This window comes from Zea mays, chromosome 1 (assembly GCF_902167145.1).
Source record: "Zea mays cultivar B73 chromosome 1, Zm-B73-REFERENCE-NAM-5.0, whole genome shotgun sequence".
Classification (NCBI taxonomy): domain Eukaryota; kingdom Viridiplantae; phylum Streptophyta; class Magnoliopsida; order Poales; family Poaceae; genus Zea; species Zea mays.
This window is the reverse complement of record NC_050096.1, coordinates 257,220,990-257,292,681: the sequence shown is the minus strand read 5'-3', so window position 1 is coordinate 257,292,681 and position 71,692 is coordinate 257,220,990. Positions and strand designations below refer to the sequence as shown.

General features: G+C 45.3%; 3 protein-coding genes and 1 pseudogene across 6 annotated transcripts; 3 read left to right on the top strand and 1 right to left on the bottom strand.

Annotated features, from left to right (window-relative positions):
- Window positions 1-4,348: 4,348 nt before the first annotated feature.
- Window positions 4,349-5,967, bottom strand: LOC100381702 (receptor like protein 29). The gene is made up of 2 exons (NM_001174512.1): window positions 5,275-5,967; window positions 4,349-5,163 (listed from the first exon to the last, which is right to left on the bottom strand). The coding sequence occupies exons 1-2, from the start codon at window positions 5,935-5,937 to the stop codon at window positions 4,399-4,401; spliced, it is 1,428 nt and encodes a 475-aa protein (NP_001167983.1). The 5' UTR covers window positions 5,938-5,967; the 3' UTR covers window positions 4,349-4,398.
- A 15,859-nt stretch (window positions 5,968-21,826) lies between these two features.
- On the top strand, window positions 21,827-29,871 carry LOC100191445 (putative ornithine aminotransferase protein). Of its 2 annotated transcripts, none has more exons than NM_001136878.1 (10): window positions 21,827-22,144; window positions 25,811-25,919; window positions 26,098-26,328; window positions 26,774-26,933; window positions 27,017-27,072; window positions 28,306-28,458; window positions 28,589-28,686; window positions 28,909-28,989; window positions 29,085-29,318; window positions 29,428-29,871. In NM_001136878.1, the coding sequence occupies exons 1-10, from the start codon at window positions 21,999-22,001 to the stop codon at window positions 29,576-29,578; spliced, it is 1,419 nt and encodes a 472-aa protein (NP_001130350.1). In that variant the 5' UTR covers window positions 21,827-21,998; the 3' UTR covers window positions 29,579-29,871. The 2 variants fall into 2 exon arrangements, with proteins under 2 accessions (NP_001130350.1, XP_035820724.1); XM_035964831.1 differs by lacking the exon at window positions 21,827-22,144 and adding an exon at window positions 22,177-22,322 and having other exon boundaries at window positions 29,428-29,866.
- Window positions 29,872-38,512: 8,641 nt separating this feature from the next.
- On the top strand, window positions 38,513-39,323 carry LOC100382569 (uncharacterized). Its single transcript, NM_001175301.2, has one exon. The coding sequence runs from the start codon at window positions 38,727-38,729 to the stop codon at window positions 39,189-39,191; it is 465 nt and encodes a 154-aa protein (NP_001168772.1). The 5' UTR covers window positions 38,513-38,726; the 3' UTR covers window positions 39,192-39,323.
- A 494-nt stretch (window positions 39,324-39,817) lies between these two features.
- Window positions 39,818-44,552, top strand: LOC100272753 (DEAD box RNA helicase pseudogene; annotated as a pseudogene). 2 transcript variants are annotated; one of them, NR_158583.1, is made up of 5 exons: window positions 39,818-40,441; window positions 41,976-42,425; window positions 42,553-42,714; window positions 42,798-43,152; window positions 44,276-44,552. The product of NR_158583.1 is annotated as a DEAD box RNA helicase pseudogene, transcript variant 1 (transcript). The 2 variants fall into 2 exon arrangements; NR_158584.1 differs by lacking the exon at window positions 41,976-42,425 and having other exon boundaries at window positions 39,849-40,441; window positions 44,276-44,526.
- The last annotated feature ends 27,140 nt before the right edge of the window (window positions 44,553-71,692 follow it).

Sequence of the window (71,692 nt, the reverse complement as noted above, 5' to 3'; positions counted from 1 at the left end):
ATGGCACTAATTAATTCATTAAGTTTTTCTTTTTATTGCATGTTGAGGTTGGCAAAAAGAATATGCAAATTATCTTCCTCATCACTAGCATTATCATCACTAGAGGATTCATATTTAGTGGAGGATTTAGATTTAACCTTCTTTTTGCCGTCCTTTGCCATGAGGCACTTGTGGCCGACGTTGGGGAAGAGGAGTCCCTTGGTGACGGCGATGTTGGCGGCGTCCTCGTCGTCGGAGGAGTCGCTTGAGCTTTCGTCGGAGTCCCACTCCCGACACACATGGGCATCGCCGCCCTTCTTCTTGTAGTACCTCTTCTTCTCCTTTCTTCTCCCCTTCTTGTCGTCGCCCCTGTCACTATCACTTGATAATGGACATTTAGCAATAAAGTGACCGGGCTTACCACACTTGTAGCAAACCTTCTTGGAGCGGGACTTGTAGTCTTTCCCTCTCCTTTGCTTGAGGATTTGGCGGAAGCTCTTGATGACGAGCGCCATTTCCTCATTGTCTAGCTTGGAGGCGTCTATTGGTTGTCGACTTGGTGTAGACTCCTTCTTTTCCTCCATCGCCTTGAATGCGACGGGTTGAGCTTCGGATGTGGAGGGATCATCAAGCTCGTTGATCTTCCTTGAGCCTTCGATCATGCACTCAAAACTTACAAAATTCCCGATAACCTCCTCGGGGGTCATTTTAGTATATCTAGGATTACCACGAATTAATTGAACTTGAGTGGGGTTAAGGAAAATGAGAGATCTTAGAATAACCTTAACCATTTCGTGGTCGTCCCACTTCGTGCTCCCGAGGTTGCGCACTTGGTTCACCAAGGTCTTAAGCCGGTTGTACATGTTTTGTGGCTCTTCTCCTTTGCGAAGCCAGAACCGACCGAGCTCCCCCTCGATCGTTTCCCGCTTGGTGATCTTTGTAAGCTCATCTCCCTCGTGCGCGGTTTTGAGCACATCCCAAACCTCCTTGGCGCTCTTCAACCCTTGAACTTTGTTATACTCCTCTCTACTTAAAGAGGCGAGGAGTATTGTTGTCGCTTGAGAGTTGAAGTGTTCGATTTGGGCCACCTCATCCTCATCATAATCCTTATCCCCCACGGACGGTACTTGTGCACCAAACTCAACAACATCCCATATACTTTTGTGGAGTGAGGTTAGATGAAATCACATTAAATCACTCCACCTAGCATAATCTTCACCATCAAAAGTTGGTGGTTTGCCTAATGGGACAGAAAGTAAAGGTGCATGTTTAGAAATGCGAGGGTAGTGTAGGGGGATCTTACTAAACTTCTTACGCTCTTGGCGTTTAGAAGTTACGGAGGGCGCATCGGAGCCGGAGGTTGATGTTGATGAAATGTCGGTCTCGTAGTAGACCACTTTCCTCATCCTCTTTTGCTTGTCCCCACTCCGATGCGGCTTGTGGGAAGAAGATTTTTCCTTCTTCTCTTTGTGGTGAGAATAAGATTTCTTCTCCTTCCCTTTGTTGGAGGAGCTCTTCTTCTTCTCCCTCCTCTTGGTGCGGGACTCTTCCGATGAAGTGCTCCCGTGGCTTGTAGTGGGCTTTTCGCCTGTCTCCATCTCCTTCTTGGCGTGATCTCCCGACATCACTTCGAGCGGTTAGGCTCTAATGAAGCACCGAGCTTTGATACCAATTGATAGTCGCCTAGAGGGAGGGTGAATAGGGCGAAACTGAAATTTACAAATATAAATACAACTACAAGCCGGGTTAGCGTTAGTAATAAAGAAACGAGTCCGCGAGAGAGGGCGCAAAGCAAATCGCAAGCAAATGAAGAGTGTGACACGCGGATTTGTTTTACCGAGGTTCGGTTCTTGCAAACCTACTCCCCGTTGAGGAGGCCACAAAGGCCGGGTCTCTTTCAACCCTTCCCTCTCTCAAACGATCCCACGGATCGAGTGAGCTTTCTCTTCTCAATCACTTGGAACACAAAGTTCCCACAAGGACCACCACAAGTTTGGTGTCTCTTGCCTCAATTACAAGTGAGTTTGATTGCAATGAAAGAATCAAGAAAGAAGAAAGCAATCCAAGCGCAAGAGCTCGAAAGAACACAAGCAAATCTCTCTCTCTAGTCACTATGGCGTTGTGTGGAATTTGGAGAGGATTTGATCTCTTTGGTGTGTCTAGAATTGAATGCTAGAGCTCTTGTAGTAGTTGGGAAGTGGAAAAACTTGGATGCAATGAATGGTGGGGTGGTTGGGGTATTTATAGCCCCAACCACCAAAAGTGGACGTTGGGAGGCTGTCTGTTCGATGGCGCACCGGACAGTCCGGTGCACACCGGACATGTCCGGTGCCCCCGCCACGTCATTACTGCCGTTGGATTCTGACCGTTGGAGCTTCTGACTTGTGGGCCCGCCTGGATGTCCGGTGCACACCGGACATCTACTGTTCCTTGTCCGGTGTGCCAGAATGGGCGCGCCTGCCTTCTGCGCGCGCAGAGCGCGCATTAAATGCGCTGCAGGTAGCCGTTGGCGCTGAGTAGCCGTTGCTCCGGAGTTGCACCGGACAGTCCGGTGCACACCGGACATGTCCGGTGAATTATAGCGGACTAGCCGTTGGAGTTTCCCGAAGCTGGCGAGTTCCTGAGGCCGACCTCCCTTGGAGCACCGGACACTGTCCGGTGTACACCGGACAGTCCGGTGAATTATAGCGCGAGTGTCTCTGGAAATTCCCGAAGGTGGCGAGTTCGAGTTGGAGTCCTCTGGTGCACCGGACATGTTCGGTGGTGCACCGGACACTGTCCGGTGGCACACCGGACAGTCCGGTGCGCCAGACCAGAGGTGCCTTCGGTTGGCCCTTTGCTCCTTTGTTGAATCCAAAACTTGATCTTTTTATTGGCTGAGTGTGAACCTTTTACACCTGTATAATCTATACACTTGGGCAAACTAGTTAGTCCAATTATTTGTGTTGGGCAATTCAACCACCAAAATTATTTAGGAATTAGGTGTAAGCCTAATTCCCTTTCAGTTATGTTTAGAACCACTTCAGTTCCATACTGGTTTCGCAAAAACTAGATGCTTTCAAACATGTTCTAAGTGTTCTTAATCTTTTACTATTAGAAATATTTTTTCTCAAATAATGCATCGTGTCGTTTTAATAAGAAGAGAATAAAAACAATAAAGGATGCAAACATCTTGCCTATTGGAAGCATTAACGGTCAACTTTAATTTTCTTTTGGTTCATGGGATTTTTACAGTTTTGACCTTGGTTTTGGCACATCGCTCATATCTGCCACTAGTTTTAGCCGGTGCTCAGTTTGTCTTCGGTTTTGCACTTCGTTGCTTGGCGCACCACTAAAGACATGTGGGACCCTACGGGGACGCAGTGAGACTCACTACACAGTCTCTTATCTTCTCTTGGCTTCCAATCATCCAAACGCAAACAAAATAAGAGACTGCATAGTCAGTCCCACGATGTCCCGCGGGTCCCACTTGTTAGTAACAGTGTGTAAAGCAACAAATTGCTGGAAGTTTTCAAAACTAATGATAAATTGGCTTGGCAGAGACAGAACTGAGCACCGACTAAAACTACTGATAGATATAAGGGGTGTGCCAAACTAAGATCGAACTGTAAAAATCCTTGTCATTAACTTTTAAGGGATCACAGTGAGGGATCGGTCATCGAAGAACATTAGATCTAACTAGAGGGTTTTTATTTACCTAGTGTATACAGAAATACGTTGGCATTGCATTAACTATGTTTGGAGAATTACATTCTTTTCAGAATGGAGAAACTTCTTCGTTGTTTTTAAAAGAAATTTGTTCACAAACTAAAAGCATATTGGACTAATTAGAGCTAATTTCTAGTTGAAGATAAAAATAAGTTTAAATTATCTAAAGCTAGTTAACTAATTGGATAACAACTATTTGTGAAATTAGGCCATACATTAGCATTTTTTGGATAAATCAAAGCTGATTTAGACTAATATTTTGGAACGGGGAGTAATACATTCGGTGAACATTTAGGTCATTTTCAATGGATAGTTTTATTGTATTATTTCTTAGACTGTGATGTCAACATTTATTTAGAAAGTTGTGTATATATAGTTCCATTCATATGAAACTCTATCATCTTCAATAAAACTCTTTTATGTCTATCTTCATTAAATTAGATGTCTTCCTATTTAACGGTGGATTTTTTTTCCGAAAGGTTTGTTCAGTCACAGAGATCTTTAACAAAAAAATTATTTCAAGAAACTTGAAACAAAGTTAATTAACTCACTAATGAGGTAAGACGTGAGTATGGCCGCCATGTTACTCGATGGGCGTTGGCATTTGGCAACGAGAATAATGGCACCAGCCGAACACTGGACGCCGTAAAACGGTCAACGTGCCAGGAAAAAACTCGCGTCGCAGCAGTCGGGCGGAGAAAGCGACCGGAGTTACATGTCACATCGCAACTGGAACACGAACGCCAGACACGACACAAAAAGATGACACGCCGACCCGTCGAATAGGCCGACGGCCGCCGCAGCAGCACCTGATATTTCCGGCGATCCGTCGCCGTTGTGGCTGTCCACGCACGGGGGCGCTCCCAGATAGCCGCTACCCTGTAGGCCCCTGCCGACGCACAGCTCGTCGTTGCCCCGGACGTCGAGGCGCCTGCCGAGCCGCGCGACAAACTCCCCCGGCAGCGCGATCTCCCCGGCCAGCCGGTTCTGGCTGAGGTTGAGCTGTCCCAGTTGGGGCAGCGCGGCCAGGCTCGCCGGGATCGGCCCGTCCAGCCGGTTCCGGTCCAGCGACAGCGCCGTGAGGCTGGCCAGCGCCGCGAACGCGCCGCGCGGGATGGGCCCCGTCAGGTTGCACCCGGACAGGCCCAGCACCTGCAGCCGCCGCAGCGACCCGACCACCGCCGGCACCGCCGTGCCGAGGGGGTTGTCCTGCAGCAGCAGGTACTGCAGCCTGGACAGGCCGGCCAGCGAGCTCGGCAGCGGGCCCGCGAGGCTGTTGTGGCTCAGGTCCAGGAACACCAGCTCCCGCAGCGACCCCGCCTCCGGCGGCACGCGGCCGGCGAGGCGGTTGTAGCTCAGGTCCGCCTTCTGCAGCCTCTGGAGCTTGCCCAGCGTTGCCGGCACGCCGCCGCCGATGCTGTTCCAGCTCAGGTCAAGGATCGTCAGACTCGACATCGCACCAATCTCCTCGGGGATCTGCAATGCCAGTGATGGAGGTTGGAGGGCCGAGGGGGTAATAAAATGTGTACGTACGTACGTTTAGTTACATGCATGGCACGTATACGTGATAGATTTCGTTACAGGCACCTCGCCGGTGATGTTGTTGTAGCTGAGGTCGAGCTGCTGCAGCGCGGCGAGGCCGCCGAGCTCCCTGGGGATCCCGCCGCGGAAGCCGTTCTGCGAGAGGCTGAGCACGCGGAGGCTCCGCAGGCTGCCCAACGTCGCCGGTACGGGGCCGGTGAGGCCGGGGTTGGACTTGACCACGATCTGCTCGAGCGAGGACAACGACGTGAATAGCACGGGCGGCAGCTCGACGGGGGCTTGGGCGGCGCCGAAGCAGCTGAAGATAGAGAGCGTCCGGAGATGCGGTAGGCCGCGCAGCGAGACTGGGTCGAGTCTAGCCCCGGGCCTGCAGGACGGGGTGGCGACGTCGGGGCCCAGGTGGAGGCGGGTGGCACGGAGCACGCGCGCGTCGTCGGGTGCAAGCTCACACTGTAGACCCGGCCACGGCGTATCGGTGCAGGGCCGCGGGTGGAGCTGTGGCCACGTCGGGTCGCCGAGAAGATCCGCCATCACCTGAAAGATGGCCGCTAGCTCTGCCTCCGGCAGCTCCGGCGTCGGCGCGTCCTCTCTGGCTTCGACTGGCAGCGCGGTGGGCGTCGAGCTCGCGGGTGCGGCGTGGAGGTGGAGCAAGAGGGCGAGGGAGAGCGAGAAGAGAGTGGAGGAGGCGGCCATTGGAGAACGGCGCATGCGCTGGTGTACAGTGTACTTGCTATTCTGGGTGGGGTAATGCGGAAGCAGGTGATCTGGCCGCGCTTTATGACTGAGCTGATACGATATGATGAATTGATGACTAGAGACGATATAGAATGAAAAAATCTATTAAAAAAATCTTGCGTGACGAAACACTGACCGATCGAGCAAATGGACTGACCCATGAGCTCCAAGAACACGGAGGAGTGCGTGTCTGCGCATGCACAACAGCACAAGCACAAGCGATAGACACGACACACGAGACGAAGGTGTTGCATGTCGGACTGGACCCAGGGGGCCACGAGGGACGAGCCCATGCACCGTACTGTGTGTGTGTGTGTGTGGTGTGGGGGGGGGGGGGGGGGGGGGGGGGGCAATGCAACAGAACCACAGACAAAGTGGCGTTGCGTTGCAGGTTTGAATCGTTTGGATTAAACGCGGGGCCGGGGGGGCGGGCGGAAGCGGACACGGCGTGAACGCCAACGGCCTTGGGGCTGTGGCGGCCCAGCCCACACTGTGGCGCCTGTGTCTTGTTCGTACTTGGGCGCATGGAGCTGGGGAGGCACGGTACAGTAGCGTTACCGTTACCGGTCCCGGTACGATAGAAGGATACAACGAGTTCGAAGACGCTGGCGCTGTCCCCGTCCTATCGTTGCCCATGTTTGTTTCTGCTTTTTGGAGCTTCTGGCCACCAAAAGCTGATGCGAATTACCAAACGCTCAGCTTTTAGTCAGCTTCTATAAAATTCATCTGGGTAAAAACCATTCAAAATCAACATAAACACAAAATCGGTTGATTAGAAATCCGTCACTTTCTAGATCTTGAGTCCTATGGACATATTTATCTTACTCCGCACGTAATCCTAATGATACTCAGATTCTCTACACAGTCAGATTCTCCCCACAGCCAGATTCTCAGAAAAGTTGGTCAGAAAAAAACCGAACCAAACAGACCCGTTGTCGCTCACGGAGAAATAAATAATATTTAACTTTGACTATAAATACAGGTGAAAACAATAATATTTTAAGTGTATAATTATTAGATAGAATGCTGAATTTATTTTCATAATATTTTTTTCCTAGAGACATTAATGTAGCTAATATTTTCCATAAGACTAATTAATTTAACCGACCCGACCAGCACGGTCAGTCGGTCACAAATAGAGAGCCGGAGCGATTGCACTTGCCTTAAGGGTGCTAATGGAAAATCTATAAAATTTAAGGACCGAATTGGATCACAAACGGACTATATTTTTATTTATTTTTAAACTAAAATTAATTAAAAACTTTAGGTTATCATGAAAAACATTTGAATCATCATTCATTACCATCCCAAACCGTACAGGCGGATGGCGATGTTGGTTGTTAGCCCGAGCGATGCCGATACGCAGGGCCGTTTTTGAGATTTCAGGGGCCCTAGGAGAAAACTTATAAGTAGACCCTTTTAACCCACATACATGCATGCATGCATACATACATACATATAATTATACACATATGTTGAAAAGTTTAAAAATATTATTAAGTAAAATAATAAAAATCTACTTGGTACATTGGATCATATTATAAAGTTTTTTCGAACATTCTTTGGTTCAAAGACATTGAGTATGTTATTAATATTGATGGATACTTTTTCAATCTTAATGACATGATATAACCGTATACGTGAACGTAATCGTAACTTGGCTCTCATATAACCCTAATTACTTGGCGGGAATTAGGACACCTGGTAAATAGAAAATGGTGTATACCGTATACTAGTAAAGTATTCGTACATTGCTACGGTTTCTATTTATGATCAAGTATAGAATCTAAATCATAGAGATATGTGCGTTCTATTGGCTAAGTGCGTGTAAATGTGAGTTTAAAGCTAAATTGTGGAACTAAAAAACTGACGCTTTAATATAATAGAGAGATGTGAACGTAATCGTAGCTTCGCTTACGTATTTGGACCGGTAAACTAACAAAACTAATATTGTTTGTTTAAGCTGATAAATTTATACTTGAATGGGGGCCAACATTTTAGGGGCATGGGCGGTCGTCCGGCTCGACCACCCCTAGCTCCGGCCCTGCCGATACTGGCCCCGCCACACCACACACACCAGGCCTGTGTTCATACTGTGTAGCCGTGCGATGCACATGCGCGACTGGTCGTCGTGAGTCGTGAGTCGTGACCCGTGCATGCTGATGCTGATGGGTGTTGCCGCCAGTCTGCCGGTGCAGCAAAACCTGGGGTGGGGCCGTAGCACGCGTCGAGTTGAGCGAGCGAGAGACAGACGACCAAGCCGACTGTGGCGCTCCAGTACCGCATGGACGGACACGGACGGACGCCCGGCACTGCCACTGTGCCCTCTCGTCGTCCGGTCAAAGATGTGTGAGTGGAAAGGCGTGGGAAGCGGAGGCGAGGGCGAGGTCGAGGGGAGCAGGCAGCGCATGACAGCCAGGGTCAGGTTCTGCCAGGGGCCAGGGCGCAGGCCAAACAGTGGTGGTCGGCCATTGCGGTGCGGTGGTGCTAGTGGGGTGCAGACACCATACAGATTACAGATGCAGGGCAAGGCCAAGGCAGGCCTTCCGCCCGCTGCCCTGGCGATCGAACAGTAGAGCCCGCGTGTGGCGCTGTAGCTCTGCACTGTCACTGCACGAGCGAACGCGATCGTTCCACGGCTAAAGCAGGCGTGCTCTCGCGAGGCCATCGCACAAATCGGGCATCCAGCTGTGCCGTCGCAGAGTAGTGTACGCTGCAGTGGCCGGTTGCCGGAAGGAAGAAGGAGGGCTAATGACCACCGATCAGTGAATCAATGGCTAAGATTAGAAACAGGATATCGGTGATCAAAGGGCTCAGGACGCATCCACTTACGCAGAGCAGTTTCTAAAGAGACCCTGGAGTTTCGTAGAATGAACCCACAGTCATAGGTAGTCCCACAATAATTACGAGGTAGTCCTTATTTGTTTTATAGTTTTAACCCTGGAGTCTTCTATAATGAAACCGATTGTCCTAGTCACTTAAATTTACAGTGAAGCCCTTGTGTTCATAAGTAAAACTATGTAGAAGTTCCTGTTTCTCAGAAACAAGTCCCTAGAATTTGCAAACAGGTCCATAGGAGCGTTTATTTAATATAAAATAAATCTAGATAGAGTACCAACACACACACACACACACACATATATATATATAAAACATCTTTAGAAAATAATGATATTAGTTTCATATTTTTTGATTTAAAATAAATAAGATATGAATTTTATGTGTTCGGATATATTTTTATTATTTAATAAAATATATAAAAAAAACCCTAACTTTGAAACCAATTAAATGGCTAAATTTGTTCGGCTTTGGCAGTTGGAGGATGTCAATTAATTAGTTTCATAGTTCAGAGTTAAAAATCAAACCGCCGTGGAAGTTGAAGATTGGAAAAATACACTTCAGTCGAGAAACAGTGGCATGGATCCATCTCAATCAACAATATGGGCCGTTAGATGAGGGTTCAATGGACAAGTAGTTGTCGTCCCATCTCTCTCTCTCTCTCTCCCTCTCTCTCTCTTTTTGTGTGTGTGTGGAGTCATGGTCTTAAGCACGACTATTGTTTATTGACGAATCGAGTATCATTGTGAAGTGAAGGACGTATTTTACTATTCATTCTTCTTCCTGATTGAAGGATGGATCAATGATTTCATCTCACAAGAAAGGACAAAAGAAATATGATGCTCGATTGGAAGCTATGGTAACTTCGATGCGCACAAAAGTCTCCACCATGATACAATCAACAGTGACCCGAAGCAAAGCTGTTCTTCAGCCCATGTTTTCGTGCACTGTATTTAACTGATATTTCCTGGCCATTGCTGGAAACACTGAGTACACGATGATGATGATGATGTGATGCATATTTTCCATCAAATTGGAATGTCAATAAAAGACGCACTTGTGTGGTTTTTTTCAGCATAGTCACTTCCATTCGAAAACAGAGCCAACACCTGATTTGTTTTTTTTTCTCCCTCTCTTAATAAAAACTGCGGCAAACCGTCTGTACGGATCATGTGCCTGATGATGTTTTGTTGAGCGGGTTAGAACTTTAGATGACGACAAAGCACTGGGACAACACACAGTAACATGCGCGTTAACCGTTAAGATATGTTACATAGATGCCAAATGAAATATTATTACACTAATTTAGCCTTAACCACGTCCATCTCGTACATTTACAAGACTGATTAGTCACGCCCTTAGCTGTCTAGCAATCATTTTGGCACAATCATTTCCTAGAGCTTCGCTGGAGAGTGAAGCCCGGTGTTTTCGATTCAGTCACTCTCGTAGCATGATTCGTCAGACGGGGCAACAGAACAGAGCGTGTGTTGTCTCCGCTGCGTGCCAAGTGGTGCACCCCGAGCGCCCATCAGTGCGGCCGATTGATTGAACCGTATAAGGCTCTGATTGTCTGCCAAGGGCTCGCTCGCAGCTGTGAGCTGTCCCGGACAGGTACTTCCTCTGCCTGTCGCTATGAAAACGTATTGATCAAATCTTTTTAAATTTAGTTAGATTTACAAAAAAATATTAGCAATCATTTTATTTTAAATAAGAATTTTTTACATAAATGTATTTAAGATCTATCTAACAATAATAATTATATACTATCTCCGTCCTAAAATAGTACTCCCTCCATTTCTTTTTATTAGTCGCTGGATAGTGCAAAATTCCCAGCGACTAATAAAAAGAAACGGAGTGAGTAGTTGTTTTAACTTTAGATTTTTTATGTCTATATTCATATGGATAATTATGAATATATATATAGGATAGGTATAACGGGAGCCATGTGCTTCCTAGTTAAAGGAAGCCCAGGTCGATCATTCCTGCAACCTGGTTCAACCCAGCGCACCGACTAGACCAGGCTGTCGGTTGCACCAACCGCGCTCACGTCTGTGCGCGCAAAAAAGGAATGCATGCATGAGTCAAACACGTCCCTTGCATGCGCATAAATTTAGAAAAGATATGTGTGGCGGTTTCTATTTTTAAATGTTTTATTTCCTCCATAAATTTAGGATCGCTGCAACAGCCATGCAACTAGACTCGTAAGGACCATTTTATGATATATACTGCTACTAAATATGCTACCCTGTGTAGATAATTATGCAATTCAGTATACTGCATAAAAATATGTTACCACCTGCGTGCACACGAATTTATGATGAAAATAATGCGCAATGAAAGGAAATGAATTACACGCATAGAAACAAAAAAATCGTATTTAATGTTTTATTTCCTTCATAAATATAGGATCCCTCTAACATCCATGCAGCTAAACACATTAGATCTATTTTATGATATATATTGATACAAATTATACTACATGATGTAGCTATTTATGCAATTCGTTACACTGCGTAAAAAATATGGCATGTTGTTCACTGGTGGACGCATCTCCGGGTTGGAGCGTAATAACCTTAAGTTTTGAGCATAAAATTCTTCAATTATAAGCGTAAATACCGAGCCAATATGAGAGGTTTATAGCTCTAGTAGGTTGTTATTACGATCCTATTTTTATGGCAGATCCGAAAAATATGGCAGCCGCATGCATGCGGTTATACAGATCCAAAAATTATGACAAAATGCATGCATGAGTCAAACACGTTCCTTTGCATGCGCGTAAATTTAGGAAAGATATGTGTGGCGGTTTCTATGTTAAATGCTTTATTTTCTCCATAAATTTAGGATCGTTGCAACAGCCATGCAGCTAGACTCGTTATGACCATTTTATGATATATACTGATACTAAATATGCCAAACTTTGTAGATAATTATGCAATTCGGTATACTGTGTAGAAAATCTGGCATGTTGTTCACTGGTGGACGCATCTCCGGTGGAGCGTAAAAACCTTAACTTTTGAGCATAAAATCCCTCAATTATAAGCGTAAATACCGAGTCAATGTGAGAGGTTCATAGCTCTAGTAATTTGTTATTACTATCCTATTTTTATGACAAATCCGAAAACATGGCAGCCGCATGCATGCAGTTTCTATTTTTATACAGATTTAAAAATTATGGCAAAAATCGTGGGAGCTTCCATTGCATGCGCGCAAATTACGAACATCATAAATCAAGGAATTGTCTTTTCAATGTGCATGCAATAAACTGATATACGAACTGCATGTTTAAGCATAAAATCGTACAGTTTTTTTGCGTAAATAATACATGTGGTAGGTATATAACACAATAATCGAAAAGAAAACTGCACCGGATCGGAAGATGTCACGTGTGATCATCGCTGCGCGCATCTCGCGCCTTCCGTGACGTCGCTCGCTCGAACATCGGCCTCATGCGTCACCGTCGCTACTCGCACGTCGACGGGCGTCGCTTGCTCGCCGGCCTTGGAAGTGCCGCCTCCTCGGGGTTTCGGGGACGCCGCCGCTTGCCCGCACAAGGGCACCGCTGCGGATCGAGGAACCTCCGCCACCGCGCGTCGAGGAAATGGAGTTGCGGCCACCGGCCTGGGAATCGTCGGCGCCGCACAAGGGCGCTGCCGCCGCTCGCCCACTGGGTCGGGGGGCCGCCACCGCCGGCCTGGGAACCGCCGCCACCGTATGTCGAGGTCGGGGAGCCACTGCCCGAGGTCCACCGTCGTGCGCGCTATCGGGCAACCGCTGTCGCTAATGAATCGAGATGGGACGTGAAAAACTGAACCCTAGCACTCCGGGTCCTGTTTTATAGACGTCCGGATGTGATCCGGCTCGACCGGATTGCACTGTCTGGCCTGGGCTTCCTTTAGTTATTGGAAGCCCAGAGCTCCTAATATACAATATATATATATATATATATATATATATATATATATATATATATTATTTGAAGCCCTGAAATCTATCAAATTAGAGAAAGCACTTGCCCGCACTACCCGTCCGGTTGACGAGACGCACCATCTGGTACACCCACTATAACATTTACGTTTAGTTATACACAAGTGTACACTCATACAACATATATATTAATTAGGGAAATTTGGATCCATACCATTAAAAGATCACCACTTTAGATCCATACCATTACTATCTCACTTACATGTGGGTCCACATGAGTCAATGACATATGGGGTCCATGGTATATATCTAAAGTTTGGATCTTTTAATGGTATAGATCCAATTATTCCTATTAATTATTGTATGAATCTAATAAAAAGGTAAAACGAATTTTAATTTGGGACGTAGGGAGTATTATGTATATTATCACTATTCTTTTATATGTGTGGTTAAGGTTACATATATTTATTTATTTTTAGAATAACAAGAACGAGAGTTATTCGGGGACTGAGCGAACACTTAAATTGTGAGAGTGATGTCAAGCTCGATCTCCCCCGCTACGCTATTGTAGTAGTACTCCGTATCTTTTTTGAGAACCAAGGCTTGATGGTCAAGTACACGTACAGCAGGGCCAGATGGGCTGAGGTGTTTTGGCTTGTAGCAGGGTTCGTTTCCTGCATGATGTGGACTCAATCAATACTGAATACTAGCACCAAATCAGTGTGAGAAACGTTGCACTGTTCAGTTCATTCGAAGTCAACGTGGTGTAACGAAGCTAAAACGCTTGAAAATTCTTGTCTTCTACAGTAGCATCTAAACCACACAAACTACAACATGCTAGCAGCTAGCTTAACATGCACCCATGGCCATGGGACCAGCACCTAGTACGGAGTAGATCACAACAGGCGAGCCGTTTGTGGCAGGCCCCGCCGCGGTCGCATGCGCGCGGGTCGGGTGCCCTCGTGCGTCCGCAGGTCGCACGCGCGCCCACCCTGCCTTCTGCTCCAAGCTCCATGGACCATGGCACACGGCTCATGCAAGGGCCACGGCCGCTCTCCAGATGCAGTGCTATTATTAGTCGTCATCATTATTTAAACGGGCCCAAGACACGACGACGACAAAGCCATCACGCCACTGTATATTCCATCTTAAGCAAAACAAAATGGCATCATGCATGGACGGACGCTGCCTAGCAACTCCTACTCCTAACAGTGTGCTACTCCTACTATAAAAGCCAAGGGACAGGTACCTGTGCTAGCTACCACTACCAGACGCACACTCAGCTCGAGCCACTCGGGCAGTGGCGGACGCAGAACAAAATTTTAGGTGAGGCGACACCATAAGAGACAAACCATAATACTAGACGACTAGATAAAAATAGTTTAATGATAATAACAAGGTCAGATGATAATACTAGGAGCGTTCTAAAATAATATGAATATCAGAAAACCATTATGGCCACCCTACAGAAAGACGGGTGAAGCAGTCACATCGACGCGTCATTGTGGTGAGTCTGCCTTAAGATGTCGATGATGAGGCAGCAACATGCGAGGGCAAGCGGCTGTAGGCAGTGGCAAGCGACAACAATTGTTGCATTGCGACGACGTGGTGGGACCCTGGTGGCATAGTGAGGGCAGATGGTGGTGACACCATGGTGCCAAGGCAGGATCCCACCAATAGCTTGCCCACCGGATGTGGAATAGGAGACAAAGTAGTGGCGCTGCGTGTGGGATCCCGACAACGCGATAAACTAACGAGTGACGAGAAGACAAGGTGATACTAGTAGCGGACGGGTCTGGTCACCCACTAACGATCCAGTCATGATCGAAGGAGCGATCGAGCTACGAGTAGGTCGAGTAGCTAGCCGCTAGGAAGGAATCAAACTACTTGTATGGAGAGCGGGCTGAGCAATGGACTGTCGAGAAAAAATTAGATTAAAACTAGGTTTCATTAGATTTGGTTGTACCTACTATATAAAAGTTTTTTATTTTGATATATATCTAAATCTAGGTATAATAGCATACAAAAATTGAGGTGGGGCCATGGCCCCCTTTGCCCCACCCTTGGATCCGCCTCTGCACTCGGGAGTGCAACAGGATCGTCAGAGCACCCACCACCCAGCAGAGCCCGCCCAGAGGCCGAGCCATTGCCACACAGATCGTGGTCTCGTGGCACTAGCTAGTACCAAAGTGCGCGCGATGCTTGGTGTGGTGGGCACGCTGCCGCGGCGCCACCGGCAGGCCATCGCCAGGGTCTCCGTCTCCGCGCTGGTGGCCTCGCTGCCGCTGCTGTACGTGTCGCTGCTGCGGCCGCCGCCGGCCGCCCTGGCGGGGGACACCGCCTTCTGGTTCCTCATGTCCAACTGCGTCATCGCTGCCATCGTCGCCACCGCCGACGACGCCGGCACGCTCTTCTTCGGCTCCTCCAACGACGACGATGACGATCCTCCTCGTGACGAGGAGCGCGACGACGGGCACGTCTCTTCTCCGGTTCCTTTCGCGGCGGTCAACGATGAAGCAGCCGTGGTGGTGACGACTATGAAAGGCCGAAGCGTCCAAGAAGAGGTGGTGGCCGACAGCAACCCCGTGGACCTTCTTGACCTGCAGCCGAACCATCATATGCTTGTTTCGGCGCTTGTGCGGCAGCGAGGTGAGCGACACGAGGCGGCGATGGAGCGAAACACCGACGACAAGAACAACACCGCCGTGATGATGGTGGTGGAAGGCCAAGGAGAAGAAGAAGTAGTAGAAGTAGGAGGAGGAGAAATAGCTAGCCCGGTCCTGCAGGCTTCCGACGACAGAGTGTTAGCTGAACCGCCAGAGACAGAGACAGAACCATGGGCGCCAAAGCTCGTGACAAGCAAGAGCCTCCCCGACCAGGAGGAAGCAGCCAATCAGGAGTGGCCGCGTGCACCGGACGAGCTGCCACGACACGGCAAGGGCGGCGGCGGGAGACTCCGGCGGTCAGCCACGGATGCGAGCAAGTCGGCGGCAGAGGAGAGGGAGAGCGACTACTACTGGCAACTGAGCGACGAGGAGCTGAACAGGAGGGTGGAGGATTTCATCGCGCGGTTCAACAGGCAGATGAGGCTGCAGATCGAGCAGGAGGCGGCAATCTGATGTCTGACCTTCACTTCTAAGCACTTAGTATTATATTATACTGTACTCCGTATATTTATAATGTTCCTTCCTACCCGTAGCTAGGATGTAGACAGTCCTGTAGCTCGTACAAAATTAAATACAGACATATACATCTGGCATGGTTATTCATATGTGCACACACGTTGATACATAGTATACATGCACGCGCGGTACGCATGCAGTAAAGTCGCCAGCTGACACGAGAGGGAATGAGGATATGGGAGGGGCCAGCCAAATAGCAATAGCTGTAGTAGACGAGGTGCGTGAGCTCAAAGAAAGTTATCGACAGGTGTACAGGGAGGTAGCAACGGACCTGCATAGGAAGAGTAGCGAGATGATGGTAACAAATGCATCTGCGTACTCATACCAATATGATTTGACACTATATTAAAACAGCACTACAAAATTATCTATTAGTCACTCGAACGATATTTAATGTTTAAGGCAATAATATCGGGTTCCATAGTCAAGAAAATACAATTAAAGTTACAGAGTTATGTAAAACTTTTTTCTATTATTCGTTGACTCAGCACCTAAGTAATATTTCACCCCTTCTGAGCTGTTTGGAAGCACGCCCGGTTTTTAGAAATCGGGTCACTTCCAAACATGAATGTTTCGGTTTTTAGAAATTGGATTTTTAGTTTATATGAAACGAAGAATCTAGTCTACCTTTTTTTTTGTCCAACAAGTTATGTACTGTGTTTAGTTGGTTTGCTGTAAGTTACTGTGATTTTCATCATACTGTGTTCCGCGGTTCCCCCTAAATTTCCCCCTATATCCCACTCACGTGCCACGTCATCTTTCTCTTCCCCCTATATCTCCACGTTCTACAGTGGTTCCACCTATATCAGGCTATCCACACTCATACAACCCTAAATTTTTACTCTAAAAAGAATATTCTATCCTGGTCAGCGAGATTCTTTACTCTATACCACAATTCTTCGCACTCATATTTACTCTATATCTAACCCTATCCCTGGGAACACACTACACGTCCTCCACGTGGTCCAACCAGGCGGGCGCGGCATCGGCTGCCGTCCTCGTGCACAGTGGATAGAGCAGCACCGTACGAGCGCTAGGAGTGGCGTACCGCCGCGGTGCATGCAGTTTCCAGTGCCGTTTTCAATTCCCGCTGCAGCGTATTGCCTTACGCTAAAACTTTAGCGTGCCCTTCCCAGTGCATGGCTGGGGGCAGCCTCAAACCTCTATACCCCACCTAGATATGGCCAAATGGGCGGCCCGACCCGGTCCAGCCCGGGCCCGGTGAAGCCCGACCCGTTTTGGACCCGACCCGCTAGGCACGGTTAAAAAACCGGGCCGGGTCGTCTAAGCCCGCGGGCTCGATCCTGTCCGAGCCCGACCCGCAGCGGGCCTAAACGGGTCGGGCCAGTCTGTTTAGCACGAAAAAAGCGGACCGAAAAACGGGCTAAACGGGCCGGTAAGCATGTTTTAGTGCAAAAAAATGGGCTTAACGGGCTTAGGGGTAAACGGGCCGTGCCAGGCTTGCCCACCGTGCCTAGTTTCCTGTCCGAGCCCGGCCCGCTTATTCGTGCCGGGCCAGCCCCCGCCCCGCATAGAACCGGGTCGTGCCGGGCTCGGACCGTGCCCAAACAGCGGGCTTCGTGCCAGGCTCGTGGGCCTCGTGCTTATTGGACATCTATAACCCCACCACACCAATATTATATACATTTCTATTCAAATATTCGGCCGGCTGTTGCACAAACAAATACCTGTGAGCGTTGGTGGGCGGTGGCGAACAGAGATAGCGGCTCCTCAAATCTAGAGGGAGAGAGAGTATTCCGGTTGCGTAGAGGGAGGTAGAGAGGGAACCGCTGAACACTATAGGGGGATTCTATAGCCTTTACATTTGCTACAGTATTAGCGTGAAGTGAACCGTTGTAGCCAGTCTCAGGCTTACGCATGCGATGCCCTCGATGCCAGCACACTACATGGATTAAAAGTTTAGTTATTATTTAAAAATTTTAGTTCAAAAATACGAGTTCAAGCTATATTTCAAATTGGTAGCAAAGAGAAATGAAGGAATAACTAAATTACTTACTCTAAAGTAAGAGTAGACTTGTCTTTGTGTATCAAAAAACATAGAAATTGTTTTTTTCAATAAACTATGTTTCAAACACGCACACCTAGTTTTTTTTCTTTCCCTAAAACAGTTTCTAAAAACTAGGGATAGAAACCAGTTTATTAGAAACCACAGTATTTCCACACGTACCCTCATAGATGGTTAATTTAAGCATTTTAAGGAATATAATATCTGTTTTTATAGGTGAAGGATGAAGCAGATAATCGCCCTTTGCCCTTGTTGGGACACCATAGATAATGGGCTTATTTAGGTACTCTGTTCGTGGAGACTCGTCACAACTCCAAGCTCAATGGTCACCATAACACAACACACACTCTTTGCTCAATTCACTCTTTTATGGCACTTGGAAGGCTTGATCTCTTTGGGAGTGTTGCTCTAGGGTATTAGAGTTACTACTTAGCTCTTGTGTATTGAATGGATTGGCTGAAGGTGCATCTATAGACCACAACTACCTAAATAGTCGTTGAAACAAAGGTCCAAAAACTAACCTGAACTCGGGTGCATCATACCTCCTACTGTGTCTAGTCCGGTGCACACCAAACCTCTGTCACACCTGCAATTTCATTAACAATTCCAAACCAGATGCCAGCTTGCCACGCACACCGGAATGGTTTGGTGCACCACCGAACGGTGCATCGGACACATGCAGTTTCATCAACAATTCCAAACCAGATGCCAGCTTGCCAGGCACACCGGAATAGTCCGGTGCACCGACCCTCTGCCACACCCGCAGTTTCATTAACAATTCCAAACCAGATGCCAACTTGCCAGATACACCGGAATGGTTCGGTGCACCACCGAACGGTGCACCGGTCCTCTGCCACACCTGCAGTTTCATTAACAATTCCAAACCAGATGCCAGTTTGCCAGGCACACCGGAATGGTTCGGTGCACCACCGAACGGTGCATCGGACACATGCAGTTTCATTAACAATTCCAAACCAGATGCCAGCTCGCCAGGCACACCGGAATAGCCCGGTGCACCACCGAACGGTGCACCAGCCCTTTGCCACACCCGCATTTTCATTAACAATTCCAAACCAGATGCCAACTTGCCAGACACACCAGAATGGTCCGGTGCACCACCGAACGGTGCACCGGTCCTCTGCCACACCTGTAGTTTCATTAACAATTCCAAACAAGATGCCAGCTTGCCAGACACATCAGGATGGTTCGGTGCACCACCGAATGGTGCACCGGACCTCTGCCACACCTGCAGTTTCATTAACAATTCCAAACTAGATACCGGCTTGCCAAGCACACCAGAATGATCCAGTGTACCACCGAACCTGCTGTGTCGGCGCTACACCATACGACCGTTGGGCAAACTCATTCAACCATTGGGTGTATGTGAGGTATGGTGCACCGACGGTTTCGCATCCAAAAACATTATCTCTGCGTAATCGGTCCAGTGACCCGTCCATTGCACACTGAATTGGTCTGGTGCGACAAGTCTTCAAAGCCCTGAAAACTTGGTCTCTCGTAACTGGTCTGGTGCTACACAGAATAGCACTGTTAAGTCCATTTTGGGATTTTCTTCCTTGTCACTATTTGGCTACATGCTTGAGCATTCCTATATCTTATACAAACATATCTAGGGTCCGCCCAACTGGTCTAAATCACAATTCTTCATCTTTTTAAACACTTCAACTCATATTCTCATTCTAGCTCAAGCTTGGCTCCAGAACACCAAATTTAATGTCTGATCTTTTTGGCTTCTCTAAGGTGCTCAAATATGTTCTTAGGGCTATTTAGAACCTATCCAAGTGCTTGAAATACTCATAGTTCATCTTTTTCAAAATGTGCCTTGTCTATCTTAGTTTTGAGCTGTTTTTTTACTCCGAATCATCTATTCATGTTCTTATGAACCTATAACCATTCACTTAGCAAACTAGTTAGTCTATAATGCTGTGATGATTATCAAACACCAAAATCAATATAGAAATGACTTAAAGCCTATTTCCCTTTCACTTGGTCTCGAGGACATTATGGGAAACTTGTAGGTTCAACCAACCTATTATTTAAAGGTTCCAAACAGTCCCTAGAAATCGACTAGCTTAGGTGCGATCTGTGCACACCATCGTGCACAAGAAGACGCACGTTGATGCATGCATGCACGATTATTCATGATTCCATGCATCGATCATCTCGTCGCAAGAGACTTGTCGTTACTTGGCTATTGTTTACGCACTCGTGTTTTTAGGTATTTCTTCTGTTTCATTTTTCCCCGCGATGGTTTGGTAAATATTTGAAGTTGTAATTACTTTTCTGTTTCGAAGACTGATGTGTGATACTATAAAATACGATCTGGTAAACATTTGTGGCTGTACTTCCTATTTTTTCAAGATCGATGTATAAAACAATTTATTTTTTATTCGGTATTCCGCGGAGCAGATGCAAGCCGTCACATACTACACCGATGTAGCATGTCGTGTCATGCCAATTGCCAACAGGAATCCAATCGCGCGAGGGCCGGCCGGGCACCGAGCCACCGACGAGTCGGAGAGTCCCGCACGCATCTGCCACTCGCTGCTCCCTCTCCATCGTCCCTTCACGCCCAGGAGGCGGATGAACATGAATTGACGGACGGACGGCCAGTCTTGACTTTTTAGGACCAGTGCAAAATTTGATACAGAGGCTCCATCTATACATAAATATATATAATTATACATATAGACTGTTTTAAAGTTCATAAGATAATAAATGTAAAATATAGCAAAAAATACTTATATGTTATCTGATATTATTAAAATATCTTTTAATATTTTATGATACAAAGTTATCGTCTATATCATTGAGATCAATCTTATCCAACAACTTTTTTCGATATATAGAATCGCCAAACCATTTAACCTCTCTTGAATTGTTGTTGACCATAAATAATTTATAAAAATATTTCAATTTTTAAAAATTTCTCTCTGTCGAAGCAACTATCATATGTATAGTTTATAATACTCTCTCTATCAAAATATAATTTGTTTTGCTTATTTAGTGGATTCATCATCATCGATATAAACATAAAAATCAAGAGCTAAAATAAATAGTATTTTGGAACGGATGGAGTATTCGATAAGTAATTGAGACATTAGTTTAACAATATAAACGAGACTAGTCGATAACTCGATAGCGCACCGCTCTTTACGTATTTGTGTTTAGAATATATAAGATTAACAAGAAAAAATACTAACGTCCAGTAACTAGTAGACTCTCTATTTTTAGGGCTCGGTACGGCCGCACCCTTCGCACCCTCAGCTACGGCCCTGTGTACAGCGCGCCCAGCAGGCGGACGTGGACGGATAATGGGCATATTTGGTTCAGCTTTTTTCTAACCAACTTTTCTGAAAATCTGGCTGTGGGGAGAATCTGGCTGTGTGGAGAATCTGGGTATCATTACGATTACATGTGGTGGAAGATAAAGTTATTCATAGGGCTCAAGATCTAGAAAGTGACGGATTCCTACTATTACAACGACTCAACCGATTATGTGTTTATGTTGATTTTGGATGGTTTTTGCTACAACGAATTTTATAGAAGCTGCCTGAAAAGCTAAGCGTTTGACAGTCCGCAGCAGCTTTTGGTGGCCAGAAGCTGCCAGAAGCCGAAACAAACAGGCCCATATCACCGCGCTGTCCTGCGTGGCTGACTGGCTGCGTCTTTGCGCCCGCCTGCCTTCCGTGCCGTGCCACAACAGCGGCACGAGGCCGGGCTGCCCCGCGCCGAAAGCAATCGGCTTCCAAGCAAGCAATCGGGACATCTTTTAAGGGCCCGTTCGTTTGTTTAGAATTAGACCAAGATTAATTTAACTAATCAAAACTTACATAAATTAGAGATCCAGAACCGTTTCGTGGCTCCAATCCGTGAAAAAACGAACGGGCCGCCGGCTCGGACCCGGAGGCTGCAGCGGCACCGGGATCTGGGAATCTGCACGGCCTGGAGCCTCCAGCGACTGGCCCCACCACCATCTGCGCGCGCGCGCGAGGGACCGGCCGGCGAACAGAGGCGCCACTGAGCTCTGAGCGGGTGCGGCCGGCATGGCGACGGCGCTGGCGCGGCGGGGCGCCGCGGCCCTGGCGCGGTGGCGCGGGATGTGCTCGAGCTCGGCGTCGGCGCCGCGGAGCGCCGCGGCGCTGTCCTCAGAGGAGCTCATGCGGATGGAACAAGACTGCAGCGCGCATAAGTACGTCCGTGTTCGATCTCCACGCTTATCTCAGCTCTCTGTGTTTGCCCTCATTCCCTTTACTCCTTGCGCGCCCGCCGCGTGCTCGCCGAAACGCCTCTGTGCCTCCGGCCTCCGGCCTCCGCCCCTGACGCGATCATGCTCGGATCCTGCCTTGGGGTTCTTTCTTGTCTTTCAGGTGAAACATTAGCTCTCTGTTTGGTGTGTCTTTTTTTTACACTAGCACATATGCCCGTGCATTGGGAAAAAAATAGTGTATATCTTTGTGAGCCTAATATCATAATGCTCCTTGTTTGATACGGACCAGAAACATGTATACATGGATTTACACCACCTTTGATTCTATAAGAAGTAAATATTTTCAGGGCACTGATTCATGCTGGGATATTAGTGCAAGAAGTTTACCTTTTTGATGAACCGTAGGTTTCAGATGTGAAACGTGTATACCAATTGCTATTGACATGATTTAGGGGTGAAAACGGGACGGATACCGGTGGATACTAGGTCATCCCGCATCCTACCCTAATACAATTCTTTCGGATACAGGATCGGGTACGGATAGTTAAAATTCGGGACGGATACAGGACGAGATCGGATAATAATTCGACCGGGTAAGAAACAGATATCGGGTATTACCCGGGTAAATAACGGATACTAGTCAGATAGTTAACCCCAATAATATTAGTTGTCTAAATGTCTAACAAACCAATAAAATAAAAAATACATAACATGTATATGATAGCACAAATATAGAACCAACAACATAATTTAAAAAATCAGCAACATATCCTCTCTTTCAGGCATGATCTGCAAGTCCACAAGTATATAATAGATAGTAGATAGTTGATATTAATTAACTTCTCCGAAACCTGACTAAAAAATTAGCCTGCCTACTGATTAATATTTTTAGATGTGAGTTAGTTTTTAATTAGCTCTGGTACTAAATATACCCTTTTAGTGTATAGGTTGCTCACAATTTTCCCATAACAACATGCTAATATCTAGGTGCAATGTTTTACGGTTTTGTAATTATTTCCAGGCAGTGAAAATTTTATTTTCCTACTTTACTTTATGGCAGACAGTACGCTCGCTGCTTTCCAATTCTTCTCACGACGAGACAACATATATCTAGTCAACTACTACCAGCGAACTTTGCTTGGATCTATTTGTTGAGGCTGTCAATAGCTGCATAATTAAATCTGCAAATGAAGAAAAAATAATCAAGCTCGACCTATATATAGTATACTACATTATCGGCCCATTTCTACACCAAGGCCTAGCTGGAGCACTCCACGCGAAGCTGCTCAGACTCAGTCGCCCGCCTGTCCGCACCTTGAGCCCGCACGCTCACGAGGATTAGTCCCACCTTGGCGATGTAGGGAGGCGCGAGTGGGTGGGTCGGCCTTATAAAGTGGCTCACGCGCAACATCTTGCAGTCATGTGGTATAGGCATTGCCCTCGGATTGGCTGAGCCGGTCGGGTACCCGTATCCTACCCGAGTGATTCGGGAATTTACCGGGTACTTGTATTTCCGTATTCGACCCGTATCCGAAAGTGCATTAATCGGGTAGTACCTGTATCCGTCCCGAAAACAAAACTATCCGTATCCGTATCCAAAAATTCGGGTATTTCTAGTACCCGTATCCGGTACCCGACTCATGTACCCGTCCCGTTTTCACCCCTAACATGATTTGTGTTTATACACACACACACACACATTAACTTGCTCCGTGTGGATGTTGATATTGGAGGGTATGGAATTGAATTGGGTTCAATACTAAATCAACCATGGTATTGAAATGAGATGTAATTCCAATTCTATTGTTTGGATATCGCTGAATTGAAGTTTTGAATTGTGCGGTCTAATTCCCTGCAACTCTCTATGTATTGGGAGAGGGAGTTTCTAGTTATAGTCCAATTCTAGCTAATTGGGCCTCTGATTTCAAACCTCAATTCTGTGTGCAACCAAACAATAGAATTTAGGAAAGCTTATTCCAATTCCCAATTCCATGCTCCAATATTGACATCCAAACAGACTAAGAAAATTTTGAAATATCACGTGATGTACAAGCCCTATGTGATATCGGTGGACACACAGGCCAAGCTCTCTGGCGACAGTGCCCCTGTTAGTGACCTTATTGCTTGCTACAGTCTCGCTGATGCTCTTCAGTATCTCACCTTCATCATGCTCGACATCACGTATGTTGTCCAATAGGTCTATCTCTACATGCATGATCCTCGTGAGCCACACTTCAACGCGGTCAAGCAAATCCTTCGGTACCTTTAGGGTATTGTCGACTACGGCCTCCACTTTCGGCACTCCTCCACCCATGAGCTGATTGTCTACAACGACGCTGACTGGACCAGGTGCTCGGACACCTGTCGGTCTACGTCCGGCTATGCGGTGTTTCTTGAGACCAACCTTATCTCTTGGTCCTTCAAGCGTCAACTTGTAGTCTCCTGTTCCAGTGCTGAAGCTGAGTACCAGACTACTGCTAATGGGATGGCTGAGGCGAGCTTGTTGCACCAGCTTCTCCAGGAGCTTCATAGCCCCCTCACGAGGAGCACACTGGTGACAATGTTAGTGATGTCTACCCCTCCGTCAACCCTGTCTAGCATCAGCGCGCGAAGCATATTGAGACCGACCTTCACTTCGTTCGTGAGTGTGTTGTTGTTAGGGACGTTTGTATCCATCACATCCTATCGAGCTTGCAGTTTGCCGACATCTTTTTTTCAACCGGAAAGTTTGTTGACATCTTCATCAAGGGTCTTTCCTCCTTAGTGTTCTACCTCAGTGACAATTGTTAATGAGATGAGGCACGTGGATGACAAATAGATCCCATTATTCCCACCATTTGTGCATTTTAACGATGTTTGAGAGTTCTTTTATGATTATGATACATGCATTGGTAAGTGCTTCTGTTTCCTTTTGTATATGCTGTAAATGTTTTTTCTAACCAAATATTTGTTAATTTTGTTCTATTCAAATGTTAGATGTTATTGGTATGGTTTTGATGGTTGGTTCAATTGAGTTCCCAGTGATCCCATTGATGTCTTGCATGTATATATATCATGGATTTTAAATTTGTGTTTACATATTATTCAAATTTCTTATGTTTTTTGTAGTCTTAATTGATTTTGTCGCATTATAATATTCTGAAGATAGTTGTGTGGACAAGTTAGTGACACACGGTCTAATAGAAAGGCAAAAGCTATTAGACAATCGTTATATTGTTGTGGTGACAATGTTACATGCAAATCATCTTAGTAAGTATGGAAGTAAACTTAGTCCTGTGTAAATGACATGCCATCTTGGTTATGTATTATTTGGTCAGTATTTATTAGGGTGCTCTTGTCTTTGAAAAAAAACTAATGTAATTGGCAATATTCTTTTAAATTGGAGTAGAACGTCAACCGGAAACTACAGAATCTAGTAGGGTGCATTTTGAGATGACACTCCTTTCTCAGGTAGCATAATATTTTTCTTCCACACTTGCAAGGGAATGATTGTGGTGCTGTTCGATTTGAATGTGCACACACCTATGAATGTATATTTTGTTTGATTGATGGGAAGTTTGTACTGAAGCCCTAAACTTATGCTTCTGCAAGAATTTCATTTCAGCAATGCAGTTTCTCACTCTTCTGTTAACATTTCAATGCCTGCAGTTACCATCCAATCCCCATGGTGTTTTCCAAAGGAGAAGGTTCACACATAGTGGACCCCGAAGGCAACAAATACATTGATTTTCTCTCTGCTTATTCTGCAGTCAATCAGGTAGAGTTCTTTCCGTAGGGCTCCTAAACATCATCTGTGTAAATACAGTACATCGTGTCTGGAAACTATTTGCTGTCAAAACAGACCGGATGTCAGAAAAGTTAAGTTGGCATACTACATTGTTTGTCATGCTGCTTTTTATGTACTCAATCTGTGTAATGTTTGCCATTCCATGCAGGGTCATTGCCATCCAAAAGTCCTGAGAGCTTTGATAGAACAGGCAGAAAGGCTTACGCTCAGTTCTAGAGCTTTCTACAATGATAAGTTCCCAATCTTTGCGGAATATCTGACAAGCATGTTTGGATATGACATGATGTTGCCGATGAATACTGGTGCTGAAGGAGTTGAAACTGCTATCAAGCTGGCTAGGAAATGGGGTTATGAGAAGAAACATATACCAAAGAATGAGGTGTGCAGTTTTTCCATACTTGGATTTGCTTGTACTTCCCTGAAGTTCTGTCTTGTGACTACAAAGTTGTTGTAAACTTTAAGTAGGTTCTTACTAGATGACAAGGTTGCATCCATCGATTCTTAAAAGTTAAAACATCCTTTTACTGCATAGATGATGTGGTCTAAGATATGCATAGATGATGGAGGCAAATCATGTACCTGCTCTTTTTCCTTTTGATTGTCTTACTTATACATCATGAAACCCCTATTTTAATTCTCATATAATTATATCAAAATAAATTTAGAAAGTTTAGTATGAGCAAACAATCTGGAAAGACTTATAAGCTATTTATTCTTAATTCTGTTTATTGCAAGTTTGATATACGCCATATCTTGATAGACTATAATTTTCAGATCTTCAGAAATACAAATTCTCATCTGTCAAAATGATTGCTGCTTTGCAGGCTTTGCTTGTCTCTTGCTGTGGGTGTTTCCATGGTCGAACTCTTGGTGTCATTTCCATGAGCTGTGACAACGATGCAACTCGTGGTTTTGGTCCTTTGGTTCCTGGCCATCTTAAAGTTGATTTTGGAGATATTGATGGGTTAAAGAAAATCTTCGAAGGTAATTTATCTGTTTAATAGTCCCAAACATATGTCGTTTTAGTTTACGTGCTTCTGCATGTTGACAATTACTATTTGTTTCAGAGCTTGGAGATCGGATTTGTGGTTTTTTATTTGAACCTATCCAAGGTGAAGCTGGGGTATGCATTTATCATGCTGTATCTGGCATTGACTGTTCTGAGCAAATATTTCATTTATAGTTAGAAACTAATGAAGCTGTTCAGCTGCACCTTCAAGCTGCGGCCGGCTGCAACCGCAGCAAGTCTTTTGCTGCTTCCAAGTACTGTAGCTTGGTCTGAAAATGCCGCAGCCACAGCCGCAGCAGCTTTCAGCTGAGTGAACGGCTTGAACAACTTCCTAGCAATTATCATCCCCTGGATTCATCACTAAGAGCCCTGCAGCAAAGGACCTTCAGGAAGAGTCCTTCCGGTTGACTAAAAATACGAGTTAATTCGTAGGATATGGTGCTGTATTATATGTTAGTCTGTTAGATAACCACTTATAGGTAACATGGGAATCAGGAAAAAAAATCATTAACTCAGATACTTCCTACACAGCAGTACTATCGCTTTGCATCGTCCATTGAATGATTGTGTACAAAAGATATTCTGTTACACCTACACTCAACCAAGGAAAGAGTAGAACATATATTAGCCCACATATTTACTTTACACATAGAAACAAATCGCTTGTCAGCAATCCTTGCATTAGATATCCATTGATCGTATATGTGACCAAGGAATGTGCAGAAGGTATAGGTAGGTATAGCTCGCTTAAATATTTTCTGTAGACTGAGAAGTAACTGCGCTTCTCAGCAACCATGGCATGGTAATATATATTAGAATTTTACATACAGTTAGATGCAATCAAGGAATACATAGAGCGTTCCTTAGCTCCTTGCGATAATATTTTCTCCCAGCTGTGTGAAAAAAATATGTTTAACATTAGTACAAGAGAGGCTTGTGCACATTATCGATTTAGCTCTCAATATATTTCTTTCTTTTTCACTCTCAGGATTCATTTGATGTGTTAGTGCAAACACATAGATAATAAGTCCATGTCTTTTATCACTATAAACTCATAAAGTTTTTTGTACATTCCTTCTGGAATTTGTCCCATACCATTTGGGTTAACGTATTTTCACTAACTACTGTATTTTTTGTTCATCTGGTTTGGATTATTTCTTCATACTTTGCTAGCTGTTGTGGACTGGTGGTAAAGTAAACCAGGAACAATTTGATTTCAAATATATAGTTTTGGTTTGATTTTATGGCACTTCTCCTTGGTGTTTTGTTTCAGTTACCATTAATGGTTAATGTTTTTTTAGTTTCACATTTTTGAATTTGATCTTCATATTCATGTTATGCATGTAGGTAGTAATCCCACCAGATGGCTATTTGAAAGGTGCCAGAGACTTGTGTTCTAAACACAACGTTTTGATGATTGCTGATGAGATCCAAACTGGCATAGCTAGAACTGGTAAAATGCTGGCATGTGACTGGGAAAACATACGGCCTGACATGGTGGTAAGATTCTTTTCTGCTACACTCTTGTTTATTAACTATACTCACTACATAAGTATCTGCTGGTCACTTCCCCATTTTGTTTCAGAGTATGCAACTACACTTACTGTTTCAAGTTGTCTTTGCTCTACAGATTCTAGGCAAAGCACTCGGTGCTGGAGTTGTTCCAGTCAGTGCAGTTCTTGCAGACAAGGATGTCATGCTGTGTATCAGACCAGGGGAACATGGAAGGTATGACCAAATCTCTAGTCTTTTCTTTTTTGTTAATTATTAAAAAAAGATTAACTAGCAAACCAATTTAGTTCGTTGTCTAAAGGTTATCAAACTTATGTTTGCTATATCTAAGGAATATTTGGTTCTATCTTCGGTTCGGACAAAGTCTGTGTTATTCCTGTATAACAATTCTCTACGTGTACTGCTCCTGAATGTGTTGTAGTATTTGACTACCTACAGTACATTCGGTGGGAATCCGTTAGCTAGCGCTGTGGCAGTTGCATCACTGAAAGTGGTCAGAGACGAAGGTCTTGTTGAAAGGTACATTCCCTTAAGAAACTCTGCTAGTTTGTCAGATTATCTTGTACGGAGTACTATCTATCCACCTGGTGATATTTTCTTCTGACCCACTGCAGGGCTGCAAAGTTAGGACAGGAGTTTAGGGACCAGTTACAGAAGGTCCAGCAGAAATTCCCTCAAATCCTAAGAGAAGTGCGCGGGAGGGGTTTGCTGAACGCAGTGGATCTAAACAACGACGCGCTATCTCCTGCTTCTGCATATGACATCTGCATCAAGTTGAAGGAGAGAGGCATTTTAGCGAAACCCACACATGACACTATAATCCGACTTGCTCCTCCCCTCACAATCAGGTATGATCCTTCACCTAAGTACTTTACAGTCGAGTCACACCCTTGTGATTATATGTTTGGAACCAGGAACTGTTCACCTACTGATACCTAAATCATATATGGTTTTCAGTCCTGAGGAGCTTGCAGAAGCATCCAAGGCGCTTAGTGACGTGCTGGAGCATGACTTGCCACAGCTGCAGCTGCAGAAGCAGATAAAAAAGCCAGAATCTGAGGCAGAGAAGCCAGTCTGTGACAGATGCGGCCGGGACTTGTACGGATGAATGAAGCCTCCGAACAGAGATAACTTCATTTTCGTAGGCACCCATCTCGCCCCAGAAGAAATAATAACAGAGCAGAGGATGCCAGCTGCCTAGCTACTTGGGTTACCGTAATGTTATGCGACTTGTTGCATCGTATACCAAGTATATGAGCTATTGCAACCTTGGTGAATATGTCAAATAAATGGCAGCATTCACATGCTCAAATATGGGCAGCATTCACATGCACTGTGACTTCTTTGCAACGTTTTATCAAGTATCCGAAAGTTCCAACAGGAAGTTGGTCAACAATCGATAATCAGAGCAAAGAAAAAAAATGGATGATATGTTCGATCACGGTACTGATGACATAGTATTCCCTTCAAAAAAACAGAAACGATAAAAACAAGGGAGTATTAATCGGTCGAGTAATATCGTATATCCTCTTTCCTTGGAAACCGTGATGCCTTGTTTTTTTTTCCGGTTCTTTTCAGAATTTTGATAGGGAACCAACAATGACCATATTACCCTCATGTAAACGAACTGTTGTAATCTTACAGTTTTGGGATAGGATAGTCTTTTTATATTAATTATGAATATAACAATAACGACCCATATAAATATCCCACAATCTATATTGTTCACGGATATGAGAAATTTTATTCAATAAAGGTTATGTTTGACGTAACTTATTTTATAGCTTCTTCACATGTTTAATCTGAAGTTGTACCAAATAGTAGACTTCTTTAACAGCTTATAAGTTCAATTGTTTCTTAGATGAATTAAAAATACACAATAAGCAGAAGCTGTTTTTTACTGGTTTACCAGATAAACTACTTCTTAAACAAGTAGAAGCTCTACGGAACAGCGCCAAAGACACATCCAAACATCCAAACAAGGCCTAGAACATATACCAATTAGAAAACTAGCGTGCTCGGTGGCTGCAGCCGGCGAGCGGCCGGGTTACGGCGGAGACTCAGGTGAGTTGGTCCATGTAGGGCCTCATGGCCCTTGTTAGGTTACGGCGGCCTGGGCCGGGAGACACGCGGTCTGCGGGTGCAGTTCAACGGATGCTACGGGCGGAAGCGTTCTCCCGGCTAGCCGAGGTGACGACGGCGGCGTCCAGCAGGGCTGGCCGGACGGTGCACGGCATTCAAGACCACATCGGTAATCGTTTCTGGGCTCGTTCGGATGTTGGGGGTTCGGATGATGAGCAGGTGGGGGTCGCTGGGGCTGACCAGGGGGCGCTGTGCGGGGGGGGGGGGGGGGAGCCGGAGAACGGTTTCTCCCTCGGCGGTCTTGCGAGCTCGGCGGGTGTTTCTTTGACTGCATTAAGCAATGCTGCCTTGGACCTTAATGGTTCGGCGGTGAGGAAGGTCATTGACGTGCTGGCCGCGAAGCTGGTGAAATCGCGGGGGTTGAGGCCGTGGGTGGGGCCGCTGCCTTCTCCTAGGCGATCGCCCCCCCCCCCCCCCGCACCCTTGGAGATGCTCTTGGCTCGGCTTCGATGGCGAGGCCCCGTCGGGCGGCGCGAGGTCTTCAGCGGGGACGGCCGCCGCCTTTGGTGAAGATGAACCGGCAGAATTTGAGTGGGCAGCGGGGTGGAAAGGCAACTGGGGGCCCACGGAAGCCCATCTGGTAGGCCTCGTAAATCAAGTTTTAGCCCATGGCTGGATTCCGTTCTGATGGAAGGTGGGCCATTCAACACCACGGGGGCTAATTATGGCCCATCCGGCGGCGTTTGGAATGTGCCGAATATGCACGTAACGAGGGCAGCGGGTCTCCTTCCTGGGTTCACGGTCATTTGTTCAAGGTTGGGAACTAGGGTTAGCCACTGCCCTGCTCCACGCTCCAGGTCTCTGGTACTCGCGGCGACATCCTTCTCTTTCGCGGACGTGGTGCGCGGAGGTATGGAGAAAGGGGACGACATTCGGGGGAGTGGCAGGGCTGAGCCACCTAGGGGCTCCAGCCAAGGGAACGCCATGGGGAGGGGGCGTTTTGCCCCTCCGCGTGGGGGATTCCACCCCGGGAGAGGGGGATTTGGAGCTCGTGGCGGCTTTGGGAATCGGTTTCAGGGCAACAGCAAGACCTGGAACCGGTTTGGCGGCGGACATGGCGGCTCTGGCTCTGGCCAGGGGCCGTGCGGCGATGCGGTGCCCTTGGGGGCCGGCTCCAGAAGAGGTGAAGAAATGGTGCAGGGGCAGGCGCGACTGGGTTTGGTGGCTGGATCCATGGCGGCTGAGCTACAGGTGCCGGGCCCAAACAAGGGGGATGCTATTGAAGTTGGCCTACTGCAACAGGTTGTTTCCTCGCTGCAGGAAGCTAAGAAAGATGGGAGGGCTGATGTCTCGTTGCCCGAGCTGCTTAGGGCGTTGCTGGAGAAGGTCGAGGACAAAGGTAAATCATGGATTACTTCGGAGACTTCTTCTCTGGTTGAGCCTGATTTGGGTGATGGGGCCAGTCAGATTAGTGGAGGGGCAGGGGCAGGGGCAGAGGTGCCGGAGGGTTCGATCAAAGGGGGAAGCCGGAAGAATGCAGCTAAGGCCTATTGCCATAGATGTCGGTCTAAGGGGCACTACTTGGCGGATTGTAAGGAGGAATTTTTATGTGAGGTCTGTGACAGTGTGGATCATCCTAAGAGTAGGTGCCTGGTTTTTAATCATCTCAAGCAGAGACCCGGATGCATCTATCTCAGTGGATTCGCGGCTGTGGGGCTGGGTTTTTTCCATATTCCAGTGACTGTCAGGAATCCGGCAAAGAGGGAGGGCCTTGATGCAGTGATCAGAGTTACCGAGGGCGAGCTTACTGAGGTCGAAGTTGCTGCTGAATTGAAGCGCCTAATACCTGGGACACAGGATTGGAAGGTGCAAATGGTTCAGTCTAATGTGTTCCGGACAGCCTTTCCCTCCACAACTGAGTTACAACGGCTGGTGGAATGGGGAACGGTTCACTCAAAGAAGAAAGGGGTTCTTTTTCACTTTGAGGAAAAGCAATCGGAAAAGCCGTGCAAGGTGGTGAACAGCTACTGGGTGCAGGTAATGGGGATACCGTTGGCGTATCGTACTTTCCCAACTATTTGGGCAGTGGGCAGTCTGCTGGGTACATCAATTGATGTGGACATGAAACACACCAGGCAATTTGAGGTTGGTAGAGTCCAAGTTATGATTCTTGATGCTAATCTTATTCCCAGCACGGTGGAGGTGGTCATTGGGGAGGAAGTATACCTTCTGTCCTTCCGCGTTGAAGATGGGAATGGGGGGCTTCTGCCTGAGACTGATAATGTTGAGAGGGGGTTCAATGATGATGATGATGACCTGTTGGGGGATGATGATGGCGATGATCTTAATGGGGTTGGTCCTGGTCAGCTTGGTAAGATGGGTGATCGGGCTCCAGCTGCTGGTACTGGGGGATCATTTACCCATCAATCCAAGACTGGAACTGCTCAGGGGGCGGCTTTGGATGAGGAAGGTGGAATGGGATTGGTGGCAGGGTCGGGTGGGCAGCAAGTGGCTCAAGACGGGGCAGTGGAACCGTATCAAAGCGTGTCCTGCAGCGCTCAAGAGTTGGCTGCCATTCCTGAAATGCTGGCGGGTAGCAAGTCCACCCGGTCTAGCAAAAGAAGGGGCGCGTCAATGGACGAATCAACTCTGGAGCGGGCGGAAAGGCTTAAGGCGCGACTGAACGAAGGTAACTCTAAGTGTATTTTTGCTTTAACTTCAAGGCAAGTTGCGTCTCACTTAAATACTGTTGGGTTTTTGTTGGGTGATGATAGTCATGGGGTTGACATTGTTATGTCTAAACTGCGGGCTAGTCATGTGGGATCTGTCCGGGATCAAGGGGGGGTTCGGGACTGTTTCGAGGAAGCGTTAGAATCAGAAGAAAGGGAAATGGCAGTGGAGGAAACGCTAGATAGGTTGCTATTGAAAGACCTATGTGGGGAGCTCACTGAGGAGGTGTTGGAACCGATCTTAGATAAAGATAAGATTGAGGTTCCATCTGCCTCATCTACCAGGAAATCAAAAACTGGGGGTGGGGGTGGACGTGTTAGGGGTAAAGGAAGAAGGAAATCCCATTGTATCAAGAATCCAAGATGAAGGGAATCTTTTGGAATGCAAATGGGTTTAGAGACCCTGCGAAACATAGATTTGTGTCGGATTTAACCAAGCAACATAATCTCAGTTTTATAGCTATTTCAGAAACCTGTAGAAGGGATTTTACTGACCCCTTCCTAAAAAACCTAAGTGCGGGGAAAAATTTCCTATGGCACGTTAAGGAACCCAATGGAAGGTCAGGTGGAATCCTAATGGGTATTGATTTACAGGTTTTTGATATTGGGGCTATAGAGGATGGGGATTTTTTTGTCAAATTCCACCTAATTACTAAGGGGGATAATTTTAAATGGGCTCTGGTGTGTGTTTATGGCCCGGCGCAGGAGGACCGCAAAGTGCGGTTTTTGACGGGGCTGGCCAACTTGGGAGCTAGGGAAAGATTGCCCATTCTTATTGGGGGGGATTTTAATATCCTAAGAAACCCAAAAGAAAAGAATAAACCCAACTTTAACCCTAGATGGCCGTTTTTGTTTAATGCCGTCATTGAAGGCCGGAACCTCCGTGAACTGGACATAACGGGCCGGCAGTTTACCTAGGCGAATGCACTGGCTAATCCGACTTTTGAAAAGCTGGATCGTATTCTTATGTCCACAGATTGGGAGCTGCATTTCCCGCGTGCCACCACGGTGGCGTGTAATCGAGACCTTTCGGACCATACCCCTCTCTTGCTGGACACGGGTGATGGTGGGGGCTCCTCGCGGCAGCAAGAATTCAAGTTTGAGCTTGGATGGTTGTTGAGAGAAGGCTTCACGGAGATGGTAACAGAGGTTTGGGAAAATGAGAATGGTGGAAGCAATGCTCTTGAAAGGTGGCAGGCCCGTGTTAGGAGAGTGCGCCAATTCCTGAGGGGCTGGGCTAAAAATGTGGGGGGCCATAATAAGAAGGAGAAACAAGATATCCTCGATAGATTAGATGCTCTGGATAAGAAGGCGGAGCACACTCTTCTATCCCAGTCGGAGATGGATTATAAAAACGTCTTAAAGAATAGACTGGTGGATATGCTCCGGGAGGAGGAACTGAAGTGGTACCAAAGAGCTAAAGCGAAAAATCTGCTTCAGGGAGACGCAAATACTCAATACTTCCACCTCCTGGCTAATGGGAGACATAGGAAAACTAGAATTTTTAAGCTTCAGGATGGTAACAATGTTATCGAGGGAGATGAGAATCTTAAGCGACATATCACTTCTTATTATAAAGATCTCTTTGGACCACCTGAAGCCTCACATATCACTCTGGATGATTCTATTAGAGGGGATATTTCTCAGGTTTCGGTGGAAGAAAACCAAAGGCTCACTAGTAGGTTCTCTGAAGAGGAAGTTAAGGCCGCACTCTTCCAGATGGAAAATAACAAGGCCCCGGGCCCTGATGGGTTTCCAGCTGAGTTTTGGCAGGTGTTCTGGGATGTTATTAAGAAGGATTTGATGGCTATGTTCGACAGCTTTTATGATGGCTTGCTTCCTATTCATAGTATTAACTTCGGGACAATCATCTTAATTCCCAAAAGTTCGGAAGTGAGTTCCATCCAGCAGTATAGACCTATTTGTTTGCTTAACGTGAGCTTCAAGATTTTTACTAAGGTGCTTGCTAATAGGTTGACTACTGTGGCCAATAAGGTCATTAGTCCCACACAGTCAGCTTTCCTTCCTGGTAGGAATATTATGGAGGGAGTGGTGGTCCTCCACGAGACCCTTCACGAACTTCATAGGAGGCAGCAGGATGGGGTTGTTTTTAAGATTGACTTCGAAAAAGCGTATGACAAGGTTAAGTGGCCGTTTGTCAGACAAACTCTTCGAATGAAGGGATTCGATGATAAATGGTGTGCCTGGGTGGACGCTATTATGAAGAAAGGTCATGTAGCCATTAAAGTTAATAATTGCACGGGGAATACTTTTGAGACTAAGAAGGGACTGCGTCAGGGCGACCCGTTGTCTCCGATTCTTTTCAATATAGTGGTTGACATGTTGGCTATTATTGTGAAAAGGGCTGTGTGGAACAATTTGGTGAGAGGGGTGGTTCCGCATCTGGTAGATGATGGTTTGTCCATTTTACAGTACGCTGATGACACAGTGCTGTTCATGGATCATGACCCGGTGAAGGCCGCAAATATGAAAATGATCCTCTGTGCCTTTGAGCAGGTGTCTGGGCTTAAAATTAACTTTCACAAAAGTGAGATTTATTGCTTCGGTAAGGCCAAGGAAGAGGAGGGTGCGTACTCTAGGGATGGCAACGGGTTTAATACCCGCGGGTATAGAGATTACAAACCCGTACCCGCGAGATTAATGATAAACCCGTACCCGCACCCGCTACCCGCGACGGGTAGCGTATGTTACCCAAACCCGCTACCCGCGGGTTTATGGCACCCGCGGGTACACCCGCGGGCACAATACCCACAAGTTGTCATATTATATATATATACATACGTATATACATACATATATATACATACATATATATACATATATATACATACACATACATATATATACATACATACATATATATACACACACACACACATATATATATATATATACACACACATATACATAAATATATATATATATATATATATACATACATACATACATACATACATATATACATATATATATACACACGCGCGCGGGCATGCGGGTTTGCGGGCACGGGTACAACATTTTCATACCCACGAGAAAAAACCCGTTGGGTTGAGAATCAAACCCGTACCCATACCCACGGGTACAAACTCACACCCAAACCCGCACCCTATAGGGTTTTTACCCGCGGGCACGTGGGTAAAATGTGCCCGTTGCCATCCCTAGCGTACTCTGGGCTTTTTGGTTGCAAAGCTTGGGGATTTCCTTTTAAGTATTTAGGAATTCCTATGAATATTAGAAAGCTCTCGAATGCGGACTGGAGGGTTATTGAAGAAAGGTTTGAGAAGAAGCTGAGTAATTGGAAAAGTAAGCACTTGTCGGTTGGTGGTAGATTGATTTTGATTGAGTCCATTCTTACTAGTATTGCTCTTTTTATGCTTTCATTCTTTGAAGCTCCAAGAGGGGTGCTAGAGAAGCTCAATTACTTCCGTTCTCGGTTCTTTTGGCAGGCTGATAACCACAAGAAAAAATACCGGTTGGTCAGGTGGAATATTATCTGTCAGCCTAAGGACCAAGGGGGCTTGGGGTGAAAAATCTGGGTGTTCAGAATCAATGCCTTCTGAGCAAATGGTTTTTTAAGCTCATCAATGAGGAAGGGACGTGGCAAACTATGTTAAAACGCAAGTACTTAAAGGACCTACCCATTGGGGCGGTGGACAGAAAACCGGGCGATTCCCAATTTTGGTCAGGTCTAATGAAAGTCAAACATAAGTTCCTGGACTTCATTAGGTTCAGGATCAATAATGGAACCAATACCAGATTTTGGGAGGACCGTTGGGTGGGCAATTTCAAGCTTAAAGATCGTTTCCCCTCTTTGTATAATCTGACTAGGAAAAAAGGGAGTTCGGTGGCTGACGTTTTCAGGTCAGTTCCGCTGAATGTTTCTTTTAGGCGAGGTTTGACGGGAGTGAACCTTGAGGCTTGGTTTAGATTGGTGTCGCTGGTGGTGGCAGTTCAGGTCAATAGTGCGAAAGATGTGGGTGAGTGGGATTTACACCAGAATAAGAAGTTCTCGGTTAATTCCATGTATCTGGCGCTTATGTCCAATGGTCTTATAAGACAAAATAATCCTCTCTGGAGATTGAAGTTACCGCTTAAAATTAAGGTTTTTCTGTGGTATCTTGGTAGGGGGGTCATTCTGACTAAAGATAACTTGACGCGTAGGAACTGGAAGGGGAATAAGCTTTGTGTGTTTTGCTCTAATAGCGAAACGATTAGACACTTGTTCTTTGAGTGTCACTTCGCTCGTTTCATTTGGAGGGCGCTGTTAGCCGCTTTCGGTTTGCCGACCCCTCGGGATATGGAGCATGTTGCTGGGAATTGGTTGATGGGTTTCAGTAAACATGACAAATCCCTGATTATGACGGGGGTGGCGGCAATAATTTGGGCTTTATGGCTTAGCAGGAATGAGGTGGTTTTTGATCACGATATCCCGAAAACTTATATGCAGGTAATCTACAGGGGAACCTACTGGTGCCGTTCCTGGGCGCTGCTTCAAAGGCATGAAGCTGCAAAGGAGAAGCTAGTCCAGGCTTGCAGACATCTGGAGAAAGTGGTGATGATGGTGTTTGCGCATAATGGATGGCGTTTCTCCAATCGCATTAATCTCTAGCTTTTTGATGTCTTTGAAGCCCTGTGTGGTTTCCCCTTGTTTCAGTTTCATGTGTGCTTAGCTATGGTGTTCGTGTGGATGCTGTTTATGTAGCTGTTGGCTCGGACCCTCTACGGAGGAGAAGGCCGGAACTATTTTTCCATTATCTAAAAAATCCAAACAAGGCCTAAGATGAGTCTACGGTGCAATTAAAGAAATATTTCCTCCAAAAGGATACCAGTGTGTCTTTGACCAATATTAATACTTAAATATGTAATAAAATCCAACAAACTATGATATTATTATCAAATTATTTCAAGACAAAATATACTATATACATGCGACTTTCACCTTCGCAAACTAAATAACTTCACAAATTTTAAAAAGAACTTAACAAACATTGACAACCAAATCTCGAAAACTTATTCAAATTTATGCTAAGTACTTCTTAGTGCAAAGTTCACAACTCTTCTGCATATTCATAAAAATATATACTCTTGTGCATATTCATAAAACTTTTTAAAAAAATCTGCAAAATACTTGTTAATGCGAAATACGTATCATATGTTTCAGTTGGCTAACAACTAAACATACCCTAAAGCAAGCATGTTACTACTGAAAATGCTAAATGCAGAGAACCCATTCCATTTCCAGGTGGCATTTGTTCCTCACTTGGGCACAAGGTCAACCAGACTCCCTACATTCAGGCAGAACCTTCAGAAAATAAGCACATTGCTTAATCGTGCTATCTGTTTCGTCCTTATCCTTTCCACGTCAAAACTAGGCTTTGATTGTTCTGTATTAAACAAAATCCGATACAAGAGTTGCTGTTGACCATGAACGCTGATGAGACCCAGCCGCTAGAGCCGTCTCTGCCGCCGTCCAGGCCGTCGAGCTGGAGCAGCAGCGGGAGCAACGGCGGTGTCGAGTACACGAGCCTCCGGGATATGCTCGCCGAGGCCGGTGCCGGTCCCGGGAGCGGCGGCGGCAGTTTCTGGGACACGGCCGGCCCCACGATCGACTTCGACGCGTCCAACATCAACATCCGCAACCAACTGCTGAAGCACGCCGCGTCGGCGTACCTCCAGTCGGCGATCGTCGTCCCGCCGCGGGACCGTGGGTGCCTCAGCAGATTGTGGACGTGGCTGCTGCACCGCCGGCGGTGCCGCATCCTGCTGCGCCCGTGTCCGGAATGCTGCAGCGCCGGGGACCCAGCGCGCCTCTGCGCCGCGTCCGTCGCCGGCTCGGCGCGCCGGCTCGGCGCCTTCCTCTCCGGCTGCGTCGCTCGCGTGTGGACATAGAAACATGCGTCACCGACTCGCCATCGATTGGAGGTGAGGTGAATGCTAGATTTGTAATAGCTGAAAACATACGATGCGATTGAACAGATAGATTGACGGCGGAGGCCGAAGGAAGGAGATGGTGAGATGTTCTATATTCCCCCTAGGTGAACCGGAAGATTAGCGGCCAAGACGACGGACGTTTCACGTCTGTTCGTGCATGTCTTCATGTCGTTGATAATTGGTAATGACTGATTAACATCGAAGAAAATATATAGGAACTTTTTTTTTGCTCCTTGTATTCTTAGATTGTGTATCGATTGTTCTCACGTGCAAGAAGGCCCATACCTGTCTTAAAAGGATACTCTACTAGGCCTGAACAAACTATCTTTATCTCTCTCTTTTTTGACAAAATTTGTATATAGACAGTATTAAGTATGACTTAAATAGGTAGGCTTAAAAATATACTGATACAAAAGTATTAAACATGTATTTGTCATATTAAATATAGTTAAATATACGAGAGAGAGGCCCCACCAGGCCTAGTGACTAGTATGCTGATATAATTGTTTTGGATTCAGTTTAATAAATAATATAATCTCTACTACTAATTATGTTAGTAGTCACACACGCTCGGCGCACGTTCTGCCGCCCGCATCCCGCATCCGCGTCGCAACCCGCAACCGCCTGCAGCCGCGGCTTCCATCTTCCGCCCTCCTTCCATCCTCCTGCAATCGCCAGCGCGCCCTCCGCGCTCCTGCCATCCGAGGAAAGCCTTCCATCCATGGCGCCGTTGCTGCAATTCTCCCCGCGATCCGCTCTCCCTCCATTGCCCCCGCGATCCGCGCTCCCTCCATTGCCCCCGCGCTCCTGCCATCCATGGCGCCTCCCCACGGATCTCTGCTGTCAATTTTACGGAGAAATCACGCCTCCCTAGGGTGCCCTTCCATCCATGGCGTCGTTGCTGCAAGTGCCCCGCAATCAACTCCATTGCCACTGTGATCCCCTTCCACCGATGGCACTCACCTTCCATCGACAAAACTGCTCTTCCTCCATTCCACCGATGGCACTCACCCTAAACCCTCACCTCTTAGATCCCGTGCTCATCACCATCCTGCCCCTCGCTCGCCGCCCCACCTCACCAAGAGCCTTAGCCGTCCCTAGAGAAGACACGGAGGTGCAGTGCAGTGCAGTGCTTTACTCAAGTGCGCCACGGATTTTCGGTACCGGCCAGATTGGGACGAATTCGACATTCATCGGCTCCACCAAAGGTACGTCATCTCTCCTTCCTCGCTCCCTCTCCTCCTGCGCTGGTATGGTTTTTATCTAGCTCCAGCTCGCTGCGTCGACGCGTGTTATGTAGTTTGCCGCTGGCTCTGGGATTTATAGACCATACCAGCGCTCACTTGATAATAGATAGTTTCAGTAGAGATTTTGTGCTATGTCCAGCCCAAAACACAAGCACAAAAACTGAAAAAATTGGCATCACTCTTATGGAATTATGCTGGGTTTGCATTTATTTAATTAGCCTCCCAGTAACTTCAATGCTCAAAATCCTTGATTAGCAAACTACTACCCATTGTGAAATTCATCTTCAAATTCTGTGCCCCAGATTGATTGTCCACCAGTGCCATCCCCCAAAGGATCTCCAGTCTGAATCATGAATAACCATTCCAACAATGGGTAGTGAAGTTTTCAACAGTTTTTGGACACTCTTATGGATATAGTCTCAAGTGAATGTCACCCATAGAAGTATGTAGCACATAAAATAAGATGATGGATTTGTTAAGAAATTTGAGCCCCTCACAAGTTAAATGACCAGAGATTTTGAAGAAACAACTCAGCTGTCTAGGTATATAATATTCAAGGACTAACATACCAAATTATCAGGCAATGATGTTGTAGCAGTTTTTTTCCTAGGTCTGATGCAGACAAAAGCTCTTCTGGAAAATTCTCAGAAACCACTCATTGTTCTCTACCTTCCCCAGGATACAGGAAACCTTATTTGTGTGCAAATTCACAATCTACACATGTATGACAAAGCTAATAAGTCTTACAGAAAAGATTCAATAACAATATGACCCAAAAAAACAGTCAGCAAAAAGCAGGGAATTGTCTATCATCTATTTAATCAACCAATCAAGAGGAGAAACATGAAAAAACCCTATCTTCAGTCTTGACACACAAGGAACCAAGACACAACATGATTTATTTTGTATTTTTGTATTTGTTTTGACTTTGGAGTTCAGCACTAACTACTATGCCCTCAATGCCAATAATCATTGTAACAATTATTTTAATAGAACTTTGGAGTTCTTGCCGATAGATTATAACCCAGGTTAATAATCCTGTACTTGAGTACAGGCGCAGAATTCCCTGCTTTTTGCTGAATTATAACACAGGTTAACAATTATTTGTTTTGACTCTGGTCAAAACCAAAATTCCCTGCTTTTTTAGTACATGCGCAGAATTCAAAGTGCATCGCAGAATTCCTTACAATCTGTAGTACAGTTCCATTCAAAATAAGTGGCTCCCTTGTTTTTCAAATCCACAAATCACAAGCAAGAAAAAGCACAAAGTAGCTTAATGTCTAACACTTCACCAGTTGTCTTTCGAAAATTGTCACTGGTTATGCTTACTGTCTCCCTTGTTTATTATTGTTTGGAACTGCATCTGTAATATGAACGCTTACTGTCACAATATTGCTAGCTGTGACTTAAAAGTATCACCGTGTTATTAAACTGGATTGAATCTGAATTCATGTCTGAATCTGAATTCATGTCCTATCTTTCTTTGTCCGAACAGTTTCGTCTTCTACCTTTCACCGCTGCCAACTTCGCGGTGTATTAAACGGTGTGAGTTGATTTTCACCTCTTTTCCACAGACTCAGTAAGCTCTTATCTGATCTAATGGATGGGAGTCGTATCTTGATAGTCTTCCAAACAAAAAAGGATTGCGATAAGATCACCCGACAACTTAGAATGGATGGGTGGCTAGCATTATCTATACATGGTGATAAAGCTCAAGTTGAACGGGACTATATTCTTGTAGAGTTTAGAGCGGCAAGAGCTCCATAATGGCTGCCACAGATGTGGCAGCACGTGGTCTTGGTATGATGATTTATTTGAATATTAGGATTAGGTAGTAGTTCCAAGTGCTCAAGGATGATAAGTCGGAGGGTTGTTGAACTGCGATTGGTTGAGTGAGCTGAACTTGTGGATTGGTGGTGTATACCAAGGTGCCATCATGTCAAAGGTAGATAATTTCCTATAAACTTGCCTCGACTAGGCTGGTTTCCTATAAACTTGCCGTGAGCTTTCTGTATGTTTTTTGACGGTGTCCATTTGCCTTTTAATATTATTCATTATTCTAATTTCTGTAGAACAAGGCGATGGCCCAATTGTATTAATTCCCGCTCCCACAAGAGAATTGGCTGTTCAAATACAGGAAGAATCTACAAAATTTGGATCATATTCAAGAACTAGAAGCACATGTGTCTATGGTGGTGCACCTAAGGGTCCACAAATACGGGGCCTTAGAAGAGGTACCTGCACACATCTGTCCACTTTAATTCTTTTTAGATGAATGCCTTTTAAACTCAATGCATTCTGTCATTTGCACTTTTAGGAGTTGAAATTGTCATTGCAACTCCTGGCCGGTTGATTGATATGCTGGAAGCTGGTCACACAAACCTACGTAGAGTGACGTACCTTGTGTTGGATGAGGCGGACCAGATGCTAGATATGGGGTTTGAGCCCCAAATTCAAAATAGTATCACAAGTACATTTTCGTTTAGAAATGCATAGTTATGGTTTTACTGATGTATCAAATTTCCATAAAAATGGCCTTGTAGTTCATGAACTTTATTAATTTTGTTTAGTGATAATGTGGTGGTGGTGTTTTAATCGGGAGAGCACTAGCTCAAGAAGCCACAACAACCCAAGATCATTCCTGGCGCTCTCCATACATCTACTACTGCTAGGTACGCCCAATATTATTTAACAACTGCTAGGCTATGGTCTGCTTTTTTCTATTGGCATGGTTATGGTTGGTATTGCTAGCTGTTTGTCATTAGCAGTTCATACAAATTGCAATTGGTATATATGCGCTCTGGTTGGTATTTTTTAATGAACACAACATTTTTTAATGAACACAACTACCAGATGTTGCAACGGTTCTTTGAAACCACATAAGCAGAATAGAAAACGGTTCTCTGAAAATGAAGAACATTATTGTTGTGTTCTAAATCAAGATTTGGTGTTACACGGCCTAGAAAGCATTTAAATATGGAAGGATCATACTAAATCTGTAGTATAAAAGACACATGATACTGATTCTCTTATTGAAAACAGAACTTATAGAACTGACATGTTGCTTCTTCCTAATGCAAGAAGAGGGCTCAAATTAAATCCAGCACATACCAATGCCTTCGCACGCGCACAAACATATATGTCTAGATATTTTGCTTTAGAGTTGATCATCAATGCATATGTGTGTTTACTAAATTCCAAATTTTTGTTTACCTTTATCTCAAAAATTAAGCAAAATTCTGAAGCTAAATTAGTCTTGCATAGAAATAAGATTCAGGCAACAAATGAAGGGACTTCATTAAACTCAATGGAGACAAACACTATTTTTTCAGCCACATTAAACATGCTATTGGTTCTGGAATCACGACTAAAGGTTTGTTAATCAATGGTCATAGCTCTGGACGCTACATGTACTGCAACAGATCATAGCTCGAGACATAAGTACCAAGCATCACTACCTATAGAGTACTCTCCCTGCATCAACTGGCTATAAAAACAAACAGGTATAAAACCCTGTGTAACTCATAGTTTTATCTACAAATTAAGCAGATAAGACCAATCAAGTTAATAGCTAAAACCCAAAAAAATAGTATAAAAAATCACTTCACGACATTATACGCTTAACCTACATGTATTTGTCACAGAATTAGAACCTATAGGAGAAACCCTGACATCGGCATGCTTACTGCCAAGGATTAATCTAATCTATGGCCTACGAACGCACTATACAATCATCATGTGTTCATCAATTCTCGATGCAATTCTTAGTTTTTTATGCTTGTGTTCTTGTGGCAGGAATCTCAAGAAGCTTGCGGCCCAGAGCCAAACGGATGATGAAGATGTTTGGTGGGAGTAGGCTGAGGAGCATTTTCCATGGTATTTCAGATGGATTCAAAATAGAGGGGTGACATGCTTTTGGACCAATGGATATGATGTTGTGTCTGCTTTGGATTCAAACAACTACACAATCATCTATTTTGATTCAAACAGAGGGGTGACATCTGTAAATCCATTATATTAAAGCCACTATGATTGATTGTTTGATCAGAGTATTTTACAAGAGCTGCTTCCTATTTTACAAGAGTTGCTTCCTATTTTACAAGAGCTGCTTCCTATAATGTATACACATCCTTACTGAATCACTAGATTCAGTACCCTCTGCACCATTTCTATGCAGTCATTTAAATCAGAGTATTTTATTTCTAGCCCTTGCTGGTAAAGGAATTTTGGATTTGATTTAACCTCCACTTTTGTGACCTAATGGTTTTGTTTTTTACGTAGATGCACATGGAGACATTTGTAATGATCATAATAAAAAGGCTCAAGGATGTCAACCTTTTCATGTCACAAGGAGGTCTCATCATTCTAGCACAGGTTAGTCAGTCAAAACTGTTGTGGCAGCCTCTTCTTCTCAAGGTTTCCTTTTGGCCTGTATGAACAATGCTCTCGGTCTCCGGATATATACAACCATTTTTGTCTTTTATTTTGGCTTGGCCATGGTGGCGGTGGCCGCGGCGCCTCCCATCCCCGCCCTTAACCGCATCGATGACTGGGTGGATGGCTCGTAGACGGTGGACTGTTCCTGCGGCGTCACGTTCGACGACGGCGAGATGGTCAGCTGCGACGAGTGCAGCGTGTGGGTGCACACACGGTGCGCACGCTATGTCCGTGGCGTCCACACATCCTTCTCCTGCCACAAATGTCGGAGGTCCAAGCGCGTGCATTCCTTCGCTGACGAGGCCGAGGTTGCTGAGCTCCTTGCCGAGCTGCCAACCCACCGCCCGCCTCCGCTGTACTTCAACGCCACTTGAAAGGGAATTAGGCTTACACCTAGTTCCTAAATAATTTTGGTGGTTGAATTGCCCAACACAAATAATTGGACTAACTAGTTTGCCCTAGTGTATAAGTTATACAGGTATAAAAGGTTCACACTTAGCCAATAAAAATATCAAATATTGGATTCAACAAAGGAGCAAAGGGACAACCGAAGGCACCTCTGGTCTGGAGCACCGGACTGTCCGGTGCACCACCGGACAGTGTCCGGTGCACCAGAGAACTCCAACTCAAACTTGCCACCTTTGGGAATTTCCAGAGGCACTACGCTATAATTCACCGGACTGTCCGGTGTACACCGGACAGTGTTCGGTGCTCCAAGGAAGAGCGGCCTCCGGAACTCGCCAGCCTCGGGAAAACGCAGCGGCTGCTCCGCTATAATTCACCGGACATGTCCGGTGCACACCGAACTGTCCGGTGAACCAGCAGAGCAACGACTACTTCGCGCCAACGGTCACCTGCAGGCGCATTTAATGCGCGCCAGAAGCGCGCAGAAGTCAGGCACGCCCATACTGGCGCACCAGACGTTAAACAGTACATGTCCGGTGTGCACCGGACATCCAGGCGGGCCCAGAAGTCAGAACTCCAACGGTCAAATTCCAACGGCACTGGTGACGTGGCTGGCGCACCGGACATGTCCGGTGTGCACCGGACTGTCCGGTGCACCATACGACAGACAGCCTCCACCAACGGTCATGTTTGGTGGTTGGGGCTATAAATACCCCAACCACCCCACCATTCATTGCATCCAAGTTTTCCAGCTTCCAACCACTATACAAGAGCTAGCATTCATTTCAAAGCACACCAAAAGAGATCAAATCCTCTCCCAACTCCACACAAAGCCTTAGTGACTAGAGAGAGTGATTTGTAGTGTTCATTTGAGCTCTTGCGCTTGGATCGCTTCTTTTCTTTGGCATTCTTTCTTGTGATCAAACACTCACTTGTAATTGAGGCAAAAGACACCAATTGTGTGGTGGTCCTTGCGGGAAGTTTGATTCCCAAAGTGATTTGAGAAGAGAAGCTCACTCGGTCCGAGGGACCGTTTGAGAGAGGGAAGAGTTGAAAGAGACCCGGCCTTTGTGGCCTCCTCAACGGGGAGTAGGTTTGCGAGAACCGAACCTCGGTAAAACAAATCCGTGTGTCTCACTTGTTATTTGCTTGAGATTTGTTTTGCACCCTCTCTCGCGGACTCGTTTTTATTTCTAACGCTAACCCGGCTTGTAGTTGTGTTTATATTTGTAAATTTCAGTTTCGCCCTATTCACCCCCCCTCTAGGCGACTATCAATTGGTATCAGAGCCCGGTGCTTCATTAGAGCCTAACCGCTCGAAATGATGTCGGGAGATCACGCCAAGAAGGAGATGGAGACCGACGAAAAGCCCACTACAAGCCACGGGAGCACTTCATCGGAAGAGTCCCGCACCAAGAGGAAGGAGAAGAAAGACTCCTCCAAAGGGAAGGAGAAGAAGAAGGACTCCTCCAAGGGGAATGAGAAGAAATCTTCTTCACACAAAGAAAAGGAGAAGTCTTCCTCCCATAAGCCGCAACGGAGTGGGGACAAGAAAAAGAGGATGAGGAAAGTGGTCTACTACGAGACCGATTCTTCATCGACATCCACCTCCGGCTCCGACGCGGCGTCCGTCACTTCTAAACGCCAAGAGCGTAAGAAGTATAGTAAGATTCCCCTACGCTACCCTCGCATTTCTAAACATACACCTTTACTTTCCGTCCCATTAGGCAAACCACCAACTTTTGATGGTGAAGATTATGCTAGGTGGAGTGATTTAATGCGATTTCATCTAACCTCACTCCACAAAAGTATATGGGATGTTGTTGAGTTTGGTGCACAGGTACCATCCGTAAGGGATGAAGACTATGATGAGGATGAGGTAGCCCAAATCGAGCACTTCAACTCTCAAGCAACAACAATACTCCTCGCCTCTCTAAGTAGAGAGGAGTATAACAAAGTGCAAGGGTTGAAGAGCGCCAAGGAGGTTTGGGATGTGCTCAAAACCGCACACGAAGGAGATGAGCTCACAAAGATCACCAAGCGGGAGAGCGGTCGAGGGGGAGCTCGGTCGGTTCCGGCTTCACAAAGGGGAGGAGCCACAAAACATGTACAACCGGCTCAAGACCTTGGTGAATCAAGTGCGCAACCTCGGGAGCAAAAAGTGGGATGACCACGAGGTGGTTAAGGTTATTCTAAGATCTCTTATTTTCCTTAACCCTACTCAAGTTCAATTAATCCGTGGCAACCCAAGATATACACTAATGACCCCCCGAGGAAGTAATCGGGAATTTTGTAAGTTTTGAGTGCATGATCGAAGGCTCGAGGAAGATCAACGAGCTTGATGATCCCTCCACATCCGAAGCTCAACCCGTCGCATTCAAAGCGACGGAAGAAAAGAAGGAGGAATCTACACCAAGTAGACAACCAATCGACGCCTCCAAGCTCGACAATGAGGAAATGACGCTCGTCATCAAGAGCTTCCGCCAAATCCTCAAACAAAGGAGGGGGAAAGACTACAAGTCCCGCTCCAAGAAGGTTTGCTACAAGTGTGGTAAGCCCGGTCACTTTATTGCCAAATGTCCATTATCAAGTGACAGTGACAGGGATAACGACAAGAAGGGCAAGAGGAGAGAAAAGAAGAGGTACCACAAGAAGAGGGGCGGCGATGCCCACGTGTGCCGCGAATGGGACTCCGACGAGAGCTCCACCGACTCCTCCGACTACGAGGACGCCGCCAACATCGCCGTCACCAAGGGACTCCTCTTCCCCAACGTTGGCCACAAGTGCCTCATGGCAAAGGACGACAAAAAAAAGAAGGTTAAATCTAAATCCTCCACTAGATATGAATCCTCTAGTGATGAAAATGTTAGTGATGAGGAAGATAACTTGCGATCTCTTTTTGCCAACCTCAACATGCAACAAAAAGAGAAACTTAATGAATTGATTAGTGCCATTCATGAAAAGGATGATCTCTTGGACACCCAAGAGGACTTCCTTATTAAAGAAAATAAGAAGCATGTTAAGGTTAAAAATGCTTATGCCCTAGAAATAGAAAAAATGTGAAAAATTGTCTAGTGAGCTAAGCACTTGCCATGAGACTATAGACAACCTTAGAAATGAGAATGCTAATTTGTTAGCTAAGGTTGATTCTCATATTTGTAATGATTCAAGTTCCAATCCTAGAGATAATAATGATGATTTACTTGCTAGGATTAAAGATTTGAACATTTCACTTGCTAGCCTTAGAAATGAAAATGAAAAATTGCTTGCTAAGGCTAAAGATTTTGATGTTTGCAATGTTACTATTTCTAACCTTAGAAGTGAAAACGATATATTACATGCTAAGGTTGTAGAATTAAAATCTTGCAAAACTCCTACATCTATAGTTGAGCATGTATCTATTTGTACTAGATGTAGAGATATTGATGTTGATGCTATTCATGATCACATGACTTTAATTAAACAACAAAATGATCATATAGCAAAACTAGATGCTAAAATTGCCGAACATAACTTAGAAAATGAAAAATTTAAATTTGCTAGAAGTATGCTCTATAGTGGGAGACGCCCTGACATCAAGGATGGCATTGGCTTCCAAAAGGGAGACAATGTTAAACTTAATGCCCCTCCTAAAAGATTGACTAATTTTGTAAAGTGCAAGGCTCCCATGCCTCAGGATAACGAGGGTTACATTTTATACCCTGCCGGTTATCCTGAGGACAAAATTAGGAGAATTCATTCTAGGAAGTCTCACTCTGGCCCTAACCATGCTTTTATATATAAGGGTGAGACATCTAGCTCTAGGCAACCAACCCGTGCCAAGTTGCCTAAGAAGAAAACTCCTAGTGCATCAAATGAACATAACCTTTCATTTAAAACTTTTGATGCATCTTATGTGTTGACTAACAAATCCGGCAAAGTAGTTGCCAAATATGTTGGGGGCAAGCACAAGGGGTCAAAGACTTGTGTTTGGGTACCCAAGGTTCTTGTATCTAATGCCAAAGGACCCAAAACCATTTGGGTACCTAAAGTCAAGAACTAAACTTGTTTTGTAGGTTTATGCATCCGGGGGCTCAAGTTGGATAATCGACAGCGGGTGCACAAACCACATGACAGGGGAGAAGAAGATGTTCTCCTCCTACGAGAAAAACCAAGATCCCCAACGAGCGATCACATTCGGGGATGGAAACCAAGGTTTGGTCAAAGGATTGGGTAAAATTGCTATATCCCCTGACCATTCTATTTCCAATGTTTTTCTTGTAGATTCTTTAGATTACAATTTGCTTTCTGTATCTCAATTATGCAAAATAGGCTACAACTGTCTTTTCACTGATATAGGTGTCACTGTCTTTAGAAGAAGTGATGATTCAATAGCATTTAAGGGAGTGTTAGAGGGTCAGCTATACTTGGTAGATTTTGACAGAGCTGAACTCGACACTTGCTTAATTGCTAAGACTAACATGGGCTGGCTCTGGCATCGCCGACTAGCACATGTTGGGATGAAGAATCTTCACAAGCTTCTAAAGGGAGAACACATTTTAGGACTAACAAATGTTTATTTTGAGAAAGACAGGGTTTGTAGCGCATGCGAGGCAGGAAAGCAAGTTGGAGCCCATCATCCACACAAGAACATCATGACGACCGACAGGTCGCTTGAGCTACTCCACATGGATCTATTCAGCCCGATTGCTTACATAAGCATCGGCGGGAGTAAGTATTGTCTTGTGATAGTGGATGATTATTCTCGCTTCACTTGGGTTTTCTTTTTACAGGAAAAATCTCAAACCCAAGAGACCTTAAAGGGATTCTTGAGACGAGCTCAAAATGAGTTCGGCTTAAGGATCAAGAAGATTAGAAGTGACAACGGAACGGAGTTCAAGAACTCTCAAATTGAAGGCTTCCTTGAGGAGGAGGGCATCAAGCATGAGTTCTCTTCTCCCTACACCCCTCAACAAAATGGTGTAGTGGAGAGGAAGAATCGAACTCTATTGGACATGGCTAGAACCATGCTTGATGAATACAAGACTTCAGATCGGTTTTGGGCGGAGGCGGTCAACACCGCTTGCTACGCCATCAACCGGTTGTATCTACACCGAATCCTCAAGAAGACATCTTATGAACTCCTAACCGGTAAAAAGCCCAACATTTCTTATTTTAGAGTCTTTGGTAGCAAATGTTTTATTCTTATTAAAAGAGGTAGAAAATCTAAATTTGCTCCCAAGACTGTAGAAGGCTTTTTACTAGGTTATGATTCAAACACAAGGGCATATAGAGTCTTTAACAAGTCCTCTGGACAAGTTGAAGTTTCTTGTGACGTTGTGTTTGATGAGACTAACGGCTCTCAAGTAGAGCAAGTTGATCTTGATGAGATAGGTATCGAAGAGGCCCCATGCATCGCGCTAAGAAACATGTCCATTAGGGATGTGTGTCCTAAGGAATCCGAAGAGCCTCCAAATGCACAAGATCAACCATCCTCCTCCACACAAGCATCTCCACCAACTCAAAATGAGGATGAAGCTCAAGTCGATGAAGAAGAGGACCAAGCAAATGAGCCTCCTCAAGATGACGGCAATGATCAAGGGGGAGATGCAAATGATCAAGACAAGGAGGATGAAGAACCAAGGCCGCCACACCCAAGAGTCCACCAAGCAATCCAACGAGATCACCCCGTCGACACCATCCTCGGCGACATTCATAAGGGGGTAACTACTAGATCTCGTATTGCACATTTTTGTGAGCATTATTCTTTTGTTTCCTCTATTGAGCCACACAAGGTAGAGGAAGCACTTCAAGATTCGGATTGGGTGGTGGCTATGCAAGAGGAGCTCAACAACTTCACTAGGAATGAGGTATGTCATTTAGTTCCACGTCCTAATCAAAATGTTGTAGGAACCAAATGGGTCTTCCGCAACAAGCAAGATGAGCATGGTGTGGTGACAAGGAACAAAGCCCGACTTGTGGCCAAGGGATACTCCCAAGTCGAAGGTTTGGATTTCGGTGAAACCTATGCACCCGTAGCTAGGCTTGAGTCAATTCGCATATTATTGGCCTATGCTACTTACCATGGCTTTAAGCTTTATCAAATGGACGTGAAAAGTGCCTTCCTCAATGGACCAATCAAGGAAGAGGTCTATGTTGAGCAACCTCCCGGCTTTGAAGACAGTGAGTACCCGAACCATGTCTATAAGCTCTCTAAGGCGCTTTATGGGCTCAAGCAAGCCCCAAGAGCATGGTATGAATGCCTTAGAGATTTCCTTATTGCTAATGGCTTCAAAGTCGGAAAGGTCGATCCTACTCTATTTACTAAAACTCTTGAAAATGACTTGTTTGTATGCCAAATTTATGTTGATGATATTATCTTTGGGTCTACTAACGAGTCCACATGTGAAGAATTTAGTAGGATCATGACACAAAAGTTCGAGATGTCTATGATGGGGGAGTTGAAGTACTTCTTGGGATTTCAAGTGAAGCAACTCCAAGAGGGCACCTTCATTAGCCAAACGAAGTATACTCAAGACATTCTAAACAAGTTTAGGATGAAGGATGCCAAGCCCATCAAGACACCCATGTGAACTAATGGGCATCTCGACCTCGACACGGGAGGTAAGTCCGTGGATCAAAAGATATACCGGTCGATGTTAGGTTCTTTACTCTATTTATGTGCATCTCGACCGGATATTATGCTTTCTGTATGCATGTGTGCAAGATTCCAAGCCGACCCTAAGGAAGCTCACCTTACGGCCGTAAAACGAATCTTGAGATATTTGGCTTATACTCCTAAGTTTGGGCTTTGGTATCCTAGGGGATCCACATTTGATTTGATTGGATATTCGGATGCTGATTGGGCGGGGTGTAAAATCAATAGAAAGAGCACATCGGGGACTTGCCAGTTCTTGGGAAGATCCTTGGTGTCTTGGGCTTCAAAGAAGCAAAATTTGGTCGCTCTTTCCACCGCCGAAGCCGAGTACATTGCCGCAGGCCATTGTTGCGCGCAATTGCTTTGGATGAGGCAAACCCTGCGGGACTACGGTTACAAATTAACCAAAGTCCCTTTGCTATGTGATAATGAGAGTGCAATCAAGATGGCGGATAATCCCGTCGAGCATAGCCGCACTAAACACATAGCCATTCGGTATCATTTTCTTAGGGATCACCAACAAAAAGGAGATGTCGAGATTTCTTACATTAATACTAAAGATCAATTAGCCGATATCTTTACCAAGCCTCTTGATGAACAATCTTTTAACAAACTTAGGCATGAGCTCAATATTCTTGATTCGCGCAATTTCTTTTGCTAACTTGCTCACATAGCTCATTCGTATACCTTTGATCATGTCTCTTTCATATGCTATGACTAATATGTTTTTAAGTCTATTTCAAACCAAGTCATAGGTGTATTGAAAGGGAATTGGAGTCTTCGGTGAAGACAAAGACTTCCACTCCGTAACTCATCCTTCGCCGTTGCTCCGCGCCACTCTCCATCTTTGGGAGAGAGAGCAAAAGGACTTCGCCTTTGGTACAATCTTAACTCATTTATTTATGACCAAAGGGGAAGAAAATACTTCGAGGGCTCTAATGATTCCGTTTTTGGCGATTCATGCCAAAGGGGGAGAAAGTATGAGCCCAAAGCAAAAGGACCGCACCACCACCAATTTCAAAAACTTAGTTTTTCAAAGAGTATTTTCAATTGGTATCTTATTGTGTTCAAAAGGGGGAGAAAGTAGTATTTCAATATATCAAAACCCTCTTGAACACTAAGAGGAGGATCTCATTTAGGGGGAGTTTTGTTTAGTCAAAGGAAAAGCATTTGAAACAGGGAGAGAAAATTTCAAATCTTAAAAATGCTTTGCAAAATCTTATTCATTTACCTTTGACTATTTGCAAAAGAACTTTGAAAAGGATTTACAGAAGATTTTGCAAAAACAAAACATATGGTGCAAGCGTGGTCCAAAATGTTAAAAACGAAGAAACGATCCATGCATATCTTGTAAGTATTTACATTGGCTCAATTCCAAGCAACCTTTGCACTTACATTATGCAAACTAGTTCAATTATGCACTTCTATATTTGCTTTGGTTTGTGTTGGCATCAATCACCAAAAAGGGGGAGATTGAAAGGGAATTAGGCTTACACCTAGTTCCTAAATAATTTTGGTGGTTGAATTGCCCAACACAAATAATTGGACTAACTAGTTTGCCCTAGTGTATAAGTTATACAGGTATAAAAGGTTCACACTTAGCCAATAAAAAGATCAAATATTGGATTCAACAAAGGAGCAAAGGGACAACCGAAGGCACCTCTGGTCTGGGGCACCGGACTGTCCGGTGTACACCGGACTGTGTCCGGTGCACCACCGAACAGTGTCCGGTGCACCAGAGAACTCCAACTCAAACTTGCCACCTTCGGGAATTTCCAGAGGCACTACTGAAAGGGAATTAGGCTTACACCTAGTCCCTAATTAATTTTGCTGGTTGAATTGCCCAACACAAACAAATGGACTAACTAGTTTGCTCTAGTGTATAAGTTTTACAGGTGTAAAAGGTTCACACTCAGCCAATAAAAAGACCAAATGTTGGGTTCAACAAAAGAGCAAAGGAGCAACCGAAGGCTCCTCTGGTCTGGCACACCGGACTGTCCGGTGTGCTACCGGACAGTGTCCGGTGCACCATCGGACAGTGTCCGGTGCACCAGAGGAATCCAACTCCAACTCGTCACCTTCGGGAAAATCCAGAGCCAGCGCGCTATAATTCACCGGACTGTCCGGTGTACACCGGACAGTGTCCGGTGCTCCAACTAAGACGCTGCTCCGGAACTCGCCAGCCTCGGGATTTCACGAAGGCTGCTCCGCTATAATTCACTGGACATGTCCGGTGTGCACCGGACTGTCCGGTGCATCCTCGGAGCAACGACTACTTCGCGCCAACGGCTACCTGCGACGCATTAAATGCGCGCGCAGCGCGCGCAGAAGGCAGGTGCGCCCATACTGGCGCACCGGACACTGAACAGTTCATGTCCGGTGCGCCACCGGACATCGAGGCGGGCCCAGAAGTCAGAGCTCCAACGGTCAGATTCCAACGGCACTGGTGACGTGGCTGGGGCACCGGACTGTCCGGTGCGCCATCGAACAGACAGCCTCCACCAACGGTCAAGTTTGGTGGTTGGGGCTATAAATACCCCAACCACCCCCACATTCATTGCATCCAAGTTTTCCACTTCTCAACCACTTACAAGAGCTAGGCATTCAATTCTAGACACACCAAAGAGATTAAATCCTCTCCAATTCCACAAAAGGCTTTAGTAATTAGCGAGAGAGATTTGTCGTGTTCTTTTGAGCTCTTGCGCTTGGATTGCTTCTTTTCTTTCTCACTTGTTCTTGAGATCATCACTCAATTGTAATCAAGGCAAGGGGCACCAATTGTGTGGTGGCCCTTGCGGGGAAGTTTTGTTCCCGGCTTTGATTTGAGAAGAGAAGCTCACTCGGTCGGAAGGACCGTTTGAGAGAGGGAAGGGTTGAAAGAGACCCAGCCTTTGTGGCCTCCTCAACGGGGAGTAGGTTTGTGATAGTCGCCTAGAGGGGGGGGGTGAATAGGGCGAAACTGAAATTTATAAATATAAACACAACTACAAGCCGGGTTAGCGTTAGAAATATAAAACGAGTCCGCGAGAGAGGGCGCAAAACAAATCGTAAGCAAATGAAGAGTGTGACACGCGGATTTGTTTTACCGAGGTTCGGTTCTCGCAAACCTACTCCCCGTTGAGGAGGCCACAAAGGCCGGGTCTCTTTCAACCCTTCCCTCTCTCAAACGGTCCCTCGGACCGAGTGAGCTTCTCTTCTCAAATCAAAGCTGGGAACAAAACTTCCCCGCAAGGGCCACCACACAATTGGTGCCTCTTGCCTTGATTACAATGGAGTTTTGATCACAAGAACAAGTGAGAAAGAAAAGAAGCAATCCAAGCGCAAGAGCTCGAAAGAACACAAGCAAATCACTCTCTCTAGTCACTATGGCGTTGTGTGGAATTTGGAGAGGATTTGATCTCTTTGGTGTGTCTAGAATTGAATGCTAGAGCTCTTGTAGTAGTTGGGAAGTGGAAAACTTGGATGCAATGAATGGTGGGGTGGTTGGGGTATTTATAGCCCCAACCACCAAAAGTGGCCGTTGGGAGGCTGTCTGTTCGATGGCGCACCGGACAGTCCGGTGCACACCGGACAGTCCGGTGCCCCCTGCCACGTCATCAATGCCGTTGGATTCAGACCGTTGGAGCTTCTGACATGTGGGCCCGCCTGGGTGTCCGGTGCACACCGGACAGTTACTGTTTGCTGTCCGGTGTGCCATCATGGGCGCGCCTGACATCTGCGCGCGCTGCGCGCGCATTTATTGCACCGCAGAGAGCCGTTGGCGCGGAGATAGCCGTTGCTCCGGAGTTGCACCGGACAGTCCGGTGCACACCGGACAGTCCGGTGCACACCGGACAGTCCGGTGAATTATAGTGGACTAGCCGTTGGAGTTTCCCGAAGCTGGCGAGTTCCTGAGGCCGACCTCCCTTGGCGCACCGGACACTGCCCGGTGTACACCGGACAGTCCGGTGAATTATAGCCGAGTCGCCTCTGGAAATTCCCGAAGGTAGCGAGTTTGAGTCTGAGTCCCCCTGGTGCACCGGACATGTCCGGTGGCACACCGGACAGTCCGGTGCGCCAGACCAGGGGTGCCTTTGGTTGCCCCTTTGCTCCTTTGTTGAATCCAAAACTTGGTCTTTTATTGGCTGAGTGTGAACCTTTTACACCTGTATAATCTATACACTTGGGCAAACTAGTTAGTCCAAAGATTTGTGTTGGGCAATTCAACCACCAAAATTATATAGGAACTAGGTGTAAGCCTAATTCCCTTTCAATCTCCCCCTTTTTGGTGATTGATGCCAACACAAACCAAAGCAAATATAGAAGTGCATAATTGAACCAGTTTGCATAATGTAAGTGCAAAGGTTGCTTGGAATTGAGCCAATACTTACAAGATATGCATGGATTGTTTCTTCCTTATATAATATTTTGGACCACGCTTGCACCACATGTTTTGTTTTTGCAAAATTCTTTTGTAAATTCTTTTCAAAGTTCTTTTGCAAATAGTCAAAGGTAAATGAATAAGAGTTGCAAAGCATTTTCAAGATTTGAAATTTTCTCCCCCTGTTACAAATGCTTTTCCTTTGACTAAACAAGACTCCCCCTAAAAGAGATCCACCTCTTAGTGTTCAAGAGGGTTTTGATATATCATTTTTGAAATACTACTTTCTCCCCCTTCTTGAACATAATAGAATACCAATTGAAAATATTCTTTGAAAAATTAAGTTTTTGAAATTGGTGGTGGTGCGGTCCTTTTGCTTTGGGCTCATACTTTCTCCCCCTTTGGCATGAATCGCCAAAAACGGAATCATTAGAGCCCATTAAGTACTATCTTCCCCTTTGGTCATAATTAAAAGAGTTAAGATTATACCAAAGACGAAGTCCGGTCCTTTTGCTTTGGGCTCTTACTCTCTCCCCCAAAGACAAGGTCCTTTTCTTGGAGCGATGGCGAAGGATGAGTTACGGAGTGGAAGCCTTTGTCTTCGCCGAAGACTCCAATTTCCTTTCAATACACCTATGACTTGGTTTGAGATACACTTGAAAAACATATTAGTCATAGCATATGAAAGAGATATGATCAAAGGTATATAAATGAGCTATGTATGCAAGTTAGCAAAAGAAATTTCTAGAGTCAAGAATATTGAGCTCATGCCTAAGTTTGGTAAAAGATTGTTCATTAAGTGGCTTGGTAAAGATATCGGCTAATTGATCTTTAGTATAAATGTAAGAAATCTCGATATCTCCCTTTTGTTGGTGATCCCTAAGAAAATGATACCGAATGGCTATGTGCTTAGTGCGGCTATGCTCGACGGGATTGTCGGCCATTTTGATTGCACTTTCATTATCACATAGCAAAGGGACTTTGGTTAATTTGTAACCGTAGTCCCGCAGGGTTTGCCTCATCCAAAGTAATTGCGCGCAACAATGGCCTGCGGCAATATACTCGGCTTCGGCGGTAGAAAGAGCGACCGAATTTTGCTTCTTTGAAGCCCATGACACCAAGGATCTTCCCAAGAACTGGCAAGTCCCCGATGTGCTCTTCCTATTAATCTTACATCCCGCCCAATCGGCATCCGAATAACCAATCAAATCAAAAGTGGATCCCCGAGGATACCAAAGCCCAAACTTAGGAGTATAAGTCAAATATCTCAAGATTCGTTTTACGGCCGTAAGGTGTGATTCCTTAGGGTCGGCTTGGAATCTTGCACACATGCAAACGGAAAGCATAATGTCCGGTCGAGATGCACATAAATAAAGCAATGAACCAATCATCGACCGGTATACCTTTTGATCCACGGACTTACCTCCCGTGTCGAGGTCGAGATGCCCATTGGTTCCCATGGGTGTCTTGATGGGCTTGGCATCCTTCATCCCAAACTTGGTTAGAATATCTTGAGTGTACTTCGTTTGGCTAATGAAGGTGCCCTCTTGGAGTTGCTTTACTTGAAATCCCAAGAAATACTTCAACTCCCCCATCATAGACATCTCGAATTTCTGTGTCATGATTCTACTAAACTCTTCACATGTAGACTCGTTAGTAGACCCAAATATAATATCATCAACATAAATTTGGCATACAAACAAGTCATTTTCAAGAGTTTTAGTAAAGAGTGTAGGATCGGCCTTGCCGACTTTGAAGCCATTAGCAATAAGGAAATCTCTTAGGCATTCATACCATGCTCTTGGGGCTTGCTTGAGCCCATAAAGCGCCTTAGAGAGCCTATAGACATGGTTAGGATACTCACTGTCTTCAAAGCCGGGAGGTTGCTCAACATAGACTTCTTCCTTGATTGGTCCATTGAGGAAGGCACTTTTCACGTCCATTTGATAAAGCTTAAAGCCATGGTAAGTAGCATAGGCTAATAATATGCGAATTGACTCAAGCCTAGCTACGGGTGCATAGGTTTCACCGAAATCCAAACCTTCGACTTGTGAGTACCCTTTGGCCACGAGTCGAGCTTTGTTCCTTGTCACCACACCATGCTCGTCTTGCTTGTTGCGAAAAACCCATTTGGTTCCTACAATATTTTGGTTAGGACGTGGAACTAAATGCCATACCTCATTCCTCGTGAAATTGTTGAGCTCCTCTTGCATCGCCATCACCCAATCCGCATCTTGGAGTGCTTCCTCTACCCTGTGTGGCTCAATAGAGGAAACAAAGGAGTAATGTTCACAAAAATGTGCAACCCGAGATCGAGTAGTTACCCCCTTATGAATGTCGCCAAGGATGGTGTCGACGGGGTGATCTCGTTGGATTGCTTGGTGGACTCTTGGGTGTGGCGGTCTTTGCTCTTCATCCTCCTTGTCTTGATCATTTGCATCTCCCCCTTGATCATTGCCGTCATCTTGAGATGGCTCATTTGCTTGATCTTCTACTTCATCAACTTGAGTTTCATCCTTATTTTGAGTTGGTGGAGATGCTAGCGTGGAGGAGGATGGTTGATCTTGTGCATGTGGAGGCTCTTCGGATTCCTTAGGACACACATCCCCAATGGACATGTTCCTTAGTGCTATGCATGGAGCCTGTTCTTCACCTATCTCATCAAGATCAACTTGCTCTACTTGAGAGCCGTTAGTCTCATCAAACACAACGTCACAAGAGACTTCAACTAGTCCAGTGGACTTGTTAAAGACTCTATATGCCCTTGTGTTTGAGTCATAACCAAGTAAAAAGCCTTCTACAGTCTTAGGAGCAAATTTAGATTTTCTACCCCTTTTAACAAGAATAAAACATTTGCTACCAAAGACTCTAAAATAAGAAATATTGGGCTTTTTACCGATTAGGAGTTCATATGATGTCTTCTTGAGGATTCGGTGAAGATATAACCGGTTGATGACGTAGCAAGCGGTGTTGACCGCCTCGGCCCAAAACCGATCTGAAGTCTTGTACTCATCAAGCATGGTCCTTGCCATGTCCAATAGAGTTCGATTCTTCCTCTCCACTACACCATTTTGTTGTGGCGTGTAGGGAGAAGAGAACTCATGCTTGATGCCCTCTTCCTCAAGGAAGCCTTCAATTTGAGAATTCTTGAACTCCGTCCCGTTGTCGCTTCTTATTTTCTTGATCCTTAAGCCAAACTCATTTTGAGCTCGTCTCAAGAATCCCTTTAAGGTCTCTTGGGTTTGAGATTTTTCCTGTAAAAAGAATACCTAAGTGAAGCGAGAATAATCATCCACAATAACTAGACAGTACTTACTCCCGCCGATGCTTATGTAAGCAATCGGGCCGAATAGATCCATGTGTAGGAGCTCCAGTGGCCTGTCGGTCGTCATAATGTTCTTACGCGGATGATGAGTGCCAACTTGCTTCCCTGCTTGGCATGCGCTACAAATCCTGTCTCTCTCAAAATGAACATTTGTTAATCCTAAAATGTGTTCTCCCTTTAGAAGCTTGTGAAGATTCTTCATCCCAACATGAGCTAGTCGGCGATGCCAAAGCCAACCCATGTTAGTCTTAGCAATTAAGCATGTGTCGAGTTCAGCTCTTTCAAAATCTACTAAGTATAGCTGACCCTCTAACACACCCTTAAATGCTATTGAATCATCATTTCTTCTAAAGACAGTGACACCTATATCAGTAAATAGACAGTTGTAGCCCATTTGACATAATTGGGAAACAGAAAGCAAGTTGTAATCTAATGAATCAACAAGAAAAACATTTGAAATAGTATGGTCAGGTGATATAGCAATTTTACCCAATCCTTTGACCAAACCTTGATTTCCATCCCCGAATGTGATAGCTCGTTGGGGATCTTGGTTTTTCTCATATGAGGAGAACATCTTTTTCTCCCCTGTCATGTGGCTTGTGCATCCGCTGTCGAGTATCCAACTTGAGCCCCCGGATGCATAAACCTACAAAACAATTTTAGTTCTTGACTTTAGGTACCCAAACGGTTTTGGGTCCTTTGGCATTAGACACAAGAACTTTGGGTACCCAAACACAAGTCTTGGAACCCTTGTGTTTGCCCCCAACAAACTTGGCAACTACCTTGCCGGATTTGCTAGTAAGCACATAAGAAGCATCAAAAGTTTTAAATGAAATAACATGATCATTTGATGCAATAGGAGTTTTCCTTTTAGGCAACTTAGCATGGGTTGGTTGCCTAGAGCTAGAAGTCTCACCCTTATACATAAAAGCATGATTAGGGCCAGAGTGAGACTTCCTAGAATGAATTTTCCTAATTTTGCTCTCAGGATAGCCGGCAGGGTACAAAATGTATCCCTCGTTATCCTGAGGCATGGGAGCCTTGCCCTTAACAAAGTTAGACAAGTTCTTAGGCGGGGCACTAATTTTGACATTGTCTCCCCTTTGGAAGCCAATGCCATCCTTAATGCCAGGGCGTCTCCCATTATAAAGCATGCTACGAGCAAATTTAAACTTCTCATTTTCTAAGTTGTGCTCGGCAATTTTAGCATCTAGTTTTGCTATATGATCATTTTGTTGTTTAATTAAAGACATATGATCATATATAGCATTAACATCAACATCTCTACATCTAGTACAAATAGACACATGCTCAACAATAGATGTAGAGAGTTTGCAAGAATTTAGTTCAACAATCTTAGCATGAAGAATATCATTTTTATCTCTAATATTGGAAATGGTAGTATTGCAAGCATCTAGTTCTTTAGCCTTAGCAATTAAATTTTCATTTTCTACTCTAAGGCTAGCGAGAGAAATGTTCAACTCTTCAATCCTAGCAAGCAAATCATCATTATTATCTCTAGGGTTGGAAATTGAAACATTACAAACATGTGAATCAACCTTAGCATTTAAACTAGCATTTTCATGTCTAAGGTTGTCAATCATCTCACGCCAAGTGCTTAGCTCACTAGATAATTTTTCACATTTTTCTACTTCTAGAGCATAAGCCTTTTTAACCTTAACATGTTTCTTGTTTTCTTTAATTAGACAATCCTCTTGGGAATCCAAAAGGTCATCCTTTTCATGAATAGCACTAATTAGTTCATTTAGTTTTTCTTTTTGCTCCATGTTAAGATTGGCAAAGAGAACACGCAAACTATCCTCCTCATCACTATTATTATCATCACTAGAAGACTCATATTTAGTGGAGGAGTTAGATTTAACCTTCTTCTGTTTGCCGTCCTTTACCATGAGGCACTTGTGGCCGACGTTGGGAAAGAGAAGTCCCTTGGTGACGGCGATGTTGGCGGCGTCCTCGTCGTCGGAGGAGTCGCTTGAGCTTTCGTCGGAATCCCACTCCCGACAAACATGGGCATCGCCGCCCTTCTTCTTGTAGTACTTCTTTTTCTCCTTTCTTCTCCCCTTCTTGTCGTCGCCTCAGTCACTGTCACTTGATATAGGACATTTAGCAATAAAATGACCGGGCTTACCACATTTGTAGCAAACCTTTTTGGAGCGGGGCTTGTAGTCTTTCCCCCTCCTTTGTTTGAGGATTTGGCGGAAGCTCTTGATGACGAGCGCCATTTCCTCATTGTCAAGCTTGGAGGCGTCAATTGGTTGTCTACTTGGTGTAGATTCCTCCTTCTTCTCCTCCGTTGCTTTGAATGCAACGGGTTGGGCTTCGGATGTGGTGGCCTCATCAAGCTCGTTGATCTTCCTCGAGCCTTCGATCATGCACTCAAAACTCACAAAATTCCCGATGACTTCCTCGGGGGTCATTTTAGTATATCTAGGATTACCACGGATTAATTGAACTTGAGTAGGGTTAAGGAAAATAAGAGATCTTAGAATAACCTTAACCATCTCGTGGTCATCCCACTTTACGCTCCCGAGGTTGCGCACTTGATTCACCAAGGTCTTGAGCCGGTTGTACATGTGTTGTGGCTCCTCCCCTTTGCGAAGCCGGAACCGACCGAGCTCCCCCTCGATCGTTTCCCGCTTGGTGATCTTGGTGAGCTCGTCTCCCTCGTGCGCGGTTTTGAGCACATCCCAAATCTCCTTGGCGCTCTTCAACCCTTGTACTTTGTTATACTCCTCTCTACTTAGAGAGGCGAGGAGGATTGTTGTTGCTTGAGAGTTGAAGTGCTCGATTTGGGCCACCTCATCCTCATCATAGTCCTCATCCCCTACCGACGGTACCTGTGCACCAAACTCAACCATATCCCATATACTTTTGTGGAGCGAGGTTAGATGAAATCGCATTAAATCGCTCCACCTAGCGTAATCTTCACCATCAAAGGTTGGTGGTTTGTCTAATGGGACGGAAAGTAAAGGTGTATGTTTGGAAATGCGAGGGTATCGTAGGGGGATCTTACTATACTTCTTGCGCTCTTGGCGCTTAGAAGTGACGGAGGGCGCATCGGAGTCGGAGGTCGATGTTGATGAAGTATCGGTCTCGTAGTAGACCACCTTCCTCATCCTCTTGTGCTTGTCGCCTTTCCGACGCGGCTTGTGGGAAGAAGATTTTTCCTTCTTCTCTTGGTGGTGAGAAGAGGAAGATCTTTTCTCCTTCCGTTTGGAGGAGTCCTTCTTCTTCTCCTTCCTCTTGGTGTGGGACTCTTCTGATGAAGTGCTCCCGTGGCTTGTAGTGGGCTTTTCGCCGGTCTCCATCTCCTTCTTGGCGTGATCTCCCGACATCACTTCGAGCGGTTAGGCTCTAATGAAGCACCGGGCTCTGATACCAATTGATAGTCGCCTAGAGGGGGGGTGAATAGGGCGAAACTGAAATTTACAAATATAAACACAACTACAAGCCGGGTTAGCGTTAGAAATATAAAACGAGTCCGCGAGAGAGGGCGCAAAACAAATCGTAAGCAAATGAAGAGTGTGACACGCGGATTTGTTTTACCGAGGTTCGGTTCTCGCAAACCTACTCCCCGTTGAGGAGGCCACAAAGGCCGGGTCTCTTTCAACCCTTCCCTCTCTCAAACGGTCCCTCGGACCGAGTGAGCTTCTCTTCTCAAATCAAAGCTGGGAACAAAACTTCCCCGCAAGGGCCACCACACAATTGGTGCCTCTTGCCTTGATTACAATGGAGTTTTGATCACAAGAACAAGTGAGAAAGAAAAGAAGCAATCCAAGCGCAAGAGCTCGAAAGAACACAAGCAAATCACTCTCTCTAGTCACTATGGCGTTGTGTGGAATTTGGAGAGGATTTGATCTCTTTGGTGTGTCTAGAATTGAATGCTAGAGCTCTTGTAGTAGTTGGGAAGTGGAAAACTTGGATGCAATGAATGGTGGGGTGGTTGGGGTATTTATAGCCCCAACCACCAAAAGTGGCCGTTGGGAGGCTGTCTGTTCGATGGCGCACCGGACAGTCCGGTGCACACCGGACAGTCCGGTGCCCCCTGCCACGTCATCAATGCCGTTGGATTCAGACCGTTGGAGCTTCTGACATGTGGGCCCGCCTGGGTGTCCGGTGCACACCGGACAGTTACTGTTTGCTGTCCGGTGTGCCATCATGGGCGCGCCTGACATCTGCGCGCGCTGCGCGCGCATTTATTGCACCACAGAGAGCCGTTGGCGCGGAGATAGCCGTTGCTCCGGAGTTGCACCGGACAGTCCGGTGTACACCGGACAGTCCGGTGAATTATAGTGGACTAGCCGTTGGAGTTTCCCGAAGCTGGCGAGTTCCTGAGGCCGACCTCCCTTGGCGCACCGGACACTGTCCGGTGTACACCGGACAGTCCGGTGAATTATAGCCGAGTCGCCTCTGGAAATTCCCGAAGGTAGCGAGTTTGAGTCTGAGTCCCCCTGGTGCACCGGACATGTCCGGTGGCACACCGGACAGTCCGGTGCGCCAGACCAGGGGTGCCTTTGGTTGCCCCTTTGCTCCTTTGTTGAATCCAAAACTTGGTCTTTTATTGGCTGAGTGTGAACCTTTTACACCTGTATAATCTATACACTTGGGCAAACTAGTTAGTCCAAAGATTTGTGTTGGGCAATTCAACCACCAAAATTATATAGGAACTAGGTGTAAGCCTAATTCCCTTTCAGTTTGCGAGAACCGAACCTCGGTAAAACAAATTCGCGTGTCACACTCTTTATTCGCTTGCGATTTGTTTTACACCCTCTCTTGCGGACTCGTTTATATTTCTAACGCTAACCCGGCTTGTAGTTGTGTTTATATTTGTAAATTTCAGTTTCACCCTATTCACCCCCCTCTAGGCGACTATCAATTGGTATCAGAGCCCGGTGCTTCATTAGAGCCTAACCGCTCGAAGTGATGTCGGGAGATCACGCCAAGAAGGAGATGGAGACCGGCGAAAAGCCCACTACAAGCCACGGGAGCACTTCATCGGAAGAGTCCCGCACCAAGAGAAAGGAGAAGAAGAACTCCTCCAAAGGGAAGGAGAAGAAGTCTTCTTCACACCAAAAGGAGAAGAAGGAAAGATCCTCTTCTCACAAGACGCGTCGGAGTGGGGACAAGAAAAAGAGGATGAGGAAAGTGGTCTACTACGAGACCGATTCTTCATCGCCATCCACCTCCGGCTCCGACGCGGCATCCATCACTTCTAAGCGCCAAGAGCGCAAGAAGTATAGTAAGATCCCCTTACACTACCCTCGCATTTCTAAACATACACCTTTACTTTCCGTCCCATTAGGCAAATCACCAACTTTTGATGGTGAAGATTATGCTAGGTGGAGTGATTTAATGCGATTTCATCTAACCTCACTCCACAAAAGTATATGGGATGTTGTTGAGTTTGGTGCACAGGTACCATCCATAGGCGATAAAGATTATGATGAGGATGAGGTGGCCCAAATCGAGCACTTCAACTCTCAAGCAACAACAATACTCCTCGCCTCTTTAAGTAGAGAGGAGTATAACAAAGTTCAAGGGTTAAAGAACGCCAAAGATGTTTGGGATGTGCTCAAAACCGCGCACGAAGGAGATGAGCTCACAAAGATCACCAAGCGGGAAACGATCGAGGGGGAGCTCGGTCGGTTCCGGCTTCGCAAAGGGGAGGAGCCACAAAACATGTACAACCGGCTCAAGACCTTGGTGAATCAAGTGCGCAACCTCGGGAGCAAAAAGTGGGATGACCACGAGGTGGTTAAGGTTATTCTAAGATCTCTTATTTTCCTTAACCCTACTCAAGTTCAATTAATCCGTGGCAACCCAAGATATACACTAATGACCCCCGAGGAAGTAATCAGGAATTTTGTAAGTTTTGAGTGCATGATCGAAGGCTCGAGGAAGATCAACGAGCTTGATGATCCCTCCACATCCGAAGCTCAACCTGTCGCATTCAAGGCGACGGAGGAAAAGAAGGAGGAGTCTACACCAAGTCGACAACCAATAGACGCCTCCAAGCTCGACAATGAGGAAATGGCGCTCGTCATCAAGAGCTTCCGCCAAATCCTCAAACAAAGGAGGGGGAAAGACTACAAGTCCCGCTCCAAGAAGGTTTGCTACAAGTGTGGTAAGCTCGGTCACTTTATAGCTAAATGTCCATTATCAAGTGATAGTGACAGGGGCGACGACAAGAAGGGGAGAAGAAAGGAGAAGAAGAGGTACTACAAGAAGAAGGGCGGCGATGCCCATGTTTGTCGGGAGTGGGACTCCGACGAAAGCTCTAGCGACTCCTCCTCCGACGAGGACGCCGCCAACATCGCCGTCACTAAGGGACTTCTATTCCCCAACGTCGGCCACAAGTGCCTCATGGCAAAGGACGGCAAAAAGAAGGTTAAATCTAAATCCTCCACTAGATATGAATCCTCTAGTGATGATAATGCTAGTGATGAGGAAGATAATTTGCGCACTCTTTTTGCCAACCTCAACATGCAACAAAAAGAGAAACTTAATGAATTGATTAGTGCCATTCATGAAAAGGATGATCTCTTGGATACCCAAGAGGACTTCCTTATTAAAGAAAATAAGAAGCATGTTAAGGTTAAAAATGCTTATGCTCTAGGGGTAGAAAAATGTGAGAAATTATCTAGTGAGCTAAGCACTTGCCATGAGACAATAGACAACCTTAGAAATGAAAATGCTAATTTGTTAGCTAAGTTTGATTCTCATGTTTGTATTGTTTCAACTTCCAATCCTAGAGATGATAATGTTGATTTGCTTGCTAGGATTGAAGAATTGAACATTTCACTTGCTAGCCTTAGAAATGAAAATGAAAAATTGCTTGCTAAGGCTAAAGATTTTGATGTTTGTAATGCTACAATTTCCGACCTTAGAACTAAGAATGATATGTTACATGCTAGGGTTGTTGAACTAAAATCCTGCAAACCATCTACATCTATAGTTGAGCATGTATCTATTTGTACTAGATGTAGAGATGTTGATATTAATGCTATTCATGATCACATGTCTTTAATTAAACAACAAAATGATCATATAGCAAAATTAGATGCTAAAATTGTCGAGCATAACTTAGAGAATGAAAAATTTAAATTTGCTCGTAGCATGCTTTATAATGGGAGACGCCCTGGCATCAAGGATGGCATTGGCTTCCAAAGGGGAGACAATGTCAAACTTAATGCCCCTCCTAAAAGATTGTCTAACTTTGTTAAGGGCAAGGCTCCCATGCCTCAGGATAATGAGGGTTACATTTTATACCCTGCCGGTTATCCCGAGGACAAAATTAGGAGAATTCATTCTAGGAAGTCTCACTCTGGCCCTAACCATGCTTTTATGTATAAGGGTGAGACATCTAGCGTAGGCAACCAACCCGTGCTAAGTTGCCTAAGAGAAGAACTCGTAGTGCATCAAATGAACATAGTCTTTCATTTAAAACTTTTGATGCATCTTATGTTTTAACTAACAAATCCGGCAAGGTAGTTGTCAAATATGTTGGGGGCAAGCACAAGGGGTCAAAGACTTGTGTTTGGGTACCCAAAGTTCTTGTGTCTAATGTCAAAGGACCCAAAACCATTTGGGTACCTAAAGTCAAGAACTAAACTTGTTTTGTAGGTTTATGCATCCGGAGGCTCAAGTTGGATCATCGACAGCGGGTGCACAAACCACATGACAGGGGAGAAGAAAATGTTCTCCTCCTATGAGAAAAACCAAGATCCCCATCGAGCAATCACATTCGGGGATGGAAACCAAGGTTTGGTCAAAGGATTGGGTAAAATTGCTATATCTCCTGACCATTCTATTTCAAATGTTTTTCTTGTAGATTCATTAGACTACAATTTGCTTTCTGTATCTCAATTATGCAAAATGGGCTACAACTGTCTATTCACTGATATAGGTGTCACTGTCTTTAGAAGAAGTGATGATTCAATAGCATTTAAGGGTGTGTTAGAGGGTCAGCTATACTTAGTAGATTTTTATAGAGCTGAACTCGACACATGCTTAATTGCTAAGACTAACATGGGTTGGCTCTGGCACCGCCGACTAGCCCATGTTGGGATGAAGAATCTTCATAAGCTTCTAAAGGGAGAGCACATTTTAGGACTAACCAATGTTCATTTTGAGAAAGACAAGATTTGTAGCGCATGCCAGGCGGGAAAGCAAGTTGGAGCCCATCATCCACACAAGAACATCATGACGACCGACAGGCCGCTTGAGCTACTCCACATGGATTTATTCGGCCCGATTGCTTACATAAGCATCGGCGGGAGTAAGTATTGTCTTGTAATAGTGGATGATTATTCTCGCTTCACTTGGGTATTCTTTTTGCAGGAAAAATCTCAAACCCAAGAGACCTTAAAGGGATTCTTGAGACGGGCTCAAAATGAGTTCAGCTTAAGGATCAAGAAAATTAGAAGCGACAACGGGACGGAGTTCAAGAACTCTCAAATCGAAGGCTTTCTTGAGGAGGAGGGCATCAAGCATGAGTTCTCTTCTCCCTACACGCCACAACAAAATGGTGTAGTGGAGAGGAAGAATCGAACTCTATTGGACATGGCAAGAACCATGCTTGATGAGTACAAAACTTCGGATCGGTTTTGGGCTGAGGCAGTCAACACCGCCTGCTACGCCATCAACCGGTTATATCTACACCGAATCCTCAAGAAGACATCTTATGAACTCCTAACCGGTAAAAAGCCCAACATTTCATATTTTAGAGTCTTTGGTAGCAAATGCTTTATTCTTGTTAAAAGAGGTAGAAAATCTAAATTTGCTCCTAAGACTGTAGAAGGCTTTTTACTAGGATATGATTCAAACACAAGGGCATATAGAGTCTTTAACAAGTCCTCCGGACAAGTTGAAGTTTCTTGTGCCGTTGTGTTTGATGAGACTAACGGCTCTCAAGTAGAGCAAGTTGATCTTGATGAGATAGGTATTGAAGAGGCTCCATGCGTCGCGCTAAGGAACATGTCCATTAGGGATGTGTGTCCTAAGGAATCCGAAGAACCTTCAAATGCACAAGATCAACCGTCCTCCTCCACGCAAGCATCTCCACCGACTCAAAATGAGGATGAAGCTCAAGTTGATGAAGAAGAAGATCAAGCAAATGAGCCACCTCAAGATGATGGCAATGATCAAGGGGGAGATGCAAATGAGGAAGATAAGGAGGATGAGGAACAAAGACCGCCACACCCAAGAGTCCACCAAGCAATCCAACGAGATCACCCCGTCGACACCATCCTCGGCGACATTCATAAGGGGGTAACTACTAGATCTCGTGTTGCACATTTTTGTGAGCATTACTCTTTTGTTTCCTCTATTGAGCCACACAGGGTAGAGGAAGCACTACAAGATTCGGATTGGGTGGTGGCTATGCAAGAGGAGCTCAACAACTTCACTAGGAATGAGGTATGACATTTAGTTCCACGTCCTAATCAAAATGTTGTAGGAACCAAATGGGTCTTCCGCAACAAGCAAGATGAGCATGGTGTGGTGACAAGGAACAAAGCTCGACTTGTGGCCAAAGGATACTCCCAAGTCGAAGGTTTGGATTTTGGTGAAACCTATGCACCCGTAGCTAGGCTTGAGTCAATAAGAATATTATTGGCCTATGCTACTTACCATGGCTTCAAGCTTTATCAAATGGACGTGAAAAGTGCCTTCCTTAATGGACCAATCAAGGAAGAGGTCTATGTTGAGCAACCTCCTGGCTTTGAAGACAGTGAGTATCCTAACCATGTCTATAAGCTCTCTAAGGCGCTTTATGGGCTCAAGCAAGCCCCAAGAGCATGGTATGAATGCCTTAGAGATTTTCTTATTGCTAACGACTTCAAAGTCGGAAAGGCCGATCCTACGCTCTTTACCAAAACACTTGAAAATGATTTGTTTGTATGCCAAATTTATGTTGATGATATTATATTTGCGTCTACTAACGAATCTACATGTGAAGAGTTTAGTAGGATCATGACACAGAAGTTCGAGATGTCTATGATGGGGGAGTTGAAGTATTTTCTAGGATTTCAAGTGAAGCAACTCCAAGAGGGCACCTTCGTTAGCCAAATGAAGTATACTCAAGACATTCTAAACAAGTTTGGGATGAAGGATGCCAAGCCCATCAAGACACCCATGGGAACTAATGGGCATCTCGACCTCGACACGGGAGGTAAGTCCGTTGATCAAAAGGTATACCGGTCGATGATAGGTTCTTTGCTATATTTATGTGCATCTCGACCGGATATTATGCTTTCCGTATGCATGTGTGCAAGATTCCAAGCCGACCCTAAGGAAGCTCACCTTACGGCCGTTAAACGAATCTTGAGATATTTAGCTTATACTCCTAAGTTTGGGCTTTGGTATCCGAGGGGATCCACTTTTGATTTAATTGGTTATTCGGATGCCGATTGGGCGGGGTGTAAAATCAATAGAAAGAGCACATCAGGGACTTGCCAGTTCTTGGGAAGATCCTTGGTGTCTTGGGCCTCAAAGAAGCAAAATTCGGTCGCTTTTTCCACCGCCGAAGCCGAGTACATTGCTGCAGGCCATTGTTGCGCGCAATTGCTTTGGATGAGGCAAACCCTGCGGGACTACAGTTACAGATTAACCAAAGTCCCCTTGCTATGTGATAATGAGAGTGCAATCAAGATGGCGGATAATCCCGTCGAGCATAGTCGCACTAAACACATAGCCATTCAGTATCATTTTCTTAGGGATCACCAACAAAAGGGAGATATCGAGATTTCTTACATTAATACTAAAGATCAATTAGCCGATATCTTTACCAAGCCACTTGATGAACAAACTTTTAACAAACTTAGGCATGAGCTAAATATTCTTGATTCTAGGAACTTCTTTTGTTGATTTGCACACATAGCTCATTTGTATATCTTTGATCATATCTCTTTTATATGCTTTGACTAATGTGTTTTCAAGTGAATTTCAAACCAAGTCATAGGAATATTGAAAGGGAATTGGAGTCTTCGGCGAAGACAAAGGCTTCCACTCCGTAACTCATCCTTCGCCATCGCTCCATGTCACTCTCCATCCTTGGGGGAGAAAGCAAAAGGACTTCGTCTTTGGTACAATCTTAACTCATTTATTTATAACCAAAGAGGAAGAAAGTACTTCGAGGGCTCTAATGATTCCGTTTTTGGCGATTCATGCCAAAGGGGGAGAAAGTAAGAGCCCAAAGCAAAAGGAACGCACCACCACCAATTTCAAAAACTTCGTGTTTTCCAAGAATATTATCAATTGGTTTCCTATTGTGTTCAAAAGGAGGAGAAAGTAGTATTTCAAAAATGATATATCAAAACCCTCTTGAGCACTAAGAGGAGGATCTCATTTAGGGGGAGTTTTGTTTAGTCAAAGGAGAAGCATTTGAAACAGGGGAAGAAAATTTCAAATCTTGAAAATGCTTTGCAAAATCTTACTCATTTACCTTTGACTATTTGCAAAAGAACTTTGAAAAGGATTTACAAAAGAGTTTGCAAAAACAAAACATGTGGTGCAAGCGTGGTCCAAAATATTAAGAATGAAAGAAACAATCCATGCATATCTTGTAAGTATTTATATTGACTCAATTCCAAGCAACCTTTGCACTTACATTATGCAAACTAGTTCAATTATGCACTTCTATATTTGCTTTGGCTTGTGTTGGCATCAATCACCAAAAAGGGGGAGATTGAAAGGGAATTAGGCTTACACCTAGCCCCTAATTAATTTTGGTGGTTGAATTGCCCAACACAAACAAATGGACTAACTAGTTTGCTCTAGTGTATAAGTTTTACAGGTGTAAAAGGTTCACACTCATCCAATAAAAAGACCAAATGTTGGGTTCAACAAAAGAGCAAAGGAGCAACCGAAGGCTCCTCTGGTCTGGCACACCGGACTGTCCGGTGCACCACCGGACAGTGTCCGGTGCACCAGAGGAATCCAACTCCAACTCGTCACCTTCGTGAAAATCCAGAGCCAGCGCACTATAATTCACCGGACTGTTCGGTGTACACCGGACAGTGTCCGGTG

Excerpts from the sequence above, each read along its gene's own strand:
- LOC100381702 (NM_001174512.1), bottom strand. The coding sequence starts at position 5,937 with ATGCGCCGTTCTCCAATGGCCGCCTCCTCCACTCTCTTCTCGCTCTCC. Across the intron at positions 5,164-5,274 it reads ACAACAACATCACCGGCGAG|ATCCCCGAGGAGATTGGTGC; the intron begins GTGCCTGTAACG and ends CTGGCATTGCAG.
- LOC100382569 (NM_001175301.2), top strand. The coding sequence starts at position 38,727 with ATGAACGCTGATGAGACCCAGCCGCTAGAGCCGTCTCTGCCGCCGTCC.
- LOC100191445 (NM_001136878.1), top strand. The coding sequence starts at position 21,999 with ATGGCGACGGCGCTGGCGCGGCGGGGCGCCGCGGCCCTGGCGCGGTGG. Across the intron at positions 25,920-26,097 it reads CTTATTCTGCAGTCAATCAG|GGTCATTGCCATCCAAAAGT; the intron begins GTAGAGTTCTTT and ends CATTCCATGCAG. Across the intron at positions 29,319-29,427 it reads GCTCCTCCCCTCACAATCAG|TCCTGAGGAGCTTGCAGAAG; the intron begins GTATGATCCTTC and ends TATGGTTTTCAG.